The sequence below is a fragment of the Cebidichthys violaceus genome, unplaced genomic scaffold, assembly GCF_023349555.1.
Source record: "Cebidichthys violaceus isolate CVI_PGR_0920_01 unplaced genomic scaffold, fCebVio1.0.p SCAF_74, whole genome shotgun sequence".
Classification (NCBI taxonomy): Eukaryota; Metazoa; Chordata; class Actinopteri; order Perciformes; family Stichaeidae; genus Cebidichthys; species Cebidichthys violaceus.
Genome location: NW_027176958.1, coordinates 611,500 through 669,537, shown reverse-complemented (window position 1 = coordinate 669,537; position 58,038 = coordinate 611,500). Strand labels below are relative to the sequence as shown.

At 42.3% G+C, this 58,038-nt stretch overlaps 6 protein-coding genes across 6 annotated transcripts; 4 read left to right on the top strand and 2 right to left on the bottom strand.

Moving 5' to 3' along the window:
• The first annotated feature begins 962 nt into the window (after positions 1–962).
• On the top strand, positions 963–13,243 carry LOC137892073 (cadherin-related family member 1a-like). Its single transcript, XM_068736974.1, has 17 exons — positions 963–1,227; positions 1,636–1,731; positions 2,060–2,205; positions 2,296–2,346; positions 2,599–2,688; positions 2,806–2,892; positions 3,800–3,916; positions 4,669–4,812; positions 4,926–5,004; positions 5,109–5,209; positions 5,310–5,513; positions 5,712–5,864; positions 6,777–6,941; positions 7,577–7,644; positions 8,927–9,155; positions 10,009–10,263; positions 11,685–13,243. The coding sequence occupies exons 1-17, from the start codon at positions 1,167–1,169 to the stop codon at positions 12,192–12,194; spliced, it is 2,556 nt and encodes an 851-aa protein (XP_068593075.1). The 5' UTR covers positions 963–1,166; the 3' UTR covers positions 12,195–13,243.
• Positions 13,244–15,756: 2,513 nt separating this feature from the next.
• LOC137892061 (leucine-rich repeat, immunoglobulin-like domain and transmembrane domain-containing protein 2) lies at positions 15,757–17,803 on the bottom strand. The gene is made up of 3 exons (XM_068736960.1): positions 17,694–17,803; positions 16,734–17,515; positions 15,757–16,547 (listed from the first exon to the last, which is right to left on the bottom strand). The coding sequence occupies exons 1-3, from the start codon at positions 17,801–17,803 to the stop codon at positions 15,757–15,759; spliced, it is 1,683 nt and encodes a 560-aa protein (XP_068593061.1).
• Positions 17,804–19,046: 1,243 nt separating this feature from the next.
• Positions 19,047–22,468, bottom strand: lrit1b (leucine-rich repeat, immunoglobulin-like and transmembrane domains 1b). The gene is made up of 4 exons (XM_068736941.1): positions 22,269–22,468; positions 21,424–21,884; positions 20,816–21,121; positions 19,047–20,657 (listed from the first exon to the last, which is right to left on the bottom strand). The coding sequence occupies exons 1-4, from the start codon at positions 22,388–22,390 to the stop codon at positions 19,597–19,599; spliced, it is 1,950 nt and encodes a 649-aa protein (XP_068593042.1). The 5' UTR covers positions 22,391–22,468; the 3' UTR covers positions 19,047–19,596.
• A 2,984-nt stretch (positions 22,469–25,452) lies between these two features.
• rgrb (retinal G protein coupled receptor b) lies at positions 25,453–30,053 on the top strand. Its single transcript, XM_068736964.1, has 7 exons — positions 25,453–25,856; positions 26,149–26,305; positions 27,139–27,260; positions 28,248–28,401; positions 28,488–28,605; positions 28,851–28,964; positions 29,253–30,053. Exons 1-7 carry the CDS (start codon positions 25,781–25,783, stop codon positions 29,391–29,393), a joined length of 882 nt encoding a protein of 293 aa, XP_068593065.1. The 5' UTR covers positions 25,453–25,780; the 3' UTR covers positions 29,394–30,053.
• A 4,377-nt stretch (positions 30,054–34,430) lies between these two features.
• On the top strand, positions 34,431–36,873 carry slc18a3b (solute carrier family 18 member 3b). Its single transcript, XM_068736944.1, has one exon. The coding sequence runs from the start codon at positions 34,938–34,940 to the stop codon at positions 36,504–36,506; it is 1,569 nt and encodes a 522-aa protein (XP_068593045.1). The 5' UTR covers positions 34,431–34,937; the 3' UTR covers positions 36,507–36,873.
• Positions 36,874–38,014: 1,141 nt separating this feature from the next.
• Positions 38,015–49,009, top strand: LOC137892052 (choline O-acetyltransferase-like). The gene is made up of 15 exons (XM_068736951.1): positions 38,015–38,170; positions 38,760–38,875; positions 39,613–39,804; positions 40,475–40,593; positions 42,214–42,267; positions 42,475–42,688; positions 43,359–43,536; positions 43,636–43,805; positions 43,885–43,985; positions 44,085–44,213; positions 44,310–44,432; positions 44,516–44,657; positions 44,930–44,992; positions 45,452–45,589; positions 46,831–49,009. The coding sequence occupies exons 2-15, from the start codon at positions 38,831–38,833 to the stop codon at positions 47,086–47,088; spliced, it is 1,926 nt and encodes a 641-aa protein (XP_068593052.1). The 5' UTR covers positions 38,015–38,170; positions 38,760–38,830; the 3' UTR covers positions 47,089–49,009.
• The last annotated feature ends 9,029 nt before the right edge of the window (positions 49,010–58,038 follow it).

Here is a 58,038-nt window from a genome sequence, read left to right as displayed (position 1 = left end):
TGCACAAGTCAGCGCCTCTACGTGAGTAAGTCAATACACTCAAAGCACCTCACAGAAAATGTGTACTCGCATGACACCTGCTCTGCTTTTTAAAAAGGTGCAAAACTCTTCCATATTGTGTTAAATAATAAAAAGTATGAATTTTCGAGCTCTTGCCCGACATCAGATACGATCGCAAGATCAAAACGTCATACTCAGTTTTCTACTTTGGCCTTTTTTTAATCAGATCAGCTGTTTATTATTGGGTTGTCTCTCTTTGAATTTGAGAGCAGCGTTTTGGTTTGACCTCCTTAAGCTGCGAGTGATTCACGGCGGGAGGAGTTCTCGTCATTTTAGACAGCGATCAGTGGCAAACGTCATCTGTGACAACGACGGCAAGCTGAGCTAAAAATGTAAAGTAGGCCTTTCAGCTGGGATGTGTAAAATCAAACAACGCCGACTAAAGCTTTGTTGTGTTTGTCATTGAGGCGTATGGCGATTGGCAGGTCACGGGGCTTTGCAGCGAAAGTGGACAGCAAAGTCCCTAGAAAGCCTCTCGGCTGTAAGTGCATCACGGATCCACAAGTGCGGCCGAGGAGAGCGGCCGCGGGGGAAGCTTAGGCCGGTGGGACTCGCTGCATGTGAACAATGAGCTCTGTTGAAACCCTTTAAAACATCAGCAAGAGGAGCCAAACGAGAAACAAATGTGCAGCACATGACAGAAAGGTTTGAGGTTACCAGTGTCAGCTTGAGTTTTAATGTTTAATATAATACTAGCATCTTGATTTCAAACACTCAACTGTAAAGCAGAAGTCTTAGTAAGTCTATTTTCTCATAAAACCTTTGATTTAACAGTGATCACGGATGCAGTGCCTCATGTGTGCACTTTCACATGTATGCGAAAGGTGTGATGATCGCACCGTATTGTGTGAAACCTGAACACCCATCCCTCCACGCACACTTTTTTTTTCCCAGATAAAAAATCGGAGAGGGAGCGTAAGACGTCTGTTGTAGGGAAGGGATGCGTCACTGGATTAGTGCCATTAGTGCCGGGGAATATCCTCCTCCAGCCTCTTCCTCCTGAGCTGCTGAGACGCCACCGAGAAGGGCAAGACGACGAGCCGCTTCTCGCTTTCCCTCCACCAAGCCTTCCACATGAGCCAGCCAAGCCTTGCCTCGCCGCCAGGATGAAGAAGGAAAAGAAGACGCACGCTTTGCTGTTTGTCCTCCTGCTTCACTTCACTTTGGGTACGGCTTTTTTTCTCTTCTCTTTGTTCCTTGTGTTCTTGTTAAGACTTCTTGCCTTGATCTTATCTGGTTAATCCTCTAACACACACGGAGGCCATGTCCATCTTAGTGTAGACCGCTCACGCTGCCTTGTGCTGCATATCTAGATGTGTGATTTTGTGTTGTGATTGTAGAAATGTATTCATAATTCATTTCCGTCCTCCTCCTACTCCCTGCTTTCGGTTCCTGCCCTTTTTTTTTTTTTTAGCATGTGAGTGCAACAGTTATGTCTTAATTATATAAGCATTTCCATTAGAAGTAGAACAATATACAGACACATTTATGTGGATTTTTTTTTCTCCAGATTATTACAGTATATAGACTTGACTTATGCTCAAAATAACTTGGAGCATGTTTGTTTGTTTACAGGGCATTCGGACTATGCTCCGTATTTTTATGATAATGGACCCAGGAGCACACATGGGAATATGGCCTTGTTCAGCATCTCTGAGGATACACCAGTCGGTAAGTCTCCTTGTAGTAATTACAGATCTGGTTCATTTTTGTTTAGGTATTATATTGTTCAGGCGTAGGTGTAAAGATGACATTGTTACGCTGGTGTTGAGGCACCAGCTAATCACCGTAATACCTTTTTGGATTGTGACGTACGTCAAGATTTACCAGACGAAAACAATATGGGTGGTGGCTGGTCAGGTGACTGGATTATCGAACGTTCCATTTACACTGAATAAAAAAACAAAAAACAAGGAATGAAACGCTGGGTTCACGAGGGTTTTAATCAACATAGAAACGTCATGTTTTTTTTTTTGTTTCTGTCATTGTCACCACACAGGGACACGGATCTACATTCTGAATGGAACAGATCCAGAGCGAGATCCGGTGCGGTTTGGTCTGACTTTTGAAATGGGCTCCAAAGAATATTTTACGGTTGACTCCAAATCGGGAGAGGTGACTCTGATTCAGGAGCTCGACAGAGAGGTGAGTCTGTCCACGAGACTCTTATTTTTTTTTTTGTTGAAGAAACCTGCTTTTAAATGTGTTAAGTGACGTTCACCTTTCTCTTTGTAGAAGCAAGATGAAATCTCAGTGCTCGTGAGCATAACAGACGGTCGCAATAAAGTAAGGTCTATATGTATATATGTTTACTCTATTGTCTTGAATTCACTGTATTGATCACATGTATTGACACCACAATCTGCATGTGAAAGAAAAACAAAAATGATACATGATATTTATAATAAGAGCTGTTTCAGAGGAGAATTATTTAAATATATAAATGTATCTTTTTCTGAACACTTTCACAAAGGATGTAGTCGTGAAATAAATACCAAATGTTGAGTTTTTGTTTGTGATTTTATTTTTTGCTTTCAGGTTGTTGAGACAGTTAGAGTGTTTGTCACCGATGCCAATGATGAACCACCCGAATTTCAAAATCTGCCTTTCATCATTGACATCCCAGAGGTACAGTATATATATATATATATATATATCATATAAATCCACCCGATATGATAAGTACAATACGAGCTCTAAATAATTAACAGTAATTGAAAATGAAGTGTCTCTTGCCTCTTCCAGGATACTGCTCCAGGAAGCAGCCTCTACAGAGTCCAAGCAGCAGACAGAGATATGGGCTCAGGAGGCAGCGTCTCATATTATTTACAGGTAACACTATAGATGCACAACTGTGGCTCTCTGAAAGCGAAATTCTGTGCTAGATAGGAAAATGAAGCATCTGAATTAAAACAAGGCAGCTGCCCAAAGCTGCTCTGGTTTTTTTTTTGCCCACTAAATTTCAGGAACACACACTCTTTATTTTGACTCAGGTGAAGAGAATTAATCCAAATTTGCGACACACCCAGAACCAAATATTTCCTAAATGTAATGTATCATTGTACGTTGTCTTGCTCAGACTGCTGCATCTATCTTTACGAGGGCATCAGCTGGAAAAAAAACAATCTCCGGGCTTTGATTTATTTGAGCCTCCTCACACGTGGCCTACAGTTGATTTCATTGTGATCGTAAAATGCTAGTAATCACATTTACTGTAGCTTAACTCCAGCCTACATGTCCTGACCTCTTTACTTCTACACACCGTGATGCACCCTGAAGTCTACCGACAGGTTCATCCTCCCAGTGCCCAAATCCTTTCACACGCACTTTTATTGATGTTTTTCTACTGTTTTTAAAAAAAAAAAATTAAAAAACTGCACCGCTACCGTCTACGTGACGACGCCGTTAACCGACTCGGCGTGGCCTTCACACCCGGGCGTGAGACCAGAGGTCGAGCTGACATCGTGAGAGCTGTGCTGCCATGTGGAAAGAGGAAAAGGGAATTCGAGTAATAGGACGAGTGTGTGGATAGGAAAGATTAATCTCACACCAGAGAGCAGTCTGGAAATGGTTTTACTTTAGTGGATTAATTTTCAATTACATTTGAGCAAGGCACTGAAGGCTAAATAGGGGCTTAGGTTTGGTCCAGGCCAAACAGCTGACAGCGCAGTAGTTGTTACTGTTCCTGTGTCAACTGTGCTTACCACTACTGTAACTGTGTGTCTTTTTACACCATCAGACGTCACCGTTTGCCAAGTTTACCATCGATGGGAACAGCGGGATCCTGAGAGTCAAACCTGGGGAGACTTTGGACTACGAGACCACGCCTACTCACTTTGTGACCGTGGTTGCAAAGGTGAGACGTCCCACACAACAACCCTTTGTCTTTGTGTTTGTCTTCACACTTCCATAACCCCCGACAACATTTGTTCGAGAGCATTGCTTTTTTTTGACACGTTAAGTCTAAAAATAGAAGGTTTTCTAAAGGGCTGGAGGTTTTATCTCTGCACCGTTTTTGCGCGTGAAACAGTTGGCAGCAAAGTCGGGGCAGCTCAGCAAACACATCTGCTGCTCGCCAAAGGTCATGAGAAGTTGAGTCACGAATAAGCACTCAACACTTTTCTGAATTTCCTCAATCTCAGTGTGTGAAGCAAATGGGAGTCTGACAGCGTTGACAGTGTGAATAACCCGCAGTGTAATCCTTCCATTGCGAGTAATAATGATGGAGAGTACGTCTGTGGAACAACACGCAGCCTGATGTCAGCAGTGCTCCTTAAGATACTGAGAAGTTGCGTCACTGATCAAATATATGATGGTAGAAGATTTGCGTAGAATCAGATTAACTCACTAATGGTTAAACTGAAACAACACACTGCAGCATTTTCTCCACACAAAATGAGACTGCATCTCACACAGAAGCAAAATAATACAATGAACACATCCATGCAAATTAAATGACAAATTCCACTGTCCCAAGTTATACTGATTTAGACATGCTAAGAGTGGTTTATTAGCTAGTTAACTGAAAATCATCACAGCTATTCAAGCTAGACGTGTGGTTACTATAAACACTGTAAAATGTGTTAACCTCACTGTTTGTTTTCTCAGGATGGAGGTGGAAAGTACAAGGGGAAGCACCAGGTTTTGACTTCCACAGCCACCATGACAATCAATGTGCTTGACGCCCAAGACATGCCTCCATCCTTCATAGGAACCCCTTACTTTGGCTACGTCTATGAAGTCTCAGGTCCTGTAAGTCTTCTTCCCTCTTCTTCTTCTTCTTCTTCTTCTTCTTCTTCTTCTTCTTCTTCTTCACACACATGCAGTAAGTGTGGATACGATTAATCATAGTTTCTTTCGTCCAGGGTTCTGAGATATTCACAGTGTACGCTAAAGATGGAGATCAAGGCAACCCTAACCCAATACATTATTCCATAATGAATGGTAAGAACGATGCATCAAGGAATAAAATCCACGCTGAGCTTTCTTTTATACGTTTTGGCCTTTTTGTCAGACACATTCACGACGTGTCTTTGATCACCTTTCAGGCAGCGATGGTGTCTTTGACTTAAACAGCACCAGTGGATGCATCACCCTGTCGACCTTTCCAACTCTGCTGAGAAATGAGTTATATGAAATTATAGTCCAGGTACTTTCAGTCTCCTCCCAGTTATTTCTTTGTAAGTACACTCTTACACACGTAACCTGCTGTTATGACTACTGAATGCGTTGGTCATCTTTAAACCCAGGCGTCTGAGGTCGGACCTAACGATCAGCAGCAGGACTACGACGTTACCACAGTGACGATCCGGGTGGTGGATCTCAACAACCACCCTCCGACCTTTTACGGGCAGAACGGACCGCAGAGCAACTTTGAGGTCACCATGTACGAGCATCCTCCTGCAGGGGAGATCCTGCGAGGCTTTAAGATCACCGTCAATGACTCGGATCAGGTACCTTTATTCCCGCAGTTCCTCAACGCATCCTTTGATTCTAGATGTTTATTGGTCTGTGTTTGTTTTTTTTTATCCGCCAAGGTTTGCTAAAGTCACCCTGAGTCTGATGAATCTTCATTTTCCGTATTTTCTTGGAAGCTTACTTGCTTTACAAATGTACGCTTTCTAAATTCCGCTGTTCATTTCTCTTTGCAGGGAGCGAATGCTAAATTTAAACTGAGACTAGTGGGGCCGAGTCGAGTGCTGCGAGTGGTTCCTCAGACGGTCCTCAATGAAGCGCAGGTGACCATCATTGTGGAGGACACATCTGGCATCGACTATGAAAAGGGGAGAACCCTCTCTTTTAAGGTTTGACTTCATATATCGCTAATGACTCAGATATTTAATCTGGGGGCTGAAATGATTTTATCAACCGATTATTTGCTCTGCTTAGAGCCCAAGATGAGGCCAAATCAAATTACTTGTTTTCTCTGAGCAACAGCCAAAAAACCCTACGATGTTCACTTTATGATAATACAAATGTAAGAGCTTCAGAATCATGACTCACAGGATGTGCAAAGACCGTCCACCACTTTGGTCCAGACTGAAATATATCAACAACTGTTGGATGGATTCTCGTGGAAATTGGTGCCGACATTCTTGGTCTTTTTTGAACTTTTGGGGATTTCTTAACTTTCCATCCGGTGCCTTCATCAGGTCGTCCAACGATGTGGTTTATGATTAAATATTCTCAGAATGAATGACCTTCCTTTTAGCCTTTGCTGTGTTCCATGTTTACACGCTTAACGCTGTAATATTATTAAAACAATAACCATTTCTCACGTAAAAACTTTATATAACAATTCACCACTAATACCAAGGACTGTATCTTAGGTTAAAGTTACAAATAGTAGGACTTTCCTGAAAAAACTATGTATAGATTTGTATAAACTCATCACTTATGACGTCCGCTAAAAGTGTGTGGCGGTGAATCTTTTTGCTGTGTTCGAGACGTTTCTGTGTTTCAACCTTCTATTAAAAAAATAAAAAAAGTAGCAACCAGTTGCTATATTGTACTCATCCAAGAGGAAATATAGCAAGGCGGAACAGACAAAGCAAAAGAAAACTTTCATCCTCTGGCAACACTGTAACCGTCGTTTAGCACACCCTCAAATATCAAAAACACATTTTGATACCTAGCAGTTTTGTTTTACTAGTGTGACTCGTAGTGTTGTTGTTTAGGCCCCGATTTAATCCCACTTTGCACGTCTCTCTCTGCAGCTGCTCGCGGTGGAGATCGACACTCCTGAGAGGTTCAGTGCAACGGCCGACATAGTGATCAACCTGCTGGACACCAACGACAACATCCCCAAATTCACATCCGAGTATTACATCGCCAGGGTGCCCGAGAACTCTCCCGGAGGCTCCAGCGTTGTGTCTGTAACGGTGAGTCACTCATGATTAAACTCTCCCGACCTAAGTGATTATATAATCCAACAGTCTTCCAATAGATGCACATTACTCGGTGCGGTGTTCATTAGATGAAAGCAGCTTGTTGCCACACAAAAAGAGCTCGCTGCTCCCTGGCTTTTGTTTTTGTTGGTCCTAGTCATGAAATCCATGTGTCCATGTGACTCTCTGGCATGTGCTTCTTGCCATAAACTCAGGCCGGGCTTTCATTAATAGTAACATTGGCACATTTGTCTCCTCCGTTCCATCGTAGCGTATGTATCCCGCAACCGGGCATCATGTCCGAGCTGCGCAGTGTGCCGTAAAAAGCTTAATTTTGCCCCAAGGTTAATCTTGATGACCTATACCTCCATCCCCTCTCATCACAGGAAGAGACTTAAAGCCCGCCCCACCCACATGAGCTTAAGACCCTGGCTTTATCCTCAGCTAGCATCAGCAAAAAAAACAAAAAACAAACGGACCACCTTCAATCACCTTGGTTGAGTTTTTTGCCTGCCGGATTTTTTGATTAAATGTATCAGATTGGTAAATAATAGTGTTCATGTTTCACACTTTATTGTGTGTGCGATAAGTATTGGGGTTTTAATCTCTGTCCTTGTCCCATTCTTTAGGCAAATGATCCAGATTCAGGGCCCTGGGGTGAAGTCAAATACACGATTTATGGATCAGGATCAGATTTGTAAGTAAAAAAAAAAAACCTCTCACTCCTGCCAGTTTAGGTTTGGTCTGATCAGATACTTAACACTTGCACTTCCTCAAAGCACATTTCATAGACTAAAAACATTCGATTGGCCCCTCCGCTACACAAACAACTCGCTCTAAAATGGCTGCAAGATGCTGGCTTATCTCCTAATTGGATTGGAGGTTTAAAAATAGACGGGCCCGTCTCACGTAGGGAGAGCCAATTAACATGCAATGTGACAGCTGGAGCCACAGGAATGGCAGCTTTGAGAAGCAAGGCGGCATGCGGCGAAAGAAAAGTGAGAATTTATGCACGTTTTCAAGCGGTGACTTGAGTTAATTGTGTGAAAGTTATCAGTTTCAAGGCAACTTGTGAATTTTCACAGTTGAAATTGAGGCAGCTGAATAAAATGGCAGTGAGCCCAGTGTTGAACTGGAAAGCACTTTGAGAGCACAAACCCACAGCCATGCTATGAGTTCATTCCTTACTGTGTGGAATTAGACTTAGGTGACCTGTTAACTTTAGGAAAATGGCATAAGTGGCTGGAAATAATTAACGAGGTTCAGGGAAGCCAAACTATTTCCAGGTCTGAAAGAGTGACACGATTGAGGTCTATACGATTTTTTTCACAGAATATATGACATTACAGCCGAGTCTGTAATTCACTTTTGGATTAATATGTATAATTTAAGAGCGAATTCCTTCAAAAAGCATGGGATGAGCTTCCAGAGGATTCATTTCAGGCCCCTTCAGTTAATTCTTTTAAACGTAGATTGGATAAATTCTAGTCAACAAAGAGTATTTTATATAATTCTAAAGCTGACTTGCGATTATTTGTGAAATTGTTATTTTGAACAAGTGCATTCTGGTATTATTTAGTTGAATTGTTTGTGTGTCGTTGTTGTGAAGAGTCAAGTGTGGAGGATTTATAAACTGTACTTGAAAATTTCAATAAATTCTTATGCATTTTCTTGATCCAGACCAGAAATGTAATTCGTAGTTATTCCCACCTTTTATTAAATGTCACTAAAATCTGTGAAGTAGATCAGATAAAGAAAAATACTGGAAAGAAAGACAAACGACAGTAACAATCTTGAATTATAAAAAGTACAAAGGTGATAAAAAAAAGTAGCTGCCCAGATATGGCAATAAAATAAAATCCTCATCAGTATCAGCAGGCAAACAAACACAACATAATTGGCAATGATAACTTAAATGACTCAGGATGTACAGCTGTGGTTATGACTCATGCGCTGCGTCGCCTGCTCTGAACCTGCAGGTTCGCCATCAACCGGACATCAGGCCTCATCTCCACGCAGCCCTGGACCAGCCTCGACGCGGAGGTCAGGTCCAAATACAACTTCTACGTCAAGGCTGAAGATTCGGAGGGGAAGTACGGCTTGTCTGAAGTCTTTGTCACCGTCCTCGACATGAACGACCACTCGCCAGCATTCGTTGAAAATCTCCTGGAAAAGACCATGATTATTGGTATTCCTGTCAGAGTAGAGGTAAATGAAGTTCTAAGAATCCATGAAAACACTACATTTAAACAACAACGTCATTTTAGATAGATAGCTAATACTTTGTCATAAGTTAATCATTTTTATAGATGTTTTACACATTTTTTTTTAAAGGTTTACAAATGATTTGGTCATCAACAAATACTTTACACTGTACATAAAATATTTATTATTATTATTTATTGTTAATAAACAATTTACTAATGTAATCAGAATGTAATTGCTATAGTCTGTAATCAGCTATGATACAATATATAATTTATAAACTAACAGCACACAAGCTAAGACATAATGACAAAGTATAGCATTGCTCATAATTAGTAAACATTACTTGTTATAATTTCAAGTAAGTAAAAATGTAAATAAGTTTTATTAACTATCCATTTGTTTTAATTTAGGAGTATTTAACCTAATATAGCTTATTCCTTTGTGCCATAGAGCCTCATTGTTGTGTAAGACATAATAATCCGCTGCTATAAATTGTCCCCAATAAATACCGTTTTGGTTTGTGATTGAGTAACATTTGCTTGATTTAAAAAACATTTGCAAAAATGCAGAGCCCAGCTGTTTTGGGACATTAGAACTACATATCTATGTACGAAAATCTGAATGGTTTAATAATGTGGTTGCAGGTTTTTAAATGTCTGTTTTGTTTGAGCTTTTTTTGTGTTTAGCCAAAATATAGTTTACTGTAATTCACTGTTAATAATCAACAATACTTTAGTGATTTACAAAGCAAATCATTGGCTTTAGACTGAATAAATTGACTTAAAGTTGGCTGTTTAGTATGCAGCTTATGAAATATGCATCCATTTAATGTTGCCCTGCTACTTTTCAACAGGCTGTGGATGAAGACGCAGAGTCCCCGAACAACGTCATCGAATACTCCATCATGACGGCGGACCCCGACAATGCGTTTGATATTAACGCAGACACCGGAGAGATCAAGCTGAAGCCGTACATCAAGACCATGGAGATCGTGCAGAACATCACCAAGCAGAAGGACTGCAGGTGGTCTCTGGTGGTCCAAGCCAGGGACAGAGGCTCTCCGTCCTTCAGCACGACAGCCGTGGTCAACATCGATATCACCGAGGCGGTAAGACGTAGCTCTGACTTGCGGCACGCTCGCAGCGCTTTCTGCTGTAGTGCGACACGCGAGCCGTAGATTCAAGCAGCGATATGATAATGTGCATCGTCATGCTACGCAGCTGCTTGTTCAGCATCCTTGTTTCAGTCACACTTCATTGATCTCATGTTCTTAAAAGGGTAATGCCGGCCATTTTGAATGCTTATATTATCACACTTTGACAACCCAAAGGTTGTTCGTATTAATTACGTATAACTTATATATAAAACATTGGAAAATTATGAATCGCTTTTGGACAATATTGGAGTTTTATTCTGTGGCTCTGCACAGTCAGTTGCATAAATTCATTGTTTTTATTGTTTCTTCAGTAAATTGTAAGATATTAATATGAAATATAGAATAACAGCAGCATTATCCTTTAAAGTCACTCACATGTGTTGTCACCATGTGTTCATTCCTTCACTACATGATAAGATGACTCTGTGTTTTTGGTGTTGTTCTCTGTGTCGTGTATCGTGCTTTTCAGATCAAAGGTCGAATTGTTTCATACTTCATGGGCCTCAGCAAGCGTCCGCTGACTGTTTTGGGAATTTGTCTCAGCACTGTCACCTCCCTCATTTTACTAACGATCTGCATATCCACAATCCTGTACTGTAACTCAGTGAAAAAGTCCCGAATCAACCCCGAGAGTAACTATATCAAAGTGGTGCGCAGACTCAAGTGAGGAATATTTGACACTTGTACCTCGTTAATATTCATAACCTTTAAAAATAAGTCTTGAATTTAAATTTTTTACCGGCTAGCTATTGTCTGTCAAAGAGTACTGGAGCACATTTAGAAGAAGAATACAACATTGTAATGAATTTTTTTTGTCGATTTTTACTTTTTTTATAATTTTTGAGGGAAAATATTCTATTTTTTGATTTTTACACTTTCAAATTTTCTTTAATCAACTAAAACACTTATTTTGTTTTTATAGAGCCTGACTCAAACTATAAGTATGTCATAGATGAAGCCCTTTTCTCTGGATTTAAACCTGGATTTGCTCACTTAAACTCCATTTTTGATTTCACAGATATGCACTTCTCCCCCATTCTGTTCTCATGAACTGTCATCGTTCTTGTTCAGTCCTCATCAGTCACACTGATCCTGATGCACCGCACTGCCAGACGCATTCCCAACAACTAGTGTTCTGCATAGTTCTTAGCTTCGCACTAGCAGTCCTGTATTGTAGAACAGCAGCACGACGGATGACTGAGTGTGATCGTGAGAGTGTCACATGTTGTTGGTAGACTTGTTGTTTGGGCCTCCTCTGTCAGTGCTTTGCGCATCCATCTCATGCTTGCACGCTTTGGACAAATGCTCCGTCGCCACTTGGATTCAGTCCCTTGGACTTGATTTAAACTATTGTGTATTGTGCTCTTTCACAGACTCCTCTCAAGGGGCCTATGGCAGCCTTTTTAATGAAAAGTAGGGACAATCCTATGAAAGCTCTAGGCATGGTCACTGTTGTCATTAGCTTATTGGTAGGGGTGACTGCCTTGATCTCTGCAGCTATGTACATGCGAAACTCAAAGTCAAACAGGATCACGCCGGCGCGTCGCATCATCAAGAGGCGACCCAGGGACCAGCAGCCCTGGATCTTCGACATGCCTGTTGTCAAGTTCAGCAACCCTGCAGATAAGTTCCTTGTTGTCAACCAAGAGAGAAGCCCGCGACCAAAGCCTCCTCCCCCCAGCGCTCCCCCGCCCCCGTGTATCACACGGCTATATGAGAGGCCCCGGGCGGTCCCCACCATATCTGGCGTGCTGGCCTCCAAAGGTTCCAAAAAAGCTAAATCCAATCGCCGTAAAGAGGGAAATATCAGCTCCGCTCTGGTGTCGGAGCTTAAAATGAAGCTGGAGCAGAAAATGATTGAGAGCAACCGAGGTTATTATTAACTCTGTCGTACGAACGTCTCGTTAAAGGTCCTTTGGCGACTCTACTCGCTCTTAGCTTTATCTACCGTCCGAGACTTCTCACCCCGATGTGGTGATCTGGTAGGGTGGGCCTACCTGTAGGTTATTCATGAGTAAATGGAGAAAAGGAAGGTTTACAGATATTTGATGTCTTAAAGGTGAGATACGAAACAAGTGGGCATCCTCAGTCGACCTGGCGTGGGTAAAGAGAGGAGAGCGCTTGCGTCCGTGTGGTATAATGGTAAATAAGTCACCACACTGCCGTCTCTAGGAAGATTACAGAAGAAGAAGCACCGATGTAAATTGCCCGGGGAGAGGATTACTAAGACTTACTGTGTATACATAAGTTGCATAACTTCCTGAAAAGTGTAATTTAAAAAAAAAATATCCTACAAAAAAAAAAGAAATCTCATCTTGCTCACTGGAGCATGCAGCTGAATGACACAGTCATTGAAAAACATGCTTCTTATAAAGTGCTAAAGGACCTGTTTTAATATTTTTTACTGCGTTACATCAGGTTGCTCTTTTGTATATAATTACAATGTGCCACTGTAGGTTTCCACAGTAACACAAGCTAACAGAGTTGCTTTTATTCATTTGAGTGTTTAATTCTAGAAAAATGCTTTTATATAAAAAAAATGTCCATTTTAAATGTATTTATATATATATATATATATATATATATATATATATATATATGCATGTATGTACAGCATTTCCCTGTTGTATCTTGTAGAAGTAGGTACCTGCTTAGACATTTCCATTGTAGATATAGATGTTGAAATATAGAGTCTGTGTTCAACATTTTGGTTTCTCACCATGTTACTCTTCAATGCCTTCAAATACAGGCACCTGAAGGTAGAGTCGGTTCATTGCTGTATTTAGCCCATATCTTGTATCTGACTGTATCTTAACTCATCGCTATCTGAAATAAGTTGAGATAAACTATACATCTTAACTATAAATTACACTTGCCTGGTCCTTTTGAAGTAACATATTTGTACCGTCTTTGTACTGTCTTGATTTTGAATAAATATTTGAAAATAATTTGGTCCGTGCTCAATTTTTGTCCGGAGGCTATTTAATGGTTTAAGTTAGAGATGTGAAACTGCATCTTTGTTCTGGACAGAATATTATACTGTAGTTTGTTTTATCAAAACACAAAGAATGTTCATGTTCATGACATACCTTTTTAATGAGATCACATTTGTCTGGCATGCTATACTAGTACTTTGACTTTTTTACTTTTTTTGATATACTATAATGTTTCTTTTTTATTACTTTTTTCAAGATGCTATACTTTGACTTTTTTCAATATACTGTACAATGAATTATTTCGACATACTATACTATGACTTTTTTTGATATAGTATACTATGACTTTTTTATGACTTTTTCGACATGTTATACTATGACTTTTTTCGACATAGTATAATATGACTTTTTTATGACTTTTTTCGACATGCTATACTATGACTTTTATACGACTTTTTTTCGATATGCTATACTATGACTTTTTTATGACTTTTTTCAACATGCTATACTGTTGGCTACAGTGGCTAAGGGGAGAAAAACGTTGTCCTCCAATTACAGTTTCGGTGGTTTGATACCCGTCTAATCCTATAACTTTTTTCAACATCCTGTACTATGACTTTTTAATTACTTTTTTATGACTTTTTTTCAACATGCTATACTATGACTTTTTATGACATTTTTCGACATGCTATACTATGACATTTTTCAACATGTGATACTATGATTTTTTTTGACATACTATACTATGACTTTTTTCAACATGCTATACTGTTGGCTACTGTGGCTAAGGGGAGAACAAGGTTGTCCTCCAATCAGAGGTTCGGGGGTTTGATATCCGTCTAACCCTATGACTTTTTTCAACATGCTATACTATGACATTTTTATGACTTTTTTCGATATGCTATTTTATGCCATTTTTATGACTTTTATCGACATGCTATACTATGACTTTTTTATGACTTTTTTCAACATGCTTTACTGTTGGCTACAGTGGCTGGGGGGGAGAACAACGTTGTCCTCCAATCAGAGGTTCTGTGGTTTGATATCCATCTAACCCTATGACTTTTTTCAACATCCTATACTATGACTTTTTTACGACTTTTTTCAACATGTTATTTTATGCCATTTTTATGACTTTTATCGACATGCTATACTGTCGGCTACTGTGGCTAAGGGGTGAACAAGGTTGTTCTCCAATCAGAGGTTCGGGGGTTTGATACCCGTCTAACCCTATGACTTTTTTTGACATCCTATACTATGACTTTTTTTTTTAAACATTTTTCAACATACTGTTCTATGAATTATTTCGACATCCTATACTATGACTTTTTTTTTTAAACATTTTTCAACATACTGTTCTATGAATTATTTCGACATGCTATACTATGACTTTTAACGCCTTTTTTGAACGTACTATAATAATATTTTTTATGATTTTTTTGATATGCAATAATAGTACTTTTTGAAAAGAAATATTGACAACCTAAGAATACCCTTTATTTGCCTCCAATTGATATGGAGACACACAGTGAGCTTGGAGCTGTCATTAAATGGAAATATCATGTCCTGCTGACTCGGATTCAGATAGAAAATCACTCTAATCTGCTTACGGGTGTATGTATAACCGCACGGGAAAACACTGCTTATGTAACAAATCCGCTGAGTGATTGTGCTAAAAAATCTGAGTATGTCTCAGCATTCATCTCTGACTTCTCTTTAATCCACATCAAACATAATGTCATTCCATTTCAAGACAGCAAGTCGGCAGTTGGAGCTGGAATTGAATTGGAGTCTGCAAAAAAAACAACAATGAATACAATAATATATTTTTTCCAAGTCGATTGAAATCTCCTGACATATCACACTCACAATTTAGTTTTGGTTGACAACAAAGAAATATACACAATAATAATTATTTACATTATTTTAAATTCAGGATTTTTTGCATTAAGTATAAAAACTTTAAGAAAATAAAATGAAACCAAAGAACTGTCAAATGTATTTTATCACAAACTTCTTTCTGTACATGTATATTGACACAGATAATGCAAAATAAGGAAGGAAGGCATCTCCACTTTGAGCTGATATAGCTTGCGATATATATTTACATGATGACTATGTATGTATGATAGCTCCCGTCTATGCCTCTCATCAGTGTATTAGCGTAACATTCAGTCACAGAGCTTCTGAATATGATCTTTGAAAAGTCTACAAGGTCAGTTAACAAAACTTAACATTGTTTTGAAGGTATTTTCAGACTCACAGAGTCACTAGTTGGAAAACAGGATGAAAATATGTTTTATTGTGCAGCAAATCAACCTTTTTTTTTTTCCTTCAGATGGTTGAAAGAGATTTTGAGGAGTCTGGAAATGCCTTCAGAACAGCTGTAAGGTTCTTTTTGGGGAAAATGTAATGCTTCGCCATATGACTCCAGTGTAATAATAACACAAGAGATGCACACTGACATTATTTACAAATACACATGTATGTACATTTCTTGACTTTGATGCTAGTACAATTGAGCTGCACTTCCACCTTTGCACCGATCCTCAGACTTCCGCCTCTTTTTCGGCTTATCCTCCGAGTCCCTGCACAGGCCTTCGTCGCTGGCCGCCTGCAGGCTGTCAAAAGTGCCTTGCCTCTGAGACGTCCCCCGCAGGTTCTCTCCGTGGAGCCTGCGCTTCTTCCACAGATTAACACAGCGATCCACGCAGCTGAATCTAGCCTCCGTGGTGCAGGCGTACATGCCGGCCGGCACTGCCAGCACCATGGCGCACACGATGACAATGATGTGGATGAGCCTCGTTCTTTGCTCCAGCTCACTGATGTCACTTCCTGTCACAAACACGATACACTGGCCCTCTCTCGGCGGATGGTTCTTCAGGGTCACGCACACCTCGTATTTGGTGACAGCAAGCAGGTCGCTGACAGAGTAGCTGTTGATGCCGGGACCAATGTAGATCATCTCCTTTTTGGGTGAATCATATTTGCCAAAGTGGATGGTGAACCACAATTCTGCCGGGTTGTCTGTTACCGCGTACCACTCCAGGGTGATACCGTAAACCGTCTGCTTGGCGATGCGGATGTCAATGTTGACGTTGTCATCGGAAGACAACATGGGGACGGGTGGAGGGAGAAGAGCGGAGGAATTGAAGGAGTTGATGTTAACTGTGATGCCGACAGAGGAGTTGCCAATGAAGTTGTTGGCCACGCAGGTGTAGAGTCCTCGGTCTGCCAGGTGAAGAGAGGGGATCACCAGCTGAGAGGTGACGGTCTCCTCGTCCATGTGAGTCTCTGTGGCTGCGAGCAGAAACCATAGCGTCAGAGAATTGAAATCAGAGGATTGTTTATATCTGATAAAGACATAGATAACCCTCAAGACTTTTCATAAAGCAGATGCAGCCTGAAAGCACAACATATTCCACGTGAGTGCTCCCAGGGCAGGTTCACAACAATTTAATGGATAGTAGTAATAAAAAGTCTTACCAGCAGATCCTCTTATAATCTTCAGAGTGTACATCCACTGAATGGTTGGGCCTGGCCTGGCCTTCACTAAGCATGTGAGTGTGGCATTTGCCCCGAGAGGTAAAGTGACGTTAGTCTCCGGGGCAGAGGCCACTGGCTTCATGCATGTTTTTAACTGGATCTCGTGGAAAAACTTGTCAGCTTTGGAGGCGGGGCCCGAGCACATCAAATAAGAGTTCATGAGAATGATGGGAGGGCTGACCGCCCTGATGAACTCAACGAAGCCTTTGAGGCGGCAATCGCACAGCCAGGGGTTGTCGTGCAGCGCCAGAACCACATTTGAGACCAGCCCCTCTTTACCCCACGCTTTCTCCGCCGTTTGGTAAAGCGGCCAATTAATGAAGACATCTTTCGATATGACACTAAGCTGATTGAAGGATAAATCTAAGTAGGTCAGCGCAGGTAAGTGTCTCAGAGCGTGTTCGGGGAGGACGTCCAGTCGATTGTGCTTTAGGTCCAGAATCTTCAGTTTCGGCGTGTCCTGAAAGGCCGTCCATGTCACTGAAGTCAGCTTGTTCCCTTGCAGCCTGAGCTCAGTCAGGTTGGCCAGCCCGTCCAGGCTTTTTATGTTCATAAGTGTGATCTCGTTGAAATTCAGCCAGAGGAACTCTAAGGCACTAACTTTAGAGAAAGACCCTCGAGGTAACTCGGTCAGGTGGCAGTTTTCAATTCGGATTTTCGTGAAATCATGCGGGATGTCCTCTGGTATTTTCCCCATGGAGGTTTCCATACACAGCAAAGACCTAGGATGGTAAGACGAGACACGTTTAGACAAGAAAAGTGCATATTCTATCTACAGCTACGGATAGCGCTTGTAGGATTTAGAATCATTTGGTTAGCAGGTTACATTTAAAACAACAGTGTCGTGACTAACACATAACCCTGCTCTTAACAGTGCGTATAGTTCTAGTGGACACTTACCTTCCCAAGTTGTCATCTGTGCAGGAGCAACCGGTCAGACACGTCGATGATCCAGAGGCGATGAGATAAAATACCAAAGCGATACATAATGCGACATAAAAGGCGTCCATATTCCTCCAGGAGCATGTGAAAAAGGCCTGCGAGGACAGGACTAGGGCTGTGTAGCAGAAAGCCTATTAGCTTAATCTTCCTTGACGTAACACTTAAAGACACCGAGTGACATGTGAGACACACATAGGTAAGGTGTATTCATAGCAATCGTCTACTTTGTCACATCTCATCAGATGCACGAAAACACTCCCTAGAAATGTTCGATCAAGATTTAAGGAGTTCCGTTTGATTCTGAAGTTCTACTTTCAGGTATGACCCCCAAAACTGCTTGGCGTCAGTCTAATTTACGGCATTCGTCCGGCACCAAAGCGGAGGCATCGACATGACAGGAGGACCATCTGTATAAAGTGGGCCGGAGCCCGTTGGGCTTAGCGGCACAGAGAGGGAGGGCTGCACAGAGACAGATGTCTGGAGGACTGTAATCTGACCTCAATAATCTGAACACTGGTCGCCTCTCAGGTTGTTAAATCAGCACATAAAGAATATGTGGGAAAGGACTAAATCGACAGCGCTTTGGTTTCTCCTTTTCATTGGTGTACAATGCTCCACATTTAACAGGGAACGAGTTTAATCAGATGTTTGGTAATGTAGGCAACTCCCAGTTATGAGACAAGTTTTAAATCAAGCATATAGATATTAATGGTCTCTTATTGTTAGTTTACTTGCACGGCAATAATAACCGATACTGATATCGGATATCTGTACGAGACTAACTCAAATAGCTGGATCGAGTATCGGAGACAATAGGTCGATCTGGTATCGCATACCATTATTTTAATAATAACAATTGAGTGTATTTATATCTATGCAATGTTTAAGTCAAGCCTGATGTTGCATCATCTAATACTGCTGAGATTAGCTGTGTGTATCCCTACATTAGCTTTCATTTCTCAGAATTAGATACTTTATTAATCCCGCAAAGGGAAATGTAGCAATCTTTATAATAGCATACATCTATTTACAGCCATTAAATTATACTTTTTTGAAAGCACATAAGCTAATTTCTGCTTTAGTCAAGATACATATTGATCTATTCGAAAATCAATATTCTGAGATGAGATGATGAGATTCACTTTCTGTCCCCGTTAAAGGTTTTTTTGGGAGTTTTTCCTCATGTGAGGTATACAAAATAAAGAAATTGAATTGAAATTAATTAAATTGAATATATCAACATATAAAAAATATTTATTTTGATACAGTACATTCATACACACACACACACATGTATTTCAGGTCACAAATATTTACACATTATAAAATGGAGGACTAGTGTATTTTAGGTATTTCAGTAAACCTGGCACATTAAATTCATACCGACATACAAAATAAACTAATAACTGGTTAATCCCTTCCCTCACTTTATAATCTAAATCAAGATTTTAACACAATGCAGAGGTTCAAAATAAAAATGATTGGGTTTTAAACGGTTTTGTGCAACATTTTTCTCAGCAAAACATCAACTGTGAAAGTGCATGATGAATAAAAAAAAAACAGATATTTTTACACATTGACTGTACACCACATGTAAATACTGAAATTGTGTCACTGTGTGTTTTTTTCCCTTTTTTGCCGTCCACCAAATGAATGGTGTTTTTTTTTTTTGTTTTTTTTATTCCCACAAGGCTGTAAAACAACATAATTCATCCAATGCCGACTGAGCTACCAGTGACCACTGTCCTCAGTCTGCCGAGTCTCTGAGCACAGCAGCTCTCTCTATTTACATCACAGGCTGGTAAAAAACAAACAAAAAAAACAAAGTGCGTCCTCTGTAGGTTGAGGAATTGGTTTGGTTTTAGCAGAAGTACTCATTTGGTGGCCCCTCAGTCCTGGCTGTGGCCTCCGAGTCAACACTGGACCTCGCCGACAGCAACCTGTTGGATTCGTCAGGATTTAGCCTGGTCAGATACTCTCCCTCCATCCCTTTAGCTTTGGTCCCGGGGCCCAGGGTCTCGAAGGTGACGTACGAGTCCTGAATCTCCTTGGACTGCCGCCCCAGCAGCTTTTGGCAGCGCTTCTTTAGCGCCCCGCAGCACACAATCAGCGTCAGGGGGACGGCGATCACGCACGCCACCGTTATCACCACCACATTAATGAGCTTCTGAGTGCCGCTGGCGCTGGCCGCCTCATCCGTTGAGAAGATTACGCACTGCTCCTTTTTCGGGATCAGGCCTTTAACGCAAACGCAAGCAATGTACTTTGTCTTTGGGACGAGGCCGTCAATGGTGATCCGGTTCTTGCCAGCGCCTACGTTGACCCGACGCATGTCTCGCTCACCAAATATAGCATACAGGACACTGAATTCTGTGGTGTTTGTGGCCGTAGGGGCTCGCCAGTTCAGAGAGACAGTATGGTCGGTGTCGCCGATCACCTTCACCGAACGCACCACCCTTTTCTCCGGCGCTTGCTGTAAGGACGAGGCGTTGGCTGCCAAGTTGCTCAGAGCATCCAGCTCCACCGGTCTCTGAGGGTCTGGAGCCTTGCCTTTCCCCTCCGAAGCGCCGTCAGAGACGCTGTAGCTTTCCACCTCATACTTCCCAGTCACGCCTTTGCCGTTGAGGGGTTTGATGATGGGTTGGGCGGCGGTGCTGGTCGGAGGAACGTATCTGGCAATAAGCTTCTCCTGGTATGCTGCTCTGCCAATGCCACTGGGTTTCTTCCCTCTGGTTCTCTTAGAGACGCCTCCACCTGCTTCCTCCGACCGAAAGGAATCGGTGATCACCAAAGAGATGATGGCGTCTGCGGCGCCCACGAAGTTGGTCGCTTTGCACACATACTTCCCAGAGTCTCGGTAGGCGACCGCAGGCACGCTCAGAATCGACCAAATGATGCCCTCCTTTGAAATCTCTTCCTGAACTGAAAAATTAAAAAAAAATTAAAAAGCAGACACCCACAGACTAGTCAAACAGATGAGCGCCAACAGAATGACTTTAATCTCATTGACACTGTGACTTTGACAGGGACGGTTACTCTTCCAATCCAAGCACCTCTGGAATCAGTTCAGCAGAACTCACCGGTGCCGTTCATTTTCTTTCCGTCAGCGCGGCTCCAGGACAGCTCCGGGATGGGGACGCCGACCGTGCCGCAGCGCAGCAGGACGTTGTTGCCCAGTGAGCTCCGGACACGAGCCACGGCCGTGTGCACCCGAGGGCCCTGGCACCTCTGCAGCTCCGCTTCGGTGAAAAGAACCCCCGACAGGCTCTCCGGATCGGCGCACCTAAGCCGGGTGTCGATGAGGGCCACCGACGACGACGGGGATTTCTGGTACTGGACCAGATCGTACAGCCGGCAGTCGCACAGCCACGGGTTATCATGGAGACCTGCAGAGGAGATGAGGCGTGAGAAAGTGCTGTCAGTGCAGATCTTATGAACTACAGTCACTACCATCCAGGAGAACTTCCTTTATCCGACACCAAAGAGTCCCTTAAAGACCAAGTACATGCGGCTGTGAGTTAAAATGCATAGAATTAGTGTGACATCTTGACACGCTGTACACAATAGCTATAATTAGACTAATCCCTGACTCTTTAAAAGCTTCTGGTGTCAAAGAAGTAGTCGTCATGCAAGGCAGCTTAAAAAGAATAAGTTCCGGTATCCAAATATGTCACAGCTTGATCCTCACCGAGAATTAGTTTGGAGGAATCGGCGTCCTGAGACGGCTTCACGCTCAGCCACATTGAGAGAACGTCGGCAGGAACGGTTGTCAGGGAGTTGCTGGATAGGTCCAGATAGGTGAGATTCTTTATGTGCACAGTGGAATCGGCAGGGATGGTGGAGATCTTGTTGTTGTGAAGGTCGAGGAGCCTCAGGTTTGGCATATCGGTCAGAGACTCCCAGGGGAAGGAGGTGAGGGAGTTGCCATCCAGCCGGAGCTCATCCAGGTTGTAAAGACCCCGGAAACTGTCAACATTCAGTGAATTCAGTGAATTGAAAGACATCCACAGAAACTCCAGGTTGTTGAGGTAGTGGAAGTTGTCGCTTGAAATACGCGCGATCGCTGTCTTTTCAATGCGCAGCTTCGATGTGTCGATGGGGAAGTTTGGAGGAATCACAGTGATCTCTGGATCGTTGCAAAGTACACTCCTGCAAAACAAAATAATAAAAGTGTATTTATTTCTCATTATGATTATTTATAATATGACAAAACGAAAGCTACTTTCAAAATTGTAAGGGTTTGTAGAAGTGGATTTAATTTCAAAATAAATATATTTCCTGCCTTCATTTTACATAAAAAGCATAATAGTAGAGCATGTATTTGAGAAAAAAACGTAGTAATCTATTGTTCAGTAACAAGCAAAGCAGATTAAAGGGCAACTCCAAGTTAATCCTCCACGAAACAGAGTGACTGAGCAGAAGAAAGATGAAGTCAAAATCACTTTTGCACGCAAGAAAAAAACAACAACAAAAAAAACACCTACTGAGAATAAAATTCAAACAACATTCATTTGAACAAATTACCGTATTTACCTTGCTTTTGAGCCGTCGCTTAACTTGTGGAAGAAGCAGCTGCATTGTGCAGGACAGGAACTGATCAGCAAAGGGAGAAAAACTATAGCCAAACCGAAAACAGCGGTAAAATGTCGACTCATGTTTTCTCCTGCAAGCTATTAAACGCTATGCAGCTAGACTAAAAAAAAAAAAAAAAAAAATAGCAGCGTTTAATGGGGCATCACATGCATCGTAGTGGCTCGCGGGCTCTCAGCTCCATACTGCTCCGACTGGTCTGAATCCTGAGATAAAAAGGATAGACAGGGATTAGTGGAGGACTTGGGTTATTTTCATTCACACGATTAGGCTATTGCTTCCTGGAAGCTGATAGGCTGCTTCGTTTTTTACTTTTATTCTCTGAGGAATAGTTTCCAATATTGACTGGATAGTTATTTAATGGAGAAAAAAAAAACTAATTCCACACCTAAAGGTAGACAAAAAAAAACAACTATTTTTCACATACAACGATTTTAAAATGCGGATTTTCTGGACAGATAGGACATATATATATATATATATTTGTTTTTAATGCTGTATTTTTTGTTTGAAATTGTATCAATATTTTCCCGTCAAGTCATATCATTTACTGCTAAATATCGGAGTAAACTGTGAGATTGTTAGACCTCACATTGGACAGACAATTAGTCCCCAAAAACAGATTACAACTGATATGAAAGCACATGAATGCTTACGTTTTAGAACATTTTCCATTAAACATGTATTCTTGTTATGTTAGCCTGTCGGGAATGATGCAGTCTATTAATAATGTTTTAATACATAGACAGACTGTAGTTAGCGTGAAGGCTGGAAACGTGGCAACTCGTGACCACTGGATGGCGGTAGAGAGGCGCTTCAGGTATTTACTGCTACTCACCGTCTTGTTATTCCAATCTCCAAACCAGAGAAATGACAGCGTCATGAAGCCACATGCAGTAGATCACTGGCTTTAAATACCAAAAGAAAGTCAAAGAATTACGTGAGAATAATTTAAATTATTCAGATTACTCATATACTATTATTAAACTGTATTATTAGTAGTAAACCTGCAGAGCACATTGTGTGTGACACATTGTGGATGACTCGCTGTCACAGTCTCTGTGGGTTTTTTTTTTCACAGGTGCGGAGGTTTAAAGACACGGCTGTCCGGCGGGATCTCAAAGCCTTTAATCCAGTCATCGCTCCGTCTCTTATTAATACATCTTTGTTCTATTTTCTTTCAGGGGGGCTGTCCCAGGAAAGTGAAGGTATTTGAAAGAGTATATGTTCCCCTGATAAAGACGGGCCTCTGTCAGTGTAAAAGGAGTGAAAATCCCTTTATTTGGAGGAAGTGGAATGGTTGAAAAATGAATAAAATCTTCCAAAATGTGTATCTCTAATCTGAGAAATGGTCATTTGTAGAACACTCATTATGTCAAAAATGATAAACAAGGCTGGGTTTTTTTGGGCTGTTTTAAAGTACTTTTTAAAGTACAGAAAAAATCCTTTCAGTGTTAATGTGGGATATTACTACTTAAAGTAATGTGTCAACTTGTATCCACTTTTATGTACCTTATATACTTGTAACTGGTTTGAAGTAAAGATCATCATGTGTAATAAAGAAGTACAATATTTCCCTCTGAAATGTAGAGAAAGCAAGATTAAATGAAAATACTGAGTACATCAAAATGTACTTCAGTGCAGTACTTAGTAGTAAATGTGTTTTGAGCAAAGTACCTTGTGTCAGATAAAGTGGAATACAAGTTACAATATCTCCCTCTGAGTGTTCCATACCTGGAAATTATATTTAAGTACATAAAGTCATTGCATTACTTCTCGTTTCTGATGTACTGATGGTACTTTTAGAGAAATAAAGAAAAGCATGTACTTCACTGTTTCATCTTGATCTTGATCTTCAGACTACGAAAGAGATTTCAACAGTAAAACCTTTGTTTCATTGCAGAACCAGCAGATTATGATTGTGTAATTACGCGTTGGCCAATGCATTAATGTGTAAACACTGCAAGGGTGCAAGCGCTTTGGAATACAAATATCACAGACAGGGTGTTCAGGTCGCTTTCAGTTGTGACTTTTATTCTCACAATGTTTATTTGTGGCTAGCCGCTCACTAAGTCTGTATTAATTAAGAAGTTCAATGAGGTCCTGATTTCATTCAGTAAACTAAGGCTTCATGGAGCTGACTTTTATTTTGAAAGGATATAGCTTTTTGGTCCACTGTCTATCAATACAAAGTACAGACAAGAGAGAACCAAAACTCTGACAGAAAACACAAAGCGAACAAAGATTACAATTGATACCCGTTGATAAATCCTCCACGTTCACGTTCTCCGTGACGATTTCTGCGCTGAGCTTTCAGTCAGGACAACATGGGCAGTTTGAGAAAAGGGTATTATAAGTCTATTGGGACACGTCGTTACTTCATAGTTAATGAGTTTTTGGTAATCTGTGGGCAGATTAGTGGTGCAATCAGACTCGGCCCAAATGTTACATTTTTAAATGTTCAGGCTGCCCTCGTCTTTTGGGGTTATTCATGAGTAAACGAATGAGGTTGTGATGCTTTCACTGACTTTTTAATTGACCTTTCAAACTTAATTGCGTAGTCATTTGTCAGTCAGGTGTAAAGATCTGGTGGTTGGATCTGAGTGCCTTTTATTTTACATGCATTGTTGATGATCCGAGGAAGTTTTTAAGTTAACAGGGACAAAGCTGTACACGGTGTAACCTTGAGAGTGAGAGCAGAGTCTGACTCACGTTTATGCTACATAACATACAACTGAACTTGTATCTGTGTATACACATACGTGTGCAATTCAAAGTGACGTATTCACAATTTTTATGTAGAGGAATTCTGCAAAAAAATAAACAAATTTGCTGTCAAGTCAATGTTACGTATAAAAGACCCAAATCACACATTTGCATCAGACAAGGGACATAAATAACAATAGATGCTGCTGTAATTTAAATGTAATTATACACAATGGTATCGTTCCATCATAGGCTCTTCATTTCAGAAATGTCAATAATCAAATTTTAAATAAATAACCACTAGAAAGTGTGTGCTGTGGCCTATATCTGAGCGTTAACGTCGATGATCGTTATTAACGTTGGTCAAAAACAACATTTCCCATGTCTCCATGTTTTCCTCCTCACCGTCAGATGAGTCAAAAGAAAGGAGTTAAAGGAAACGCTCTGTTGAGTCTGCAGCAGAGGCCTTAATCAATCTGACAAAAGCGCAAACTCTCCATCAAAGAGTTGCGCACTATTGTCGCTCGTGAAGTTGCAAGAAGTCTGACAGAAGTCCGCTCGTTAGGACATTCTTCGGGGGATTTCAAAAGTGGGGTTTTACTAAGATTAGTGTCTTTGTGCTTGTTCACGTGAAAGAGCCTTTATAAGGCGACGTGTTGTGCGGAGACGTTGAGGCGCCTCACAACAAGAAAAAAGGACAACTTGAGCTCGTGCTAAAAAATTGAAAAAAAGTTTGCGCAGTTTCAAACATGGCAGCGTTTACGTTACCGGAGGGGTTCACGGACTTTGACATGTTTACGTTCGGCTCTGCACTTCTGGTCGGGGGTAAGTTCACCGAGATTACCGGAAGACTAGAATTAAAGAGACAGTTCAGTCTAAAAAAAAAAAAAAAGATGATAAATGCATCTTAAATTATGACAAAAAAAACCCATTGCATGTTATTTTTCTCATTGTCATGTGATTGCAAATTTAAGTTAACCTTGCATACATTTGTGGATATATATATATATATATATATATATATATATATATATATATATATATATATATATTCAGGCTGATAACAAATGTCATAGCAGAAATTAAAGGGGCATTTCTCGTCTTATTGTTCTTTCAGGCATGCTTGGATTCTTCCTCAATGCCATCAGCATCGTGTCTTTCCTCACCGTGAAGGAGATGAGGACTCCCAGCAACTTCTTTGTGTTCAACCTTGCTGTGGCTGACATCTGTTTGAATATTAATGGCCTCACGGCTGCGTATGCGAGCTACCTCAGGTATCAGACAGAGGACACACTGAGGGTTTAAAGGAGTTATTCTGTACCATGGTGGGGTTTCTACATTTCTTTAGGCAATAAAAAAAGAAAAGGCTTAGTATTTGGTGTCAGCCAACGGATTGCACAAACTAACTAAGCCTTTGGGTTCATAATCCACAATCCACTTGATTCGGTGTGTAAAGTTCAGATTTTACAATCAGATCGGTTGGAAGTTATCCAACGTGAATTTTAATTAAAATGTAGCAACATTTAAATATTTAAACCTCAAATATATTTAGTGGTTTCTAACCTGTGTGTCGCCAAGGCTCCTACTGGCCCCCTTATTTCTCCCGCGCTCTGGTGAATGTATTAAGCACACATTTATTTAGTCAAATGAAGCATGAAAGCAGAATAAACTGAAATAACAAAAGGCCTTAGAACCAGATTGTACCGTCATACTGGTGCATATAGTATCAATAACAATAGCTTGCTTCAATAATCCAGCCTTTTGGCTATTGGGAAGATAAATCAGATGTTTAACAAATATATTATTCTGACATTGGAGTTTTACCTCTTCAGGATATCTGAGGAGGGCACATCACTCTTTGGTTTAAATGCTCACAGCTCATCTTCAAATGTGACCTACATATGTGAGGGGCTGTGGATGGGACTGACTCGGTCACATGCTAGAAAGGTCGGGAACCAGACTCAGCCGTGTGAAATCATGCTGTTTTAAAACAAATGTAATCAAAATGCTTTTACAGCCTGATGTAGGCGTGATGATAACAATACTGGGTTTAGGCAGAAGTCATCAACATGGTGGAATATGACTCACGTTTTACTGTCTTTTCTAGATACTGGCCATTTGGTCAAGATGGATGTGCCTATCACGGTTTTCAGGGCATGATATCGGTCCTGGCGTCCATCAGCTTCATGGGTGTCCTCGCTTGGGACAGATATCACCAGTACTGCACCAGTAAGTACAACAGATCACCAGTACTGCATCAGTGAGTACAACACATCACCAGTACTGCACCAGTGAGTACAACACATCACCAGTACTGCACCAGTGAGTACAACACATCACCAGTACTGCACCAGTGAGTAAACATATCACCAGTACTGCACTAGTGAGTACAACACATCACCAGTACTGCACCAGTGAGTAAACATATCACCAGTACTGCACCAGTGAGTAAACATATCACCAGTACTGCACCAGTGAGTACAACACATCACCAGTACTGCACCAGTGAGTACAACACATCACCAGTACTGCACCAGTGAGTACAACACATCACCAGTACTGCACCAGTGAGTAAACATATCACCAGTACTGCACCAGTGAGTAAACATATCACCAGTACTGCACCAGTGAGTAAACATATCACCAGTACTGCACTAGTGAGTACAACATATCACCAGTACTGCACCAGTGAGTAAACATATCACCAGTACTGCACCAGTGAGTACAACACATCACCAGTACTGCACCAGTGAGTAAACATATCACCAGTACTGCACCAGTGAGTACAACATATCACCAGTACTGCACTAGTGAGTACAACACATCACCAGTACTGCACCAGTGAGTACAACATATCACCAGTACTGCACCAGTGAGTACAACATATCACCAGTGAGTACAACATATCACCAGTACTGCACCAGTAAGTACAACACATCACCAGTACTGCACCAGTAAGTACAACATATCACCAGTACTGCACCAGTGAGTACAACACATCACCAGTACTGCACCAGTGAGTACAACATATCACCAGTACTGCACCAGTGAGTACAACACATCACCAGTGAGTACAACACATCACCAGTACTGCACCTGCTTTTGTTTTTGCAGCAGAAATAGCAGAGAAGCGTCATCACGCGCATCATTAGCTGTCGCCAAACAAACAATATATGAAACGTCAACTCACGTCCAGCGTTCTTCTTCATCCTGCAGGACAGAAGCTCTTCTGGAGCACTACTTTGACGATGAGCGGCATCATCTGGATTCTTTCCATCTTCTGGGCTGCCGTTCCTCTCATGGGATGGGGCGTCTATGACTTTGAGCCTATGAGGACTTGCTGCACGCTGGACTACACCAGAGGGGACAGGTAGAAATATAGGAATGATGCTAAAACTGGAATGTTATTTTCATCACTATCAGTTCATCATTTTCCTATGAATCTCTTTTCAACAGGGACTACGTGACCTACATGCTGACTCTGGTGTTGCTCTATCTGATGTTCCCAGCTTTCACCATGTTGTCGTGTTACAATGCCATCCACAGGCACTTCAAGAAGATCCATCACCACAGGGTAAACGTGCACGAAAGGACAGTCTCGACTGACTTGTTCAAGCTGCTCCTGCAGTACACAGTGTTCTATTGTGGTTGTCGTATTTGGACATGTTACCAGCTCCTGGAGTTGAGTGTGTTCCCTGACATCTAACCATAAAAAAGGAGGCTGCTATCTTAGAATGTTTGTGTTGGAGTCACTAAAATCTAAATCCACCACATTGCATGTGTCATATCCGCAGTAACACAATGCACTTTGTTCCCCAGTTTAACACCAGTATCCCCTTGAGGGTAATGCTGATGTGCTGGGGCCCCTACGTCCTCATGTGCATCTACGCCTGCTTTGAGAACGTGAAGGTCGTATCGCCAAAGCTGAGAATGGTGAGCAATTGTTTAGTTTAATTCAATCCAACAGTTTGTGGGGAAATAGAGTCAAAATGATGAAAAAGGAAGCAGGTTAAACTTAGTTCAAAGGAGAATTAGTAGTTTATTTAATCTGGCTAAACCGTCGGCGTGTTTACAACCTTTTGACTGCAGGCTTTGTTGTAACAATGCCGGTGTGTTCCTACACCGGCAGTTACTTGAAAAAAAACAACATACGAGACCCTCGAGACTATCCTTTGAATCAAGTACCTATACATGATGCAAATCCTTGTTTTGTGCCCGCAGGTGCTTCCAGTCCTTGCAAAGACAAATCCCATCTTCAACGCTCTCCTCTACTCATTCGGAAACGAGTTCTACCGGGGCGGCGTGTGGCACTTCCTCACCGGGCAGAAGATCGTCGATCCGGTGATCAAGAAGTCAAAATAAAAAGGAAACTCAATACGTCGTCGTCAGATCATCGTTTGCTCTGGTGTTGTCGACATCAACGAGCCCTTTAGGTGTCTGTACAGTTGGTCTGTGTTCACATGTGGACGGTAGCCGAAACTCAGGACAATCTCTACATTTGGAGCCTGATGCTGGATTTGTGTAAATCTACAAAAATGTTTCAAATCACTGCATAATTTCTACATTTGTCTTTAAAAAAAAAAAAAGCTGCACTGCTACTCCGTCCGTGTTAGACCACTTACAATAAACACATTGTGTTGCTGTGGTTGATCTTCTACTGTATGCGTCATCCACTTTAAAGTGTTGAATAACTGAGCCGATGTAACTAAGATTTCTACAATTGACAGTTTGAGATAATGTAACTTCTATATACGGTAAGAAAAGCCGTCACTGTGTTAACACTCTTATTATGCAATAGTCAGCACTTGAGGCAAAGTGAACTTCATGAACTCATTTCAAAGTAGGTGATTGTTGAAATAGCGTACACTGATGAATAAAGAGGTAGATTGTGTGCTAGAGCTCAAAATGAGAATACGCAGCTGGACCGACACGGAGCATATTAAGGAATTCAATCTCTAATGAAACCATAGTCATGTCAGCCATTAATAACACCAGCATTAAAACGTTCTGTTGTACCCATTTCCTTAGATTACAGTCTGTCTTTTGTGTGAGTCACATTAAAAGAAAGCGTGAACGGCGTCGGCGAGAGCACAGAAGATACAAGACGACAGCACTTTGATCTCTGCGCTCCAGAAATAAGCTTCCGTTTCTCTGACCTCACATGCGACTGTGACGCTCCTGCCGGGCAGGTGTCAGAGGGTGAAATCCTCTCACCGTCGAAGGCAAGACGAGTCGACAAATACTCCTGTCGTCTCCCTGGAATACAAAAAAAATAACACATTCATTTCACGTTGTATCGAATTCTTGGATAGCAGCGTTATCGGCGTGTAGCATCCGTGATACACTGTCGAGGAAAAGCAATTCAAAATGATCAGTGCATGAATGAAGGGCTTTACATGGCCGGAGGGGAAGTGTGTGTGGTCTCTGTGGTCTGGAAATAACAAAGATGGGACAGAAAAGCTGAATCACTTTGAACTTGAAAAGTCAGTTCACACGTTCATGTTACCTACGGGATGAATTGCTTTATTTTCTTCTTGATCCCCTGAGTTGTAAACCGGCGCCATTCATCATCAGATCAAACTGTTAATTTGTCCTATATACTTATATACAACAACAACAAAAAAGCAACAGTTAGCATGCTAATCTAAACATAGCAAACATGTAACCTGCTTAGCATATTGACCTTACCATTCAACTCGATGCACCTCCGTGCTCAGGTAGGGCCTCACTGACCCTTGAGCACGGCTGTAGACTCTCGTTATGTTACAACAAGTAGAATCTTTGGATTTTGTATTTATTATTTCTTTCCAAATGTGTTGAAGTCTGTGTTAATAAGAAACTGAACGTTTCTGGTGTGATATATTTTGAATTGTTTTTTCCAAACAATACGAAACAAACAACATTTGTTTGCCCTGACAGGACAAGGGTCCTTCCAGCCTCTCAAGGATATATATATATTAAATTGTATTTCTCCACCGTCCCCATGTTTCATGAGGTGGCTAAACGAAATTCTTGTATTGTTTAAGATGGAACAGATTCGTTTTAGCACACGGAAGTCACAGAACGATCTCCCTAAACCTGACTGTAGAGCTCTTTGCCGCAACGTTAAACTCGGCCTTTTCCCTGCATGCTGACAAAAAGAAGACTCCACTAGTCGTCAGCTGACTCATGGACTCTTTAGTGTCCTTGCAGCACACCAAACTAGCTGTTCTCATTAGCAGGCATTATCATGTACTTCCTCATAAACTCTTGCTGCTCCTCATCCATTCGGGCTGATCAGGGTTTTACCCGGGAAAGACTGAGGAATCCGACAGATTAGCATCAGGTTCTTGGGAACAGGCGGCCCCATTGATTGACAGCTGATTACGAGACAAGTGTTTTGCCGACCAGCGCTCTAAATCGGTCACAGCTGTAGATAGGAGAGACAGTAATAGCAACAAGCTCACAGGAACAACTTGTCTGAGAGAGACACACGGAGTCTTTCTCACAACACATTTTGCTTGAAAAGTCTGTCAACAACCCTCTTCATTTCGTCGAGTCAGCATTTAGATTACCATCCATGAGGTGAAGGTGTTCCCGTCTGTGCCTGAATAGAGACCATAGGTGTGTTAAATCGAATGCTAGTCACAGACAGATGGTGTTAAAGACAAAAGAATAGAGGAAAACATCTGTCACAGAAAGGAGGAAGAGAAGAGGGGAAAGAAATGCACTCTGCAAGGGTGAAACAAGCTCCGGTGGCTCTAAATCGTTCCACTAATAAACACCAGGAAAACCCTTTAATATTTCATATTTTATCAACTTCAACTGTCCAATCAAACAGTACAAACACTCGTACACATATAGAGCGGTTTCCTGGCCTTCTGCACACTGCAAGGACTACAACTCAGCTGTAGAAATAGTGAAATGATGGCACAATAAATAGAAGTATGATTGTTTTACCTTAATTTTTACATGAGCCTCATGATATCTCCTAAAAGCCCCCAAATTCTGAGAAACAATATTGAGAACATGACGCTCTGTGTGATAGCTACAGCCCTAAAGAACTATGACATAATAACAGACATTCACCGAGTAAAAAGGTGAAGCAGAGGTCGATTGAGGGACACGGTGTTTTACGTAAATTCCCTCGTTAATTATTAACTTTGTATTGGCCCACTAAACACAATGGATGTTAAATAATAAATAATCTATGCGAGAGTTGCTCAGAGAGAACCCTGCAGCAGACGTCACACGTTACAGTCAACAGGTCAGATTAGACGCCACATGACAAAAACAAAGACCTTACGTAACACCGCACACGTCTGTTCATAATCCAAAACCATTTCTCTTTCAACCAGCTAGATATTTAGATTTCAACACGTCAACAAATTGTGTCACATGTGACACACATCTCCTGTGGATTTTTTTTTTTTCTTGAATTAATATTAAAAGGATTGTTTTACAGAGTATAATCTGGATTAGAATATATTTGCGTCACAGACGGCTTTCCTTCTGGCCTCATCGGTTGAACACGTCTCACAGCGTCTTCCCACCGTCCACGTCTCACATCTGACACTACGACCTCCAGATTATCAATGTAGTCACTTACATCTCAGCACTGTCACTCATATAAAATCTGTATATTCAAAAAATACTGGAGTGTGTTTTTCTAACGGCTGCTGCTGTGCCAAGCCGCTCTCATTAGTGAAATTGGGCAGTAATGTGCTGTGATGTGTTAATCCTCCTGTCGGCGTATTAATGTTGCCTTTTACTGCATCAAATAATCCACTGAACACCCTGGAAACACCCATCCGCTGTCTGCTGAGATCATCATCCAATATTTAAATAATAGTGCAGTTTGTACATTCTGTACTCGTATGCATCCAAATTGAAGAGTTTGTCATGCAGGATAAGATAGGCCTGTTGAATTGATCTTTTCACAACTATTACTGTTGTAAACCAGCATTTAATATCGTTTTATAGCACCAGAAACATAATGTGTTTACTTCTAAACTTAGATTGGATCACTGACGTTCATTTAAATAACTTGTTTTAGGTGTAGCGTCAGAAAAAAGAGGTTATAGTCCTGGTTTTTGAGGGGGTTTTTTGGAGTCTATGTTTTACAGTCGGATCATGGATTAACCATTTATCATTAAGTCTTCACTGCCCTCTACTGGCGAATGAGAACAGTTCTATAGTTCAATAGTTTTAGATAACAGTTAATTCATTTATTTTTATTACCAAGGCTTGAATACTCTTAATTTGCTGGAAAATAAAAATGATGTAGTTTTGCTGTTGTTTTTTTTCCTAACGCATAAATATGCGTTTAATATGAATAACAAAAAGAATCATCAACAAAAACCTCAGACTAAACTGTAAATGATGAGCAGCACATAGGGCGCAGTGGTTGTAATAATGTAAAATATTTACTGACTACTTCATGGACAACATCGCTGAGTAATGACATGATTTTTGTTTATGGAGGTTGTGTGCACTTGTGGATTTTCACCACACGGTGTCGCTGTTGTCTTTGTGTTAAATCTTTCCCCACATCTCCGTTCTGTCGGGCGCGATTCCATCTCCGGACATAACAGCTGAACGCAATAGGCTTTCTATGTTATCACACTTTAGTGTTGTTATTGATGTGATTTGGTTTCTTGGATACATTTTAACCAAGTATAAAAAAATGTTTGTTGTCTTTTCATTTACGAAGTAAGAGACAATCTCCTCGGCTGTTCGGGTGCTGTCCAAAGCCTCGTGGTGCTGAAAGCTCTCCAGCTCGTGCTGCATTCGCTTATGAGTTCTTGTCTGGAACACATAAAAAAAAAAAAAAGAAAGCCTTTCACGCAGCTATGAATGTAATGAATTGGATATTTGATTGAGTTTTAATATGTTCATTTCTATAAACATCCATGTTTATGGACACTCGTTGGCGAGAAGTGAGTTTATAGTTGTTTTATTTTTGCTTGCAGTGTTTTAAGTCCTCTTTAGATGTTCTTCTATAGGCTATTACATCTGTGTGCATGCGCACACTTACACTTTTTTTAATCAGTTTGTGTTTGTATCTCATCGTGAGGTTAATATCGGATCTTCTTTGTAAAATATGTATTACTCAAGATGTCCCAGCTTTTACATGTCTGTGGATTCATACAGAATGATTGAAGAATAACCAAATAACCAAAGTCAAGAGTCACACACTGGACATTCGGAACGAGAAAGCCTCTTTTTCTTTTCCAGGCTCTTGTAGAGGGGGGGTTGTGTGATGTGGTGCTCATTGGCTCTTATTGGTTGAAGTGATTGCTGCCATGGATGGAAATTAACATAAAGGAGGCAAGTGGCGAAGGGATCCACTTGGGGGCAAGCTGGTGATGCGTCACAGCTCTTGGTGAAAAGAGGAGACAAAAAAAAGGGACTAAAATAGCGCCGAACCTGCGGGTTTAATGTGCACCAATGGCCACGAAGTCACTCGTGGTCTCAGAGCTCGCGCGCAAAAGTGCCACAGGTGATAGGAGGAATGGACACAGAGATGAGAGAGTTCGAGTGCCCTAGGTGTTGCAAATAAGTAACCAAATTCGCTCCAAACAAGCTTTTGCCATGTGAGATTAGCGAGCGAAACTTCTGCACGGTTGCAGGAATTCAACGACTTCACCACGTCACTTCTCGGGAGATCATGAAACAGCATCGGATGTGGCTGCGGCGAAGACACCTTGAGAAAACTGAGGAAAAACCATCTTCACCGATGAGGCAGCGCCGAGTTCCCCTTCGCCTCTCCCTTTACGCACAGGCGAGGTGAGGACGGAGAGCATGACATCAATGTAGAGGAAAAACACCAATGAGTCATCCGAGGTGTTAAAAGATCGGCAGCAGACGGGAGAAGCACAACTACAATTTTTTAATCGAAAGTCCTTAATAAAAAAGAAGCACATCATGGATGGAGAAGGAAGATCGTCCGGGCTGGTCAAATCAGCCGCGGTGAAGCTGTCCGAGATGAGCGAAAGAACCAAGGAGCTAGGCACCGCGATGAAGGATCCTCATCGGCAAAGACGGATCATATTAGTGATCGTCTGCGTGGCTCTCCTGCTGGACAATATGCTCTACATGGTAATCGTGCCAATTATTCCAGACTATCTTGCCGAGCTGGAGAGCGAGCAGTCGGAGCACGTCCACGTAGTGATGCACCGCAACTCTTCATTCAACAGCACGAGCCAAGACAAAAGCAACAAGAACAACTTAGATATCCAGATCGGAGTACTTTTCGCGTCCAAAGCCATCCTGCAGCTGTTAGTTAGCCCGCTGTCGGGAACTTTCATAGACCGGGTTGGATATGACATTCCACTTCTAATTGGTCTGAGCGTAATGTTCGTGTCCACCTGCATATTTGCAATCGGGGAGAACTACGCGACGCTCTTTGTGGCCAGAAGTTTGCAGGGTCTGGGGTCGGCTTTCGCGGACACCTCTGGCATCGCGATGATAGCCGACAAATACACGGAGGAGTCGGAGAGGAGCACGGCGCTGGGCATCGCCCTGGCGTTCATCTCTTTTGGGAGTCTGGTGGCGCCTCCATTTGGGGGCATCCTGTACGAGTTTGCGGGCAAGAAAGTGCCCTTCATCGTGCTCGCCTGCATTTGCCTGGCGGACGGCTTTCTGCTGCTGACTGTGATCAAGCCGTTCTCCAACAGGACTAGAGAGAACATGCCAGTCGGCACCCCCATATATAAACTCATGGTTGACCCGTACATAGCTGTGGTGGCCGGCGCGCTGACGGTCTGTAACATCCCCCTGGCCTTTCTCGAGCCCACCATATCCAACTGGATGGAGACCACCATGCACTCCACTCAGTGGGAAATGGGGCTCACCTGGCTCCCAGCCTTCTTCCCTCATGTCCTCGGCGTGTACATGACAGTTAAATTGGCAGCTAAGCATCCAAATTTGCAGTGGTTCTACGGAGCTTTAGGTATGGTTATCATAGGAGCGAGCTCCTGCACAGTCCCTGCATGCAAAACTTTCGGGCAGCTCATCGCCCCGTTGTGCGGCATTTGTTTTGGCATCGCACTGGTAGACACTGCCCTGCTGCCGACACTTGCATTTCTAGTCGACGTGCGTCATGTTTCAGTGTACGGTAGTATTTATGCCATAGCAGATATTTCCTACTCTGTCGCGTACGCTATGGGTCCTATAGTAGCCAGCCAGATTGTGCACAATCTCGGGTTTGTACAGCTTAATTTGGGCATGGGCCTCGTCAATGTGCTTTACGCGCCAGCCCTGTTGCTGCTGCGCAACGTGTGCCAAATGAAACCGTCCCACTCAGAGCGAGATAACCTCTTGGAGGAAGCTCCGCAGGGGCTGTACGATACGATCAAGATGGAGGAGAGGAGGGCTAAAAAGAAGGGCTACCGTTCGGCGGGGAATTGCCTTGCAGTAGATGAAAATGGGTTTGACAAATTCAGAGCACAGCGGTCCGTGTCAGAGGAGTCGTCCGGTCCGGAGTACACTTAGCCCGGCCACACGCTCACCGCCCCCCTCCCCTCCCCCCCGAAACATTCCCCAGGAGAGATTTGGAGACGAGGCAGGTTATAGTCAAGTAATTTAAACTTTTATGTAAGTACCGATGTGCAAATATAAAGACCCAATCACCAAAATCATGGTGTGACCCGCTTTTATCGTTTCTTTTTGACTGTGATTTCATTGTGTCGAACACGTCTATGTAGCGTTTGTCATGGACGTATAACTGGAGTTTTGTGCGAGATCTATCAGCTACCGTTGTGTATCACTATTGTAAAAAAAGATATAAATAGATAAATGTACGCACAATACTATATGGGACCAACTATATGCAGCACATTTCCTCCCCCCCCCCCCCCCCCCCCCCTCCTTACACACAAAAAAAAATAGCCTATATTTTTAGTCTCTGAAGAAACTTTTTTTACTTGCACATCAAAGGCCTGATTTTCCTTTTTAAGTTGTTCAAAAAAAAAAATCGTGAATTTTGATTTTGTAACAAGTGGGCCTGTTTGAAATGTTTTTTTTTTTGTTGTTTTGGAATTAAATGCATCATAATAAATGGATTTTGTACATATGTGGATATGTGCACAATGTAAATGGTTAAAGCATACGTGGACCTCTACAAAGTACGTGTGCGTTTGTTTGTGTGTGTGTGTGTGTGTGTGTGTGTGTGTGTGTGTGTGTGTGTGTGTGTGTGTGTGTGCGCGCGCGTGTCTGTATGTATGTATGTATGAAACATTTTGTCAAGACGTAGCAGTCTCCTTCCGATGAAAAAACATATGTATTCATTTATCAATTGTCGTTTTAATAAATCTCTGTTTGGACCTGTGTGACACTGCGGATTCCATTGTTATTTCAAGCTTCGGACGAACACAAACTAAATAAGTCTGGAACCTTTTTTTTCCCGTTACAAATGTCATGAATTCAGATTATAAACGCGATTCAAACTCCATGTTGCTTCTCTAGAAGTGTTAAAACACCATGGCTGAAAAAAAGGTGACCGTCCTGTGAAAAATACATCAAAGTTTCATTTAGACTCTCTCACAATTTGGCACATTTGCCATAATAAAAATAAACAAAAAAACAAACATATAAAGCTTAGTTTAGTTTCGAAAATGAGGCCACAGCTGCAGAACAGATCTATTATCTTCACAAGTGCCTCCCGTATTGATTAAAATCAAGATGACCAACTCGGCAGAAAGCGTCCAGGACTTAAATCTGAACCGTAAACGCACCATAACTGTCATCTCTGTCGACCCGCAGGACCATCAGTGGACCTATGAATGACAAACAGAAAGCGACTCTCACTACTTTTTCTTTATAAAAATTATTATCGGATGTGGGCAGAGGGAGGAGGGGTGGAGGGTGGGGGGGTGCAAGCTGTCAGATAATATGTTCCGCGAATAGATTTCAATGGGAGGAGTTTCTTGCCCCCAGGGGGGTAGGTAGACGCAAACACCTTCAGCATCTTTTTCCAAGGCGCACTTTTAATGCGGAGTCGCAGCCTTATGGCGAGGCGAGGGACTGGGGGGGAAGAAGTCCGGGCGCCTGAACGGAGCTTTTACACTAATATGGGATTTCGCAGCAGCGTGGACGTGGGCGGCAGTGTGAACTTCCACCACACTCATCTGACCTCTTGAGTCGCGCGCCGTGCTCAGGTAAGGTAACTTTTCTTCACTTTTCAGTACATGTTTATTAAAAGAACGGTGTATCGTGCGCTGGATGGAGTTTCTGTTGGCGCACAGCATTGTGCGATTATGCATCTTTGAAACTCATTGAATCTACTTTAAAGTCCACTGTGCTGTCAAAATGTGTTTTTGAAAAGTTGTATTTAATTGTTAATCATTTCACTTGTTCGACTTGCATCCAGGGATACAGACTTATCTATAATTTAATATGTATTTTAGCATTATGTTATTAAAATAAGTACACATTTTTCTCCCTTTATTGGCTGAATTTTCATTTGTTTTGGGGGAAGAATGAAGCTTCGGGGACTGAAATAGAGATGAAAGGGGTTTTTAAGATGCATATCTCTTAGCAGTGGTGAGCGATGAGCCACAGCTGGAATTCAAGGACATGCAGCAAAATTGCATTATAGGCTGCAAAACGATGAGGAATGGAAGCCTGGTAGTTGACTTTCAGACAGCACTATGTGACTCCATTGCTCAGTAGGCCTACATCTATTAACTGTATTTGTTCTATACTTGTCTGCACTCTATCTCAAATGTCTCCACATGCCTCGTGCAGGGAACACCGACCCCAGATCCTCTCCAGAGGCTTTCCACATTATTTCCCTTTGACCGCACTGGAATGCAAAGATGCCAATCATGGAGAAAGAGACGGCCAGCGAGCGAGACAGAAAAGTATGAACACATGTCATTCCTTCTCTAGTGGAAATGTTTCTTTTCTTTTCTGTTCAATCAGCACGCTGAGCATTGTCGCTGTCCATGGTCCCGAAGTTGGCAAAGTGTTGATTCACTAACTGGCCGCTAGGGGCAAAAAAAGACCGCGGGCCCTTCACCGTCCAGACATTATTGTATTATTTTGTAGTCATTTAATCCACATTGAGCCAATGGAGGATTATGATATAAGTGAGTTTGCATTGTTTTTACTCTGGTTTGACTGGCTCCAAATTTGTATTTAAATTTTTCCAGCATAACAATTTATATGACTTACTAAAAAAAAAAAAAAACATTTCCAGGAATCCACAGCTTGGAAACCTATTTTACAATTATAATGAACCGGTCAATATTAACATGTGGGGCTTCTAACAGTACAGTTATGCAAATGAGTACACATCAGACAGAAAAGATAATCAAGTTGCTTTTTCTATTCTAATGAAGACAAGAAGTGTTTCAAGTCCCAGAGGGCTGTAGACTTTATTCTCACATCAGCCTTGAAGCATTTAAGTTGAATTATTAACGTAGGTTTGAATAAAAAAATAAAAACAAGAAGAAAAGATGTGAGGGAATTACCACTTTAAATAATGAACCCTCAGTGAATCAGGGGAAAGACTTAAACACAGTGAACAGCTGCTGTCCTTCCATCACTTATCATGAGTAATTATACCAACCACTGTGTTTCTTTTTAATGGCATCAGATGTTGCCAAAGGTCCCCGTGCCGCCGCTGAAACAAACCCTCGACACGTACTTGAAGTGCGTCCAGCACCTGGTGAAGGAGGAGCAGTTCAAGAAGACAAAGGCCATCGTGGAGAAGTTCGGGGCTCCTGGAGGCGTTGGAGAGGTTCTCCAGAAGAAGCTTTCAGAGAGGAGGGACAAGACGACCAACTGGGTAAACTCTCACATATCTGCAAGATAAAAGACAAACACTGCTGCTCCATGCCGTAGGTCCCCTTGAATTCACTTTGTCTTCGTTTTATTAGTCTTTGGATGCGTTTCTCCTTTCCAGTTCATCAAACGTTCATTTGGAAAAGTCAATACCGTCATTGCAAAAATCATTCTCGAATGATTTCTCTACAATCAACACACTCCTTGTATCATTCATTATCATTATAATCCAATTTATTGAATTTGACCTTTTACAATATAGTGTGTGTAATCAGCCTCGGCTTTGATTGTGTTTTTTGTAATAATACTGTATCAAACGCTGCATCTGCTCCACTGAGTCTGAAAATAAAAATGAAAACAACGTCAGTTTTTTTTTTTTTTCTATAAGAAAACATATTACCCATTCATAAAAGAGCTGAAGAAAGTGAAACACCTTACAATAAAGATTTATTGGAGCTCAGACCACGACTCATCCAGCTCAGTGGAATCCATCACGCTCCCACTCCCACACTGGCTCTCTCCCACTCTCCTTTCCCGCCTGGCAGTGATACACTGTAAGGTTTTTTTTCTTTCTACTCCATTGCCCAACTCTGACAGCAATAACTTAAGTCCAAAAACGCTCGACAAAGCCACACTTCTTTAAAAAAAAGCGTCCCTGTGTGTTTTGCATTTAGGTGTATGACTACTGGCTGGAGGACATGTACTTGAACAACAGGTTGGCCCTACCGGTCAACTCCAGCCCCGTCATGGTGTTTCCTAAGCAGACGTTTAGAGATCGTAAAGACGCCCTCAGGTATGTGCTGGACTTTTGGTTCCGCCATCGTCAAATACCTTTTGCATGTGCCGAGTGTTTGAACGTTACCCGCCCTGCGAGTAACCAGAGACTCTATAACTGCTGCTGCTGCTGCTGCTTACTGAATGGGTCACAGAGAGAAGAACATTAAAACGAAAACCTCATCCTGAACATGACAACATGTAAGACAATATGAAAAATGTGCAGCTGCAACAAAGGATTAACATTTTCAGTAATGTAAACTTCAAGAAAAATGTGTCCCTTGTGACTGCAGCCAATAGAACAATATGCAACAAACAGAACAAGTAGCTTCATTATCAATTTATCTCACAATTGACGAAAAAAAAAGGTCAGAAAATTGTAAAAAACCTGAGTTCCAAGAGTCCAAGAGTCCAAGGGGACGTCTTCAAGTTCTTTTGTTCAACAGTCCATAACCCAAAGATATTAAGTTGACTTTTATATACATACACTGGAGGAAGCAGCAACTTGTTGCATCATAATTGAATTATAACTGACTATCAAGAGAGCTGCAGATGAATCTTCTGTCAATCAACTCATTTATTTCAGCTCTGTTGAAAACCCCTCTTTGTGCTTTGTTCTCTCACTTTTCAGTCATTTTGGGAGCTCTACGCAATCTCAAATTTAAGTAGAAGTACATAAAAAAAAAAAAGCCAACCACATAACAACTCCCAGAAAGCACTGGACATCACAGATTGTCTGCAGATTGCTCGAGAGTCTGTGACAACCACAGTTTTCCAAACCGCAAAAACCAATGCCATCACTGACGATACAAGAGCACACAGTATATCACTCAGTACCGCAGCCGATGACGGGCTTTATGTTCCTCTCAGCGGGCACGGGCTCAGATTAAGATCTGAATTACAGACATGGAGAAGAAAAAGAAAGAAAAAAAAAAAATCACTGGCATCATCTGTCCGTCGTATCTCTGCCCGTTATTAAATGAGCCGTGATCCGGCGGACATTACACCGGTCCACTCAGGCCTGTAACTCAACATTAGCTTTTGTCAGCTCTCGCCGCACTAACTGAATAGTTCCAGAGCACCGCGAGCTGGTAATCTACTGACACGAGACACTTATTAGATTGGGGAGTGACGGGGCCAAGCTCACCGCAGAGACCGCTAGTCAGGCTTCATTTAGGGGTGTGGCGCGCACTGCGGCCGCCTCCTTTGTATTGATCTGGCTTCGAGCGTAATAACACCAAAGACAAATGACATACAACATGAGACCTGACAGGGCTCTGTGTGTTTTTTCCCTATTTGCCCACACCGCCCACTCACACACACAGACCCTCTCTCTCTCTCTCTCTCTCTCTCTCTCTCTCTCTCTCTCTCTCTCTCTCTCTCTCTCTCTCTCTCTCTCTCTCTCTCTCTCTCTCTCTCTCTCTCTCTCTCTCTCTCTCTCTCTCTCACAAACACAGATAAACACACACACAGCTCGCCCACTGTATCCTAGTAATTTGCCATAATGTGATTACCGTTAGGCCTGTGAGAGATGAGAGCAGATATGGTTATAATCGCCAGCCGGTTTCGCTGTACGTTCAGCGTTTCATGTTTGTTTTTGTTTTTTTTGAAATTTCAAACTTCTCACTCTCTTTTCAAGATTCGCTGCTCGTCTCACCAGAGGAGTGTTGGACTACGCCGCTCTCATCGATGCGTAAGTTTAACCCGTAATGGATCACATGCCGCCCCGCACCCTCATTCTCCACCCGCATGCCCCCCCCCCCCCCCCCACCTCGAAGCTCACCTCATCGACGTCACCTCAACAAAGCAAAGTCAGTGAAGATGGAAAACAAAAGTCAAATAATAAGTGATGAAGTTGAGAGTCTAGAGGTGATTCGACGCGTGTGATGATGTCTCTCAGGCGAGCTCTGCCGGTGGATTTCGCTCGAGGCCAGCTAGCCGGGACCCCTCTGTGCATGGAGCAGTACTACCGCCTCTTCAACTCCTACCGCTACCCGGGGTCAAAGACAGACACGCTGGAGGTCAAGATGATCGCAGCAGCCTCCTCCTCCTCCTCCTCCTCCTCAGCAGCAGCAGCAGCGCCACAGCACATCATCGTGGCGTGCAAGAACCAGGTCAGCACGCCGGCGCTCTTCACTACTCCCGTCACGAGACAGTGTCCTGTCCATTTTGAGAGACAATAAATGCAAAGGTGTTGTAATATTATACACAGAGTTTATCGATAGATGACACACCTACTCCACACCGTACAGACCCTTTTGAATAAAAGACAGGCTAAACGTCTAGGTCTGCCTACAATCTGTAATCTGTGCCACGTTCCCCACATCCTGTTTAAATCTTACTGATAAACCTCTATTGAGTTTCCCATTCATGCATAAAGCCCACGCGGCTAACATGCAGGTCTCAGGTCCAGCGCTACTACTTAGCTCACGGATTGATTGTGCCTTTAAATAACCTCGGGGAAAAGAGGCACAGTAGGAGCTTCCACCTGGAAACGGTTCTGGGAACTATCAATCTGTGGCACATAAGGGCCCGTCCCTATGGAGATACAGGCGGTTAACTAAATTACCGTCGATTGAATCTGCCAGAGCTTCCTTGAGTCGTGTGTTTAACTGATCCCAGTAGAGGAGCCTTTTCTTTTTTTTTTTTTTAGGTAGCACTTCAGCCATAATTACCAGCGTCAGATATGAATGATTAATAGCAGACAAGGACACATCAAAAGACAAATATTGCATCGCGTGACGCAGTACACAATGATTTCTATAATCTATTTTTCCTCACTAGTTTTTCGCGTTGGATGTAGTCGCGAACGGCAAGCAGCTCGTCGAGACCGAGATCTTATCCCAACTGGAGAAAATCGTGACAACGGCAGAAAACGCAGCAGAGAGACTCCCTGCTTTCGGTATCCTGACATCTGACGGGAGAACAGAATGGGCACAAGCCAGAGACGCACTAACGAAAGGTCTTCCAACGTTTCTCTAATCCTCTCGAGTTTTAAAAACAACTGTTGAAACGAATAAAAACCAAGACACATCTCATCCTCCTTCCCTCCTCCATCCAGAGCAAACCAACAGGGACTCTCTGGCCCTGATTGAGAGCTGTCTGTGCGTGGTGTGTCTGGATGAGCCCAGTGGCCTGGATCCTAGGGATACCAACAGGGCCCTGCAGATGCTGCACGGTGGCGGCCGCGAGAAGAACGGGGCAAACCGCTGGTATGACAAGTCAATACAGGTAGGGCAACATTCAAGGCACTTTAAAAATCCTCCATGGATGTAGCGTTGGGGCCGTTAGCTAATCCACCTCCGCTCAGATTGTCGTAGGAATGGACGGAATATGCGGAGTCGTGTGCGAACATTCGGCGTTCGAGGGAATAGTGATGGTGCAATTCTCTGAATACCTGATGAAATACACGTAAGTCAGCCCAATCGCAGCAAAAAAATATAGAACCACACACTGATTATTGTCAACAAATGCTGCTGAGGCACATGTTGTTGTCGTTGTCTTGAACAGAACAGGGAGTCCTTCCAAGATGGCGAGAGCATCCAGCGTCAGGGAGCTGCCCCCTCCAAGAAGGCTGCTCTGGAAATGCAACCCACACATCCAAGGACTTTTAGCAGCTTCTGGAGACAGACTCCAGAAGTAAGAGCAACGCAAACAAACCAACACTTCACCATATCTACAAATAAGTCCCTCTATGGACGTCTCGTCTCATGTCGTCCGCGCTTTCTCCTTCAGGCTGGTGGATAATCTTGACATGGATGTTTTCAAGTTCAACGTTTATGGGAAAGAATTCATAAAAAAACAGAAGATGAGTCCAGACGCATTCATACAAGTTGCCTTACAACTTGCATTTTACAAGTAAGGCACCATCTTCAAAATTTGGCTATCAATACGCACTTCCAAATATGCCGATATTGTCTCGATTGTGTCTCCTCATATAGATGCAACAGAAAGCTTGTCGCCACTTACGAGAGCGCGTCCATTCGGCGTTTCCAACAAGGTCGGGTTGACAACATTCGCTCTGCCACCCCTGAGGCCCTGGCCTTCGTGACGCCCATGACAGATGAGAGGGCCACTTTCTCCGTGAGTCATTTTTCTCACTTTGACCCCAATTACAGAGTTACTCCCACAATACTGTTTATCACGCCTGCTTAAATGAAACAGGTGCGACCAGTCACCTCGCCCCGCCAATCCCAGTGCACTCATCCAAACAGATGATCTCCCTGCAGATTTAACCGGGTCTATGAGAGATGGATTCACCGGCTGCATCGCTCTCTTCCTGTACAATGTAAAAAAAAAAAATGCCTTGCGTTTACTTTTTCCTCTACATTTTTTTATTTTTGTTTCTCCAACAGGATTTGGAAAAAATGAGACGATTGATTGATGCAATTAATGCCCAGACAAATTATACAATTGCAGTAAGTATTTTAAAACAGCCTTTGTAAGTATAATTAATGTGGCACTGAAGAATTCAAACTTAACATCTTTATCTCAACATATCTTTTGAGTACCAAACATTCACTCCCTGGAGACTTAAAAAGAATTGTTACTCGCTTTTTTTCTGAGAGTTAGATGGAAAGATTGATACCACGCTAATGTCTGAATGGAAAATATGAAACCCTAGCTAGGGCACGGTTAGCTTAGCTTAGCACAATGACTGTAAGCTGAGAAAAACAGCTAGCCTAGCTTATTTCAAAGCTAACAAAAGAAATGAATGAATCCACCTACCAGTACCTCTAAAGCTCACTAATTAACACATTAGCCAGGCTAGCTGTTTGCCCACCTTGAGTCTTTATGCTAACCTAAGCTAACTGTCTCCTAGCTGGAGCTTTATATTACTTCCTTAGCATTAAATCCAAAAAAAAAAATATTCTCAGGCTATTACAGGAATGGCAATAGACAATCATCTCCTCGGGCTTCTGAGGATCGCAAAGGAGCTCAACATGGAGAAGCCAGAGATCTTCTGCGACGAGACGTATTTGGCCAGTAACCAGTTCATCCTTTCCACCAGTCAGGTAACATGTGATCCCACGCTATTCCGACATGACGCTCGCTTTAAATGGTTGCTTCTGGATGGAGATAAGAGAATACAGAGGAGATGCTGCTGAGGAAATACTGGTGCTGATAGTGTGTGGTGTGTTTTTTTTTTTGGTGCTTTGCACGAATCCATCCTCGCTTCCTCCTCTGGTGAGAAGAGGTACTTTGACGTCACCGAAATAGTCACACACTCATTGCAAAAGGAGATATACTGTTGGAGATCTTTTGACCTGTGGAGAAAGATAACTTGACTTCCATCTGCAACCAAGCCCGCTGTCTTCTGCTAATTTAACACAGTTGTTTGTACACAATTCAAGGTGATTCTAGAATCCAGCCAGCAAACACTGTATAGTCAGTAAAGAGAACAAAAGGCTGAGGAGAGGCCTCTCACAGAGAGCTACTGAACTCTACTCTAGTCATTTAAATAAGAGACTGGGGCTGCATAGGTGCACAACACAACTTAACAGAATGCACAACACTAAATAACATACGGTGTATGCTGGTGTTTGGGATCCTCACTGAGGGCTCTGTTCTTGCTGCTATAGTATATTAATTGGAGACCCTGCCAGAACACTATTGCCCTCTTCATCGGGTTATTCAATTAGACCATATCTGTATATGACAGTACCGGAACCTAGCACTTAAAATAATATATATATATTTACTCCATTGCTTAAGGCAGCCACATCTATAAACTGTATGGAATACACAGTACTACTACAGCTACTCTCTATTGCCAGTAAAATAACTTGAAAAGAGATTCAACTCTTTCCTATAAAAACACTTCTGGTAAACACAAAGTGACGCATGTTACGGCGAAAACAAGCGTCAAAAAAAAGATCAGTCAGATCAGTCAAGAGACTGTTTCACGTGTTTCAGTTTTCTGTAACACCTGCAGGGTTAAAGAAGGAGACCCTGCATGTGATGGGATGTAAACACACAGTAGTAAAACTCTTACTGGTTAGAAAGTCTAATTTAGCTTAGTTAGTTAATTGATCAACAAAAAGAATATTGACTATTTAATCGTTTGGGTCACTTAACAAGAACAAATTTTGTTTTTTTCTGTTTGGGCATTTTATCTATTTTCTGCCACTTCATATGTTAAATGATTAATCCGATGAAAGAGTCAACCGACGAAGCAATAACACGTTCCTTTTACCCGTTCTCCTGACGAGCTTATCCGATCTAACCCCACGACTGTGCTCTCCTCTATTATCAGGTCCCGACCACAGTGGAAATGTTCTGTTGCTACGGCCCGGTGGTGCCCAACGGCTACGGCGCCTGTTACAACCCGCAGGCGGAGCACATCCTCTTCTGTGTGTCTAGTTTCTGGGAGAACACGGGGACGAGCTCGGCCGTCTTCGTCAAAGCCCTGAACGAGAGCCTGCTGGAAATCAGGGACCTGTGCGTCAGAAGCAGCACCAAACGGGTCGACGGCGGCCAGGGAGCCGGCCAACCTCACAAATCAGGGAAGTAAAAAAATAAATAAAAAATACTGAGGGAGCACGCCCACTGAAGCTGCTTCACTCAAGTAGCCGAGATGCATTTGTGTGTCTTTGTCTGTGCAATAGTGTTCCTTTAACAACTAAATACAAAGCCTTAAAGTTCATACATACTATATGTGAAAATGTGATGTGAATGAAAAGTATATTTTGGGGGATATGTGTAGACATCATAACGATTTGGGGGTCCAACAGTGACCCCGTTTGACTCGGCAGACTGAGATTAACTGGTCTGCTGCCTTTAGGAAACTTAAGCCATGGCCCGCTTTGTAGCGCTGATGAGAGGCGCGACTCCCCTTATCAGAGCCAATCAGCTGAGCAATCCCACTGTATACCTTAGAGTAGTAATGTGTATGAGAATATTCTGTAAAAAAGTACAAAAAAAAACCCACAGTATATTTAAGATACTTCTAACAACCAGGAGATCCTGTAAATGTGATCCTGTTTCACTTTGTGTGCTCCATCGTGTATTAACAAACTGGACCTGTTATATATTACACAAGATCCATATTAATGTGTTAAAGTTATGTAATGTTTATATTCTATTGACACCGTGATGGTTTCCAAAAAAAAGTTAATGTGAAGTCTGTCTGATGAGGCACTTTAAAGATATTTATCTAAATATATGAATCGATAACTGTAAACGCAGAGGACTGGTTATGAATAATGTGTGTGGAGGGAAAACTGACTTCAGTGGCACATTTAAGGTGGTCTAGATGTACTGTATGTGTGTGTGTGTGTGTGAGTGTGTTCCATGTTATAGCAATAGTTATACAGTAGCACTCTAAGTAGAATACAGTCCAGTGGTGACTGAGGCAAACCACTGTGTTCATGTGTGTGTCGGTGCTTTGTGTTTGCACTTAGAGGAAGAATGAGGGATGTATTGTTGTACTTTAGTGCAATAAAGCAATAGCAAGAGCAGTGAGGGTATATGTGCAATTTACCAAATCAACTCTAAAGTTTAGATGCATGGAGCTTAATATTATATTAACTATTTTTGATAATCAGAAATGTCGGACATTATCGGTTAACATTGAAATGAATTATCTACGTCGTGCATGCTGTTTGGGTCGAAAAATATCAATTCAAAGTGTACCGTGACTCGGGTTCTTCTCCAAAATGTGTATTGTGGTTCGACCTGTGGTGGTTCACGTCAACAGGAAATTGAATCAGCGATATGTAGCGTTGTTGTCCTGTATCCAGACGCCACTTGTTATGCATCTACCAATCATCTGCCAAAGTGAATTGTGAACCACGTACAGTAGATCAGTGTCACAACAAGACTATAAGCGACACACGTTGCATGTTTATTCTTATGCGCTATCTGTATTTTTTTTTTTAATGTTCTCATAAAAAGCTTATATGATAGAGAAAAATACTGTTAAAAGGACAACAAATAAGTAACAAAAATGCCTTAAAATAAAGTGGTGTTTTCCTGCCAGATGTTATATTCTCTAAATATCGAATATTTTACCTCTAAAGTAAATTTGTTCTGTTGTTGTTTGCCGTCTAATCCGAGTGACATACGTGTAAATGATGTAATATTTGTCTCGTGTTGTTCAGTGGGGGTTTTTCTCTTTGTGAACCGTTTTATCCATTGAACCACTGCGTAGTATTAATGTTACACTCATCCATGGCAACACATTTAAATGACTATTAATGTGCAACACGTCTTTGACAGGGTGCTTTATTAAGCGATTAAATATTCAGTGAATGTTCAGTGAAAACTCATATGTTCGCCGTGAAAAAAACAAAAAACAAAAAAGGCTGATTTATTTTTTCCAGGCCACAACAATATGTTGTTGATGGAAGACATCGTTAATTTAAGCTGTGACACAACTGTTGTGTAGCGACACGTGACACTCCACAAATAAAATGAACTCTAAACTCTATAAATGGTGTCAGTGTTGTCTGTCTGGCTGATTTGCTGAATTGCATTTTTTTCCTCAATTTGCACACAGTTACGGTTCTGAATTCTACATTATTTAGTATTAACAACACATTATGGACACTGACTTTTTAACACTAATTGTGTCACAGTATTAGTCTCAAGTAGGATATCATAAACGCGAAACCACTTTTGGTCCGTCTCCTGTACCGGACTCATTTGCATAGGGTCGGTCTGTTCGCAGCACGGCCACTTCACTAACAACACACTCCCAACAGATGGCCTCGTTTTCACCGGCATCCTGATAAGGTCTTCAGGGAGAGACCTGAATTTAATTCTTCAATGGTTAAACCACTGAACCAGGTCGGTCAAGTGGCCCCGGAAAAAAAAAAAAAAAAAATGAAACATTTAGTCAAGCTCCTGTGAACTGGTCCAATTAAAAATTTGAAATACAAATTGGGGTGAAAATAATTCATGCAGACTCACATGGCACAGCTCAGCGCGTTAGTGGCAACGAGCACAACACAGTCCACTTACATGATATCGCTAATCACTGTCTCTGTGTTTTTATGGCACCATATCACTGCTGAACTAACAGGTTGATTGGACTTTCAACTCAAAAGCAGCAGCAACTCAATTCAGACATCCGCCATATCAATTTCTCAGGGGAGGGTTAGAGCAACAGATCGACCGGTCTTCACAACGAACAGCAGCATCTCACTCATTTGGTGATCAGTCACCGATCGACCCTTTGTGTTGTGAAGATTCATTGGGGCGGCAACTTGCTCCCAACTCATGAGTACCGTTAGATTTACAGGTGTGGACTTGTAAATCACTCTAAGTGTGGACTGGGTCTGAAAACTACTGAGATTATTCCAATGTCCTTGCAAGAGCAGGTCGCACCCTGACAGAAGATATCCCGGGGAGCCGGGGAAGTTTCAAGGTGCATTTCTATTACTCTCTCAATGGTTCTCGCCGCTCGCTGCTAACGGCGCAAACGGAGCTAACAGCGCGAACGAGGGCAAAAGTGCTGGCGGTGTAAACGGTGTTTACCTGAGGGGGAACCTGGAGGGCTGCTGTGTTTCCTCTTCTTGTGAGAATACAGCTAAATTGGCATTACTTACCTCGATAAACAATAATCTACCGCCACAGCGCTTGCGGCACAAAGATCTTATGGAAGTTTGTCCTCACGCAGTATGCTTTATAAAGTCATCAATGTGTGTATCTTAGCAGCAATTCAGATCAAACCGCTGCACTGGTGGAGGAAGGTTACTTGAGGTGCCGGTGAAACATGAAACACCATCCAGGATGTGCAGCTGATGTGCAGATCCCGTGTTTAAAGGCGCATCAAGTGGATTACTAATGAAAGGAGAATAGAGATTGTCCTATTGAGTGATGTCATCTGAACTCATATGATCACAGAAGATGAGTCTCATAAACCTCTGTGGCTCATTCTGTTTTCTTCCACGGCTGAATTTAGGTATCGAAGATCACCGTGAGGGAAAACGTGTCACACCGCTGTGCAAGTCACCCCGCCGCCCCCAACACCGGCTGTCCAGAAGTGAGTCTATCGACAGAACATTAAGCTCGGGCCAATCTAAAGCCAGTGCCGGCGGCGACCGGCGCTTTCATTCGACAAGGCGCGACTGGTGACAAGCCTTGGCGCCGAGATCAATGACGGAAGCCCACCTGGAGATGGATGATGGGGAGGACATTACCACTAATAAGTGTCTGCCACGCAGCAGACGGAGACAGAGCCTCACACGCTGGCTGCTATTGACTAGAGACGAGGGCAGCGCTGTCCGTCCACGGTCCCTCCCTCCCTCCCTCCCTCCCTCCCTCCTCCCGGGCTCACGGGTCCAGCCAGAGTCCTCAACCGAGCACGACAAAAGCAAAGCGGCCGCAGTCTATTTAAGATGAGTTGAATAGGTAGAAATATCCTCCTCAACAGGTGGGAATCACAAGTAGATCCACTGATGAGACAGTGACGATGATCTCAGCAGGAAGAGGTAGAAAATCAGACGTAGATTCAAAGCCATGATTTCAGTTTCTATATATATATCATTCAGAACTGCAAACAAAAACAGCAAATATCTGTCCGTAAATATGATATTTAATGAATAAAGCTGAGTGAAAACGTAGCTACCTGTCCTCACGTCTGACCAGCGCTCAACAGCCCGCGAGAGCCTCAGCGCTCACAAATCACGCGATGTGCTGTAATCACTAATCACCATGTCGTCTTAATGAGCCTCTGTAATTGAACGTGACTGCACATGACTCAAAAACAACAGCTAGAAGATTACAATCTGACTCCATTTAACAGCCAATCTGTCACACACACACACACACACACACACACACACACACACACACACACACACACACACACAATTAATATATTTTGGTAATGCAGAAGCCACGAGCAATGGTGCAGCCATCTTTGAAAATGAAACTGAGCTTGACATTTTCTCCCTAAAATGGTACAGTGAAGACAAAAAAAAAAAAAAAAAAAAAGTCCCGTTGTCTTGTGTCAGATATTGACATTTAAGAAGGAAACTGAAAGATCGCATTTCCCACAATCTTTTCAATTAAGGCGAAAGACTATATTATAGCTGTCTGTTTTCACTCACAAAGGAATTCTGATAATGGCCATTCTGGCATTTATGAGGAAACTGCTCCCAGGGCAGACGCTCCATTTACACACCATCTTGAAGCCTAATTGGGCAAGGAGTGAAGCCCCATTAAATAATACGCCACGATACAGTACACGGCAAGAGCTGAAACGCAGTACCTTCCCTCATTTAGAGTAAGATGTCCATTAATGCGCCGGTACCGCTGTGACAGAATACGGTGTAATTCAGCTTCGTATAGCGATCGACAGGCTTCCGTTAGGGCTTTTTAAACAGAGTCAGAATTAAGAGGCGTGTGAAGAATTTTGTTTCCGTCACATAAAAGAAAGATTGCTTAAAATACAGCATGAACTACTCTAGCTTGCTGAAGAACTGCAGTATAATAATATCAAAAGAGGCACCGCAATTATTCTCAAATGAAAATATTAGAATCACTGCAGCCATAAGCGCACATTGTTGCATATCGCCGACTTCAAGCTCCTCACTTCAGCGACTGTCAAAGAGTTTCTTCAGCTGTTTTGATACGTTATAATGAGGCTCTGCTGGGATGACAACATGACACCTATTCATCTCAAGCTAGACTCCTAATTTATTTTCCTATTTATCCTCCAGGTACTTGTTTTTCCCCTCATGGTTTCAAGAACAACACTCCCAATTCTCAGGCTGCATATCAGCGGTAACGCGAGCTACGCTACTGTAAACGCAGTACCTAAACAGTGTTGGCAACGTATGATTCATTTTGCGATCGGAAGATCAATAACCAATTTGAAGATGACCCGGCGAGGGAAGGATCCAGATTGCAGGGGGCTGCGCTTCGATGTGCGGCGTAAATCTCGGGTGGTGGACGGCGCGTCCAGGCCTGCCACAGCTCCTGCTCCGGGGAATGATTTATGCCTCGGGTCCTGCGACGTCTCCCGTAGCGGTTGGGCTCGTACCGAGCGGAGCTAATTTGAGTGGCCTCAGTGAAAGAGCTTTCTGAATGAATAGTGGGGATGGTAAACGAAAGGGTCAGGGTGTTACGGTGAGAGAAAGTGGAGGACAAATAGTCATTAATCATTAGCTTTATCATCGTAATCATTATCATAAGGACACTGGTCAGCTCACAGCGGTATAAATGCCTCGACTGTCAAACACACACACATGGACTTACTTTAGATCTGAGCAACAAACAAAGAGAAAAAGAGGGAGAAAGTGAGAGTTCATGACCGGGTGCGAGCTGAGAAGGTAAAAACGGTTGTGCAATCATCTTCAAGACCCGAGTCAATCACCCGCAAAAGCAGAGCGAGGAGGCAATCGCATAAACGCTGCCCTCACATCGAAGCGGCGGCCGCTCGTCCGCCTGCGTGGCCTCCAAGTTCAGCATGAGAGGAACTCGGAGGCGGTTGCATAAGTGCCAAATGTGAATGGATAGAAGGCGACAGGAGGGCTAAAAGTTAAGATGGAAGGAGCTCATTAAGAGCGCTGCATTCTCCTCACAAACCCCCATCTCGGCGAAGCAGAGACATTTGTGAACTGGCCATGAGTTCTGAAGGATATCTCGTAATGCTTGACAAGTGAGAACCGCCACCAGGCGGCTAATAGCTCTACTGTCATGAGGGCAAATAAAAAGGCATGAGTTTGCATGCATGTAGGCTTTTGTGGCTCTGGTCATGTGAGACGCACTTTGCAAAAAAAAAAAAAGAAAAAAAAAAAAAAGGCAATTCCCCTCACTCCCCAAGTTCACGAAACAGATCATATTCTGCCGTCGTGCCAGATGTGAGATGGAGGGATTGTAAGCGTTAGGAAAAGAGGTTAATTGAGGAGAAATAGAGTACAAAAAAAAAAATGGAAAAGAGGTAAAAAAAAAAAAGGTGTGCTTCATTAAATGCTCGGCTCCCAGGTGGCCATTTTGTCCCAGTAGCATAGTCCCTGTGGGGGCAGAGAGCAGTGTGGGGTGGGGTGGAGATGAACAGAGGTGCAGCAGCAGCAGCAGCAGCAGCAGCATCTTTGAGCATCCACAGCTGCCAACAGCTCCATCGCTCTCAGGACTCCAGTAACTAAGCCACACGCCAAGGAGCAGCGCTCCCGCTTCCTGACTCCGCCAATTACGGCGACCCATTAAGAGGAGCCAACGCGGCTCACAGCAGATGGGAGGACGGAGGTGTGTTCAGTCGCTCGTCTGGTGGAAGGAAACAAAAGCCCGTTTTGACGCTGATGGGATTCTTCTTTTACCTCTGGACACAACGCCACAAATAAAGACTTTTTCCTATAATAAATATTTTGAATGTGCATTTATATAGTTGTTGTTTTTGTGTGGTTTAAGGATCAGGTGAGAGTCTCATGGTTTCATACTTGCCATACTAACAGTTTGAGTGTGTATACATTGCTTTCAACTAAAGAAACTAGAATATTAGATGTTCCTGATGTTTGCACCTTACTCTAAATACACAAACACCGCATACATTCCAGTTTTTAAGTCAACAGATATTCCATGAAAGTTGAGTTATGTTCATATTGAAAGTAAACAACATAGTTAAAAGGGCATTCCCTCAATCTCCAGTCTTCAAATTATACTTTTCCATACTTCCACTATTTCAACCTAAGTGAATAAAAGAGTTCTGTGACTGTCCTCCCCCCCCCCCCCCCTACTGGTGAAGCAAGCTCACAGGGGAGCTTCTTCACAAGTAAACTTAATCCGACCACTAAGAGATGTTATGAGAATTATGGTAAGAGGCATTAGGAACCCAATGGGCCCCGGCGCACAGTCGAAAAGCAATACTGTACGGCCACGTTTCACGGGGCTTTGGGCTCGTGTGCTTCTCCGTACAACCTTGAGCTCAATTTGTGTCTATTTACTTCCAGAGGGGCTGCGGAGGCAGATGAAGGAGGAGCAGAGAGAAGCGAACCGGAGCTGCGAAAGTAATGGTTCCGTCTTTAATGAGCGGCTGGGGACGGCAGCGCGCGGTGACAGAGAGCGTCCCCTCTGCCGAGTCTCCGTCACAGCGGAGAGGCTCATCCTAAATCTCGCTCTCATTGCGACGAGCAGCGCGGCGATATCTCACTCCGGAGACAGAACTTCAGGTTTTTATGGACGCTTGGGTAATTGAGCAGCAGGAGGAAGAAGAAAGGTCTAATGCACTTTTCCGTAAAGGAAGTGTATCCAACCTAAATGACTGGAAAATTGATATTCTCTCTCTCTCTCCTCTCCTCTCCACTCTCTCTCTCTCCTCCTCTTCTCTCTCTCTCCTCCTCTCTCTCTCTCTCTCACTCTCTCTCTCTCTCTCTCTCTCTCTCTCTCTGCTTTCACACCCAGTTCATCAATGAGATTTGTTCGTGAATTGAATCATCTAAGCTACACGTGTCCTGGTGCAAATTAGCCTGTCACTTTAGCCACTCGTTCATATGTAATAGAGGACAGGACTGAAGAATGGAGGCTCTCCCGCTTTACGGCCCCTCAAAAAAAAAAACAAGCTCGTCGGGGAAACCGGCCCACGAGACGGCTCTGATGGGCTCCACAAATAGGCTTTTGTCTCTTTGCTTCACAATTACCCAACAAAAGAGACAAACTACGCAGCATGTTCATTCTTTAAAACTGACTCCGAGAAACATCTGCAGACACAGACTCACTGTTGCTTTTGCCAGTTTGGGAAAGGGAACATTACAACAACTGAAAAGTCAGACTTTTACTTCCTCAATCAAGAAAAAAAATAAAAAATGGAGGAAGTAAACGGGCGTGGAAAGCAACAAACTGTGGTCGAGATCCCAATATGGTCGTCACGGTGCTTCGGCCGCAATGCGATACCGCTGGACACGCAAAATCTAAATGTTATACCAAACCACTTGTCTTTTTGTTGCTGTTGCTGTGCTTTAATATATCCTCCCATCACAAATGAAGCACTTGATCATGAATAAGATGTTAAGCAGAGTGCAAAGATAAAATAATGATCTCGATTACAAGTCACGTATCCCCCAGAGTTATGATACTTTATCATTTTAGCACGTCTCATTTATGTTTTTGATTAAAAAGGATCTCTCTGTTAAGTACTGGAGGGCTTCCACAGATTAAATCCAATTAACATTCAGTAATAAAAAAGGCCCAGCAGGGATTTACTTTCTGAACCAGGAAATCCTCAGCCCCCTGTGCAGCCTCGCTGGCAAATCAACTGTGCTTTCAAATCACTGTAAACCAGACAAACACGAGCCGGTTAGTTCCTCTGAAGGAAACAAACCGAGGCGTTAACACAACTCGTCCCGTTTCAAACCCTCCGTGGGAAAAAAAAAAGGAGGCCGTTCTATTGTGCGCTGCCACCAAAAACAGTGACGGCTCCATAACAAGCCCAGTCCACGGAAGAGCCTAGAGGTCCACTTCTGCCAGCGCCACTCCGAAAAGCACCAAAGGCGCATCGCAGACAGCTCCCCTTCTCTCCAAGGACGGACGCACACGGAGTCAACCTGCGACGTTTGACGGGTCCTTGCCTCGAGTCGCTCTGCTCCGCTGTCCCCTCCGGCCCCCCTGTCACGAAGTCCTCACACACATGCAGGGAACAACATATCAAGCACTTTGAAATGTCAGCAACGGTGCCGGTTGAGGTTCCAGTTCTCCCAAGTATCGGCCCCTAGTTTAGATTTAATTGGATTAATCCCTTTTCTTGAGGATTAGGTCAGAAAGAAGCAGAGTTGATGTATTTCAGTTGAACATTTGACGACCAGAAGCCAAAATATATCTATATCAAAATTCACAACGCTGTAAAACAGTGGAGGGCAACAAACACTCACATTTGAGAAGTTGAAAGTCACTTTTTTTGGCATTTCTGCTTGTGAAATTGTGAAAAACAATGAATCCATAATCAAGAATAGCCGTCGATAGACCAATCGATTCAGCGCCACGTCCAAGGTGAAGTAAAACACACTCAAAGTTCTTCTCCTTACTTAGTTTTTTTCCCTCCCAGTTAACGACTGCCGCCATGTGTTGGGATCTAATCATATCCCGAAAATGATCAAGGCCAAAAAGCCAGGAAAAAAAAAATGTCTCCTTTGAAATGTGAGGGAAGCATCTGGTTCCGGCACCTTTGAAACCCGGAGAGAGAGAGAGAGAGACATCTGTCTGTGATGTGGTACCATACCCAAAGAACCCCAAGATCACCATCTATGGATACATCTCTGTCACGCAACGCATAGCCCTCTGCAAATAACAGTGTTATATGACTTATGTTTTTATAAGTTCAAATGTACGGGAAGCTTTTATATAAAAAAAAAAATAAAAAGTTTCTTTGCCAGGAAACAGAATATATTTTTCCTCTTTTTTTCCATGATCGGTCTTGTGCGGACACGGAGCAGATGGTGTTATCCACCTTGTGGGTGGAAGGAGCAACAAGTGTGCAATTAAAGGCCTGAAGAGATGCCTTCCGTTCAAAAACGGGTGAACTCAGGAAAGTAATTCAGCAGTATAGACTATAGATAAATTATTAGATCATGCCTGCTGCATTTGGAAAGTAAAATGTGACGTCCAGGATCATACATATATATATATATATATATATATATATATATATATATATATATATACATATATATATATATATATATATATATATATATATATATATATATATATACATATATATATATATATATATATATATATATATATATATATATATATATATATATATATATATATACATATATATATATATATATATATATATATATATATACATATATATATATATATATATATGTATATATATATATATATATATATATATATATATATATATATATATATATATATATGGTAAAATGACACCAGCAAGCAAACATGAAAGCTAACGAACGGTCTATGACATTTTTAGTGGTCAGCAATATGTGGGCTGTTCCTAAATTGTCTTTGCATACACACTTAGTGGTAATCATCCTTCCACAATTGCCTATCCAGCTGTTTTTTCTTTTTTTCCACCGAGCGTGCTGAGGTTGTAAGTTTCATAAAGAAGAACGTACTGCCAGAAGAAAAGACGATGAGGAACGATGCAGCGCCAGTAGTTAGCAGGTCATTTTATATCCTTCAAAAAAAAAAAGGGGGTTTCTTCAACGCAAGTCTCTTGCGTGGGAGCGACAACGGCCTTGGCTCCATCTTTCATTCAAGCCGAGTCAGAATCAATCACATCAGACACTTCGGTGATAGATAGGCAATCTAATAACACTAGGAGCAAAAAAAAAATAACTTCACTCACTCAATCCTTGACCTTACGAGGCGAGCAGTCAGTTTGGTTAAAAGCTACAGCTATCACATAAAAATGGATTTTTTTTTTTTTCTCTTTGCGATCAATTGCAGTGGAAACATTTGAACTAAAATGGCCCATAGAAAGCTGTCACTAATAAATAGTTGCTGTTGTTAAGGATTTATACAGCGGCTCCGCCTCCTCTAG

Coding starts and splice junctions, on each gene's coding strand:
- LOC137892073 (XM_068736974.1), top strand. CDS start 1,167: ATGAAGAAGGAAAAGAAGACGCACGCTTTGCTGTTTGTCCTCCTGCTT. Junction 2,689..2,805: donor TCATCATTGACATCCCAGAG/GTACAGTATATA, acceptor TGCCTCTTCCAG/GATACTGCTCCAGGAAGCAG. Junction 5,514..5,711: donor CCGTCAATGACTCGGATCAG/GTACCTTTATTC, acceptor TTCTCTTTGCAG/GGAGCGAATGCTAAATTTAA.
- LOC137892061 (XM_068736960.1), bottom strand. CDS start 17,803: ATGGACGCCTTTTATGTCGCATTATGTATCGCTTTGGTATTTTATCTC. Junction 17,516..17,693: donor ACAGATGACAACTTGGGAAG/GTAAGTGTCCAC, acceptor TTACCATCCTAG/GTCTTTGCTGTGTATGGAAA. Junction 16,548..16,733: donor GATTATAAGAGGATCTGCTG/GTAAGACTTTTT, acceptor TTCTGCTCGCAG/CCACAGAGACTCACATGGAC.
- lrit1b (XM_068736941.1), bottom strand. CDS start 22,390: ATGAGTCGACATTTTACCGCTGTTTTCGGTTTGGCTATAGTTTTTCTC. Junction 21,122..21,423: donor TTCCTCCAAACTAATTCTCG/GTGAGGATCAAG, acceptor TCTCCTCTGCAG/GTCTCCATGATAACCCGTGG. Junction 20,658..20,815: donor AAAGAAAATGAACGGCACCG/GTGAGTTCTGCT, acceptor TTAATTTTTCAG/TTCAGGAAGAGATTTCAAAG.
- rgrb (XM_068736964.1), top strand. CDS start 25,781: ATGGCAGCGTTTACGTTACCGGAGGGGTTCACGGACTTTGACATGTTT. Junction 28,402..28,487: donor GACTACACCAGAGGGGACAG/GTAGAAATATAG, acceptor TCTTTTCAACAG/GGACTACGTGACCTACATGC. Junction 28,606..28,850: donor AGAAGATCCATCACCACAGG/GTAAACGTGCAC, acceptor TTTGTTCCCCAG/TTTAACACCAGTATCCCCTT.
- slc18a3b (XM_068736944.1), top strand. CDS start 34,938: ATGGATGGAGAAGGAAGATCGTCCGGGCTGGTCAAATCAGCCGCGGTG.
- LOC137892052 (XM_068736951.1), top strand. CDS start 38,831: ATGCCAATCATGGAGAAAGAGACGGCCAGCGAGCGAGACAGAAAA. Junction 39,805..40,474: donor GGGACAAGACGACCAACTGG/GTAAACTCTCAC, acceptor TTTTGCATTTAG/GTGTATGACTACTGGCTGGA. Junction 43,806..43,884: donor GGTATGACAAGTCAATACAG/GTAGGGCAACAT, acceptor ACCTCCGCTCAG/ATTGTCGTAGGAATGGACGG.